This window comes from Manis pentadactyla, chromosome 9, assembly GCF_030020395.1.
Source record: "Manis pentadactyla isolate mManPen7 chromosome 9, mManPen7.hap1, whole genome shotgun sequence".
NCBI lineage: Eukaryota > Metazoa > Chordata > Mammalia > Pholidota > Manidae > Manis > Manis pentadactyla.
Genome location: NC_080027.1, coordinates 16,022,394 through 16,087,554, shown reverse-complemented (window position 1 = coordinate 16,087,554; position 65,161 = coordinate 16,022,394). Strand labels below are relative to the sequence as shown.

At 51.0% G+C, this 65,161-nt stretch overlaps 1 protein-coding gene across 5 annotated transcripts; it reads left to right on the top strand.

Moving 5' to 3' along the window:
- Positions 1-14,761: 14,761 nt before the first annotated feature.
- CD6 (CD6 molecule) lies at positions 14,762-53,378 on the top strand. 5 transcript variants are annotated; one of them, XM_036924586.2, is made up of 13 exons: positions 14,762-14,924; positions 40,616-40,687; positions 41,631-41,981; positions 42,742-43,053; positions 43,771-44,073; positions 45,260-45,325; positions 47,485-47,625; positions 47,966-48,064; positions 49,120-49,242; positions 50,900-50,971; positions 51,200-51,454; positions 51,730-51,831; positions 52,371-53,378. In XM_036924586.2, the coding sequence occupies exons 1-13, from the start codon at positions 14,864-14,866 to the stop codon at positions 52,433-52,435; spliced, it is 2,022 nt and encodes a 673-aa protein (XP_036780481.2). In that variant the 5' UTR covers positions 14,762-14,863; the 3' UTR covers positions 52,436-53,378. The 5 variants fall into 5 exon arrangements, with proteins under 5 accessions (XP_036780481.2, XP_036780472.2, XP_036780501.2 ...); XM_036924577.2 differs by having other exon boundaries at positions 51,727-51,831; XM_036924606.2 differs by lacking the exon at positions 49,120-49,242.
- The last annotated feature ends 11,783 nt before the right edge of the window (positions 53,379-65,161 follow it).

The following is a 65,161-nucleotide window of genomic DNA, read 5'->3' as shown; positions in this document are numbered from 1 at the left end:
GCCCGCGGGCCCACTTCGTGGATGTGGAGACTGAGGCCCACTGGAGGGGGGAAAGGGAGGCAGGGATGACAGGCTCATGGTAACCAGACTAGGTGTAAACCACTGCCGGGCTTCTGAGCGACCGGGGAAGCTTTCAAACACAGTTCAGATTGTGCGAACGCTCTAGGAGGAAGGAAGTCGGGCACTGCCCACAAGAGTCGAGATTGAGAGGGGCACCGACCTCAGACTAAATCCACCGGGCCTCGGCCCCCCCCTTCTCAGAGCCCTGCAGTGCTTGGATTAAGAGCCAGCCCTCACCCTGACCTGACTGCCCATCCGCCCCGCCTCCTCCAGCCTCGGCTGCCCCATGTCCCCTCCGCAGACCTCCCTTCTGTGCCCCTCAGGAGCTGAGCTGCTTCCTGCCGCAGGGCCTTTGCTGTTCGCTCTGCCGGAACTGCTCTTCCCCCAGATCTTTGCGTGGCTGACCTCTTGGCTCTATTTAGATTTCAGCCCAGATGTCTTCTCCTCGCAGAGACCTTCCCTGACCACCCTAAATCGTTGCCTGCTAGATTCCCAGTCCCCTCTCTCGGCCCCACTATCTTGCTTCAATGTCTTTGGAGCAGGTAATACTTGCTCATTAGTTTACTGTTTCCCCAGTAGAATACAAGTTCCATGGGGTCCAAGACCTGGTCTAACTTACTTTTCTAAAGCAGTTTTAGGCTTACAACAAAATTGAGAGGCGCATAGGGTGTCCGTACGCCCCCTGCCCCCGCACACGCACAAGCCTCCCACATTACCAGCATCACTCACCAAGATGGTACATTTGCTACCAAGGATGAACTGAGATTGACGCATCACAATCACCCGAAGTCTATCGTTCACCTTAGGGTTCACTCCTGGTGGTGTACATTCTATGGGTTTGGACAAATAAATGTACAATGACATGTATCCATCATTATAATATCAGAGTATTTTCACTGTCCTAAAAATCCTCTGTGCTCTGCCTGTTCATCTGCCCACCCCCAGCCCCAGGCCACCCCTGATCTTGTTATTGTCTCCGTAGTTCTGCCTTTTCCAGAGTGTCATACGGCTGGGGTCACACAGTGTGTAACCTTTTCAGATGGGTGTCTTTCACCTAGTCATATATTTAAGATTCCTCCATGTCTTTCATGGCTTAATAGCTCATTTCTTTTTAAGTTTTGAATGAATAGCCATTGTCTGGGGGTACCACAGTTTATCCATTCACCTACTGAAGGACATACTGATTGCTTCCAAGTTTGGGTAATTATGAATAAAACTGCCATAAACATCTGTGGGAAGATTTTTGTGTGGGCATAAGTTTTCAGCTCCTCTGGATAAATACTCAGGGATGATTGCTGGACCATGTGTTAAGAGCATGTTTAGTCCTGTAAGAAACTGCTAAACTGTTTTCCTAAGTGGCTGTACCATTTGCTTTCCCACTAGTCATGAACGGGGGTTCTGGTTGTGTCACATCCTTGACAGCTTTAGGTGGTGTTGCTATTCTGGATTTTGGCCTTTCTGATAGGTGTATAGTGGTATCTCATTGTTTTAATTTGCATTTCCCTGATGACATATGATGTGGACCATCTTTTCATCTGCTTTTTTGCTATCTGCATGTCTTCTCTGGTGAGGAGTCCATTAAGGTCTTTGGCCCAATGTTTAATTATATTGCTTATTTTCTTATCATTGAGTTTTAAGAGTTTTTTGTATATTTTGGGTAACAGTCCTTCACTGGATGGGTCTTTTGCACATATTATCTGCCAGTCTGTGGCTTGTCTCCTAATTTTCTTGATACTGTTTTTCATAGAGCCAAAGTTTTTAATTTTAATGAAGTCAGTTTATCAATTCTTTATTTCCTGCATCGTGTCTTTGATGGTGTATCTAAAAAGGCATCACCATTCTCAGGGTAATGGGGTTTTTTTCCTGTGTTATCTTCTAGGAGTGTTACATGTAAGTGTCTGCCCATTTGGAGTTAATTTTTGTGAAGGGTATAAAGTCTGTGTTGTGATTCATTTTTTGCACATGGATGTCCAGCACCATTTGTTGAAGAGACTTGTCTAACTTTCCACTGTTTTATTCCCAGTGGCTGCCCAGTGCTCTGCAAATAGTAACATCAATTAAATAAACATCAATTAAATAAATCGATTTAAATAAATTGGTGCTCAATAAACATCAATTAAATAAATGAATGGGAAGAGTGTCCCAAGCCAAGATTTGTAAAAATAGCATCAGGAAGGTTAAAAGCAAGTCTTGCAAAAGCTGTGGATACCACCAAAATTGGGGTCTTTAAATTTTGTGTCAAGTAAGAAACCAAGTATTGATGGATGAGACAAGCCCATACAGGGCAAAGCATGACACAGGGTGAAGGAGAGAAGGCAGAGCTCTCCACCCGGCTTCTGTTTCAGTCCCTCCAGTCAGGGACAGGCAGAGAATGGAGTCTCGGTCTCTTCCAGATGCTCTGCCTCTACCTGAGGAAGCTCAGGATCCCCGGGGCAGGAGACAGGATGGGTAAAAGTGGGCCAGGGAAGTGCACATCACATCAGGCTCAGCTCTGTCCTCTCTTGGCGAGGTCACTAGGACGACAGATGTGACAAATGCCATCCTGAGGGCTGAGCCTCGCAAATTAGAGTGTGGACCTGCTGTGTTTGTTTAGGGGGTGGTAGGTGGGGGGAAAGGCTCCTGACAGCAATGTGGCCAGGGGAGAAAAGCATCAAAATGAGAGAAGCTCAGTTTCTTCCTTTCTGTCCAGTCTCCATCCCTGCAGGGTGAGGGGCCAGGAGCTGGGTTGGGGTGCCTAGGGAAGTCCCAGGGAGCTGCTAGCTGCGGGGTGCTTTGCTCTTACAGGTGGTGGCAGTAGTGTGCTGAGTCCCCCCGCATGAGTTAAGCACTGGTTACCTGCATAAGGGAGCTAGAGAGCAGAATTTCAGGACCGAGGAGACCTAGGGCCAGTGACCCGTGACTGCAGCCCACAGACATATGTGGCCTGGTCTAGACAGCATTTGGCCACATGGCGTGAAGTTCTGTTCTTCCATTGTTTTTTTTGACTGAAAATATTTTCAATGTTGTCATCTCCTTAAATACTCAGAAATGTTCACATGGTTACTCTTGAAATCGGAGGTGGAGGCCAGGGGACTCTGGGCCAGGGTGCTCACATGGAGCCCGTGGCAAGCCACCCCACCTAATAGGGTGACGTGCCGAAATAGCCCCGCAGATGCCTTGTTAGGAGGCAGGGGAAGTGAGACTTTTCATCTGCACGTCAGCTGCTGTTGAGTGGGAGAAACACAAAGGCTGCCTCGTGAGCAAGCTGGGGACGTTTGGTGGGAGCGGCTCTCCCCGGTCCTCCTGACAGCGCTGCCGGGCCAGGCCAGAGGGCCAGGCTGTGGCACGTCCCAAAGTGGGGCTGACCTCACCTCTTAGGCTCGCAGCCCCACCTTCTAAAACCCAGCACAATTACTCTAAGTGAAAACAGAAAGTAGTGACACCTTAATTAATTAATAAATGAAGTAAATTAATGTTTAGAGGTTGCTTGCTATGCGCTGGATGCTGTTCGAGGGGGTGAGGTACGACCGTGAATGACACAGACGCGAATCTGGGCTCCACGGAGCCAGCCTTCTAGTGGCTGGGAGAAACGGACGATAAGCAAGCAAATAGGAGAGAAGGGAATATGATAGAAGAGTAGAGAATAAGAAGTGTTTAATGTCACGTATAATAAAGGCTATAATGAAAAAGTTGGATAAAGGGATGGAGATGGCAGTGGAGGCTTTTTAGATAGGGCATAGTATAGTAATGATTTATTACATATTAGGGTTTCTGAACCTTGATGCTATGGACACTTTGGACTGGCTGATTCTTTGCCGTGAGGACCATCCTGTGCATTATAGGGGTTTTTAGCAGCCTCCCTGGCCTTTGTTAAAAAGTGCTACCTGTATCCCTCTCCTTCAGTTGTGACAGTCAAAACTGTGTCCAGACATTGCCAATGTCCCCTGGGGCCAAAGTCATCTCAGCCTGAGAACTACAGCTATAAATAAAGCACCCTACTTTCGGAGGGTGTGGTGGACTGATTGGTAGCCCCCCAACACATATGTCCACCTCCTAATCCCTGGAACCTATGAGTAATATCTGATACGGAGTAAAATGTGATTAAATTAAGGAACTTGGGAGGAGGTGCTAATCCTGGCTTATCCCCTGGGCCCTGATGCCATTGCGGGGCAGAGGAGATTAGACAGAGCCACACAGAGGAGAAGGAAGTGTGAAGACAGAGGTGGGGGGACTGATGCGGCCATGAGGGAAGGATGCCGAGGAACATCCATCGCGGTGAGAAGGTGGAGGCAAGGGACGCACTCGCCCTTAGAGCCTCTGGAGGAAGTGGGGCCCCGCCCCAGCTTTGATGTCAGACCTCTGGCCTCCAGAACTGTGAGAGAACACATTTCTGCTGTCTAAGTCACCAGAGTTGGGAGAATTTGTAACAGCAGCCGCAGGAGGCTAATACAGGAGGCATGCAACCGTGAGTGTGGTTTCCATAACAAATGCTTTAACCCCAGATTCAAATTCCCACTGGAGAATTTATGAAAAGGGCCATTGACACGGATGAAGGTGGCCCTTTTTGCAGATCACACACAGGTGGAAAAGTTAGTAAAAACTTTGGCTGGTGGACAACAGACACCAGATGTCCACAGGTAAGCTGTATATGGATAAAGTGCCCAGATCTGAATGCCAGAGCCTCTTCTTGGTGTCCTCAGTCCCAATGGGAAAGGGCCAGGGTGACGTGGCTTAGCAGTAACAGGACAAAAATAGCCCTTGGGGATTTTCATCAATAGTAAAATCAGGATGAGTCAACATTATTTGAGGCCAGATCCTCCTAGGCCACAGGGTAACAGTGATTGTCCAGCTGATGAGATTAGAGTGATTTCATTTTCTTCTCCAAAGTTCCTCTAATGTGGTTCTAAGGCTTTGACTGTTACACAAAGGTCAAATTTGGTATCAGGGGGTATGGCTGATCAGGCTCTGCATGAAGCCCTGGGTTCAGTGGGCACCACACTTAAACATTCAATGGGGAGCAATCAGTATGGGGAAGCCCGGCCCTGCTGTCAGATCCCCACCAGGCTGCCTTTCATGCCTCTAGCAATGCTTCGGGGAAGAACGAGGATATTCAAGAGCTGGATTTCAGCTCTGAGCACCGCGGCCCTTCCATGGAATCAGCAGTTTTCTAAGTGAGATCTGTGGATCCTTGTGGGTCCCTGAGACCCTTTCAGGGATCTACAAGGTCAAATTATTATTTTCATAATAATATGAAGACACAATTTGCCTGGTACAAAAGCAATGATGGCATGTAAAACTGCCTGTACCTTAGCATGACTGAAAGCATTAAATTGTGCTGGTAGCCAATGCATTCTTTACACCTAAGCATTCAGAATTAAAAAAAGAAAAAAAAATTTTCTGGTTTTATCTAAAAATGTCCTCAGTGAAGCAGTTAAAATTATTAATACTATTACATCACAATCTTTGCATGCACCACTTTTTTATATTCCATGTGGCAAAATGACACGTATACATAAAGCACCTCTGGGAACACCACAGTACAATGGCTGCCTCCGGGAAGAACACGTGTGCTACTGTCTGATTTGGCAGCTGAATTAGCTGGGTTTGTTTGTTTTCATGGAATACCATCTTCACTTGAAACTATGGTTAATCAGGCTGGAGGACCTGGCAGACAGGTGTCTGAAACTGAATGAAGTGAGCCTGTCCCTTCAAAGAAAACAACTGACAGTAATTGTTGCCAGTGACGATGGCCCTGGAGTTTTTAAGTGAAAATTTGAATTGTAGGATATTTCTTTCTATCTGCCGCCATGATCTTGACAGCTTCCCAATACTTAAAGTGTCCTTATAAGAGATGATGTTAATGAATATGGTGTTTTGATCTCATATAATGAAATATGTTAACATTTGGAAGACCTGCTAAACTCCGCAAACCAGTGTGTCCCAGAATGACCAGTACATGGGATTACAAAACCATGCATGGACAAAAGACGCATTGAAATGGCAAGACAGAGCAATGGATTTTCATTTAACAGCGTATTAAAGTTCACTGATAAGATTTCAGATCCCATATGGCAATTAGCCTTTAGAAACCATCGCTTGTCAGAGAAGTAGCAAAGAATATCTGAAATTATCTAAAAAGGCTATAAAAATACTCCTCTGGTTTCCAGTTGCGTATCATGAGGCCAGATTTCTTTTTCTGTGTACTTCAACCAAGACAATATATCTCAGCAGACTGAATGAAGGCAAAGCAGATACGAGATTCCAAGTGTCTTCTATAAAGCCAGGCATTAAAGAAATTTGCAAACATGTGAACAATGTTAACATATTTTATGTAAAATATGTAATAATTTTTTTACAATAATTTTTTGTTTGGAATATATAGTAATTTTTCATAAAAAGTATTATTTATGTTTACTGTAATAATTTTTTAATGAATTTTTAAATGAATTAAAGAACTATTTAAAATTTCTCAGCTTAATTTCTAAGTATCAATACATACAATCTGTATAAACAAGAGATCTTTGGGTTCTTGAACATTTTTAAGAATGTAAGGGAGTTTTGAGACCAAAAAAGTTGAGAACTGCTGCCCTCTGTCTGCTAAAATGTAGGAGATAAGCCCCATAAAGGTATAAGTGGCTGCCACATTGGGGAAAATTTCAGAGATCCAGAGACCTGGGCATCCAGGGGTAAAGAGCAAGGTTTTGCACCTTGCATCCCCTACCACCAAGAATAGGGCCCAGTACGTGCTGGGGCTCTTTGGCATTTGGAGCATATATCATCCTTGGGAATTCTGTCCTGACTCATTTATCATGTGACTTGGGGGGCTGCCAATTCTAAGTGGGACCCAGAGCAAGAGAAGGCTCTGCAGAAAGTCCAGGAAACGGTGCCACCCTGGCCATACTACAGTCCAACCATGCCAGAGAAGCCAGGGTGAGGACGCTGAGGGGAGTCTCTGGAAGGCTGTAACAGGGGAGAATTTGCAGCACAAACCTCTAGGGTCCTGGAGCAAAGCCATGACTCCTGCAACAGAGAACCACTTGTCACTTGAAAATCATCTCCTGCTGTGCCACTGGGCCTAAGACCTGTGTCTGATGATAGGTCACCAGTGACTGGGTGACCTGAGGGCCCATCAGGAGCTGGCTATTAGCATACACGCCAGGTTGTAAGATTTAGGGAGCAGACAGCAGTGGTTCACCGCCCAGACAGATGGCCCCAGAAGATGCAGGGAAGTTGCATGAACAGACAGCCCTGACCCCTGTTGCATCCATGCTTCTCCTCAGCTCATGCCTCTGGCCTCCAGAGAGCTGCCCTTGACAGAGGAAGCAAACCTCAGGCCTGGTTCACAAATGCAATAGCACCACAGGTTGTCACTAACTAAAAATGAACAGAAGATGCATCACAGACTCCCTCAGCGGTGGCCCTAAAGGCCAAGATAAAGATAAACCCTCCAGTGGGCAGAGATGTGAGGAGGTCATCCACAGTGGAGGGAGGGAGGAGTGGCAAGGGGTGGATGAGAGTGGCAAGGCTCACAGACTCCTGGGCAGGAGCCTGGGCGGGGCAGGATTGGACAATCAGACAAGGGCATCTGGGATGAAGGTGGTTCTGCGGAAGTGGGCACAAGGCAAGCGGTTCTTCAGGTCTTTATGTTACTACTCAGTGGAGCAAGTGGGCACAGGGGGGCTGCCAGCAATCAAGCAGGCATGACACCTTTTCCTGTGGGTGGCAGCCAGCTTCTCTCCTTTGGCCACCCAGTGCTGGGGCGGTGGGGGGTGGGAATGGAGGCTACACACGGCTCTGAGACCCATTTCCTAAGTCTGAGCTGGAGCGCTGTTTGCATGTTGTGTAGCCGGTTCATTGCATCCTTTCACTGACTTGCCTTCTTCTCCTATTTCACTTGTTCCTCTCTTCCCTGGGATCACATTCCCAAATAACCTATTCACCAGCAGGGTTCTACTGAGTAAGTATAAGATACTACCCTACGCAAAATCAGAATCACACTCCCTCTTGGGCATTCCTCACTCCCTTACTCAGCCTTTGATTTCTTTCCTCAGTACAAATTACTTACTTGTTATGTCTGCTGTTTATTACGTGATGTTCCCACTAAAATGTGAGCTCTGTAAGATCAGGAACATCTGTCTGTTTTGTTCAGTGCTGTGTCCCCATGCCTAGAATACTTGATTAACTTGTGTTAAGTGAGTAGCTGATTAGAGCTAATGTATGTAAACATTCAGGGGCTGAATGGATGTTTAGACTGAGGTAGAACTCCGGAGCTCAGCAAAGACAAGGGCTGACTGCGGCTGGTTTGGGCTTCGCGGTCAGGAATGAGACCTTTCAGGCCTCAGAGACTGAGAGGTGGGCTTGCCTTGGGCTGGGGGCAGAGCTGGTTCAAAGGTCCATGGAGCCAGAGCCTTTCCCTGTAGAGGTGCTTCAGCCAAAGCCTTTAGGCTTAGACAACTCCCCCCATTGGCCACCCCTCCAAAGAGACTGAGTTGCCTGCAGTTAGGAGCTCAGGGTCTTGTGTCGGGTAGACCTGGGCTCAGAGCCTAGCTCCGCCTCTTCTTTGCTGTGGACTCCTGAGCACACTACCTCCCTAACTTCACCTTCCTCATCTGCAAGTACAGAACCCACTTAGTTGGGTGACTGTGAACTGGGGGACCCCATGTGAAGTGTTGGCACAATAGGATCATGAGGTTCCCCTGGGCCACATGGAGATGTAGCAACAGGGCCTCCCTTCCTTCTGGTCCAAGAGCCAGGCTCCCCTCAGTGACGTTGCACACTCCACTTTGGTGGGCCCAGATCGGGACAGAGATAGAGTCTAGATGAAAAATGCCTGGGCTTTCCACAGGATGGGGGAGCCCTAGGTGTCCTTGCAAATCCAGTTCAAAAGGTCTTGGCTCTAAGAGTTTCTTTTTCTTAAAGATGAGCTCATTCATTTGGGCACTGAGATGGGTATATCTTGCAGCTTCCTGTTCAGAGCTTCATGTCCATGAAAACTGGGCTGCCAGAGGTGGGTCACATCAGTTCCCGGGGATGCTCCCACCATGCTATCCTGCCTCAACTCACCCTGTAGCCCCTGCCAGGAGCACCTTCCTGCTACCCTACACCTGCCTGCACCTACTGAAACCTACCCATCTTTCTGTTTGTCCCGCTGTCTGATTTCCTTTCCTTTCCTGCCATTTTTTGGCTTTATCAGGCTCTCCCCTCATCCCATTTGTTGTTCTACTGGTTTCACAGGCACATTTAATTTTTTTTATTAAGGTAACATGGATAAATACTCTTATGAAGGTTTCCCATGAAAAACACTGTGGTTTCTACATTCACCCATATTATCAAGCCCCCCTCATACCCCATTGAAGTCACTGTCCATCAGTGTAATAAGATGCCACAGAGTCGCGACTTGTCTTCTCTGTGCTACATGTCTTCCCTGTGACCCATACACACACCATGTGTACCAACATAATACCCCTCAATCCCCTTCTCCCTCCCTCCCCACCCGCCCTTCCCCACCCCTCCCCTTTGGTAACCGCTAGTTCCTTCTTGGGGTCTGTGAGTCTGCTGCTGTTTTGTTCCTTCAGTTTTGCTTCGTTGTTATACTCCAGAAATGAGGGAAATCATTTGGTATTTGTCTTTCTCCACCTGGCTTATTTCACTGAGCATAACACCCTCTACCTCCATCCATGTTATTGCAAATGGCAGGATTTGCTTTCTTCTCATGGCTGAATATTATTTCATTGTGTATATCATGCACATTTAATTTAACAAAGTCAAAAACTAGTCAATATGATGTGCTCCTGACAAACAGTAGACCTTTCTAACTCTGATCCCTCCTTATTAATTCATTATTATTTTATCTTGCTTTTTTTCTAACCCCACAATTACACATTATTATACTTTTTGTATACCACCAGTGCTTATTTAAATTATGTTCATATCTACATACTTTGTTGACCATCCCTACTTGAATCTTATTTTTTCCTTCTGGGATTATTTTCCTTGTTCCTGAAGAACATCCTTTAAAATTTCCTTAAGGGATGGTCTATTAGTTGTAAATTTTTATCTGAAAATGTATCTGCTCAACCCCTTTTTTTGAGTTTGCAGCAAAATTATTCTATGTTATTCAGGGATAATTGACACACAATATTACATTAGTTTCAGGTGCACAACATAGTGACTCTGTATTTGTATACATGTGAAATGATCACCTCAACAAGTCAAGTCACCATCCTTCACCATAAAAAGCTACAAAAAACTTTTTTTTTTCTTGTTATGAGAACTTTCAAGATTAACTCTCCTGGCACCCTTCCAGTGTACACTACAATGCCACTGTCACAGTCACCAGGCTGCGCACCACATCCCCAGGACTATATATTTCACAACTGGAAATCTGTACCTCCCAACCCCCTTCACCCATTTCACCGAACCCCATCCCTCTTCCTCTCTGGCAACCACCACTGTTCTCTCTATCCATGAGTTGTGTTTTATTTCATTTTGTTTGTTTTGCATTTTAGACTCCACATATAAGTGAGGTCACACTATTGTCTGTCTCTGTCTGACTTATTTCACTTAGCATAATGCCCTTGAGGTCATTCATGTCATGAATGGCAGGATTTCATTCTTTTTGATGGCTGAATAGTATTCCATTATATGCATAATCTATAATGGTTTTATATATATATATAATCACATCTTCTTTATCCATTCACCCATCAGTGGACACTTAGGTTGTTTCCATGTCTTGGCTATTGCAAATAAGGCTGCAATGAACATGGGGGTGCAGATATCTTTCTGAATTAGTGTTTTTGTTTTCTTTGGCTAAGAACCTAGGAGTGGAATTACTGGATCATATGGTATTTCTACTTTTAATTTTTGAGGAACCCCCATACTGTTTTCCATCATGGCTGCAACAATTTACATTCCCACCAACAACACATGAGGGCTCGCGTTTCTCCACATCCTCACCAACACTTGTCTCTTATCTTTTTGATAACAGCCATTCTAACAGATGTGATATCTCATTGTGTTTTGATCTGCATTTCCCTGATGATTAGTGATGTGGAACATCTTTTCATCAGTCTTTGGCCATTGTATGTCTTCTCAGGAAATGTTGGTTCAGATCCTTGGCCCATATTAACAGTTAGATTGTTTGCTTTTTTGCTATTGATAAAAGGATGGTATGAGTCCATTATATGTTTTAGATATTAATCCTTTATCACATATGATTTTGCAAATATATTCCCCCATTCATTAGGTCATTCAACCTCACTCTTGAAATATACTCAAATTTGAGTTATTTCCTCTTAGCACTGTGAGATGTTATTCCATTGTCTTCTGGCCTCAATTGCTGATATTAGAAAGTCAGCTGTAAGTCTAACTGCAAGTCTGTCATTCATCCATCTACTCTCTACTGATTAGCAGTTTTATTCCCATAAGTGGTGTAGATTTATGTATTTATTACTTTGTGTGTGTCTGAAGACATTTTTATTCCTTTGTATTATTTCTTTTTTCCCCCAGTTTTATGGAGAGGGATTTCTTTTAATTTGTCATGTGTAGGTTGGGGGAGCTTCCAGGATCTGAGTTGTATGTTTTTCAACAGTTCTGGAAGATTTCCACTTCCTTCTGGAACTCTAATTATGTCCTCGTTCCACCCTCTGTGTCTCTTAGTCTCTGTTTCGTGTTTCCATTTCCACACTGTCTTTGTGCTACAATCTGGGTAAATTCAGATCCTGCTCTGTCAATCTGCTGTTTAATCTGTCCATTAGATTGCTAGTTTTGAAGTATATTTTTCATTCATAGAAGTACTAATTTATTTTCCCCAGCTCTTCCTGGTCATTTAAAACAGCATTCAAAAATCACTTGAGCTAATTTCTTATAATAAATCTCATATACACACACACACTAATATGTATATTCTATCAGTTCTGTTTCCCTGGAGAATGCTAATACACTTGTATCCTGTGTTTTATGATTTTTTTTTTTTTTTTGCATGTGAGCTCATGTTTCTGGGAACTTTTCTGTGGGAATTCTCTGAAGCCTGAGTTTAAGGTGATTTACTCCAGAGAAAATTTTCACATTTGTACCTGTTCAGTGCCTAGGGAACTACATCTACTCTACATTTGAAATTCTCCTGTTACCCTTTGCTCATTTGTTTTCTCTTTGCCACACAGGAATTGTGACGTCCACCTCCACACCCACTGGGAGATGACTTTGTGGTTAGGAACAGCTGGGTTGACAGTCCTTTTTCTTCCATTCAGAGCCAATGCTGAGACAAACAAGTTCTATGTCCGGTCCCATTTGAGAGGTTTTTCTGTCCTAGCTCATCCACTCTGAGTATTGTTCTTCACTCTTTTGCTTTAAGTAGGAGGTTTCTGAGTTTGTTTTTCATTTTGTTCAAGCTCTAGGTTTTATCCCATTAAATGAAGCTCCTGGCCACCTGGCGTCAGCAGTCACCTAAGTGCAACCACTGCTTCTGCTCTCAGTTATCTCTTTGGATTCGTGCTCTCTTGTTATTTTTGGCCTCCTATAATTACCTTTAATTTTCTGCCACCTCTGCTATGAGTTTTTTTTAAGCAACAGAGATTTTTTTATTTTGGTATCATTAATATACAATCACATGAGCAACATTGTGGTTACTAGATTCCCCCCATTATCAAGTCCCCACCACATACCCCATTACAGTCACTGTCCATCAGTGTAGTAAGATGCTGTAGAGTTATTGTCTTCTCTGTGCTATACTGCCTTCTCCATGCCCCCCCCACATTATGTGTGCTAATCATAATGCCTCTTATTCCCCTTCTCCCTCCCTTCCTACCCACCCTCCCCAGTCCCTTTCCCTTTGGCAACTGTTAGTCCATTTTGGGTTCTGTGATTCTGCTGCTGTTTTGTTCCTTCAGTTTTTGCTTTGTTCTTATGCTCCACAGATTAGTGAAATCATTTGGTACTTGTTTTTCTCTGCCTGGCTTATTTCACTGAGCATAATGCCCTCTAGCTCCACCCATGTTGTTGCAAATGGTAGGATTTGTTTCTTTCTTATGGCCGAATAACATTCCATTGTGCATATGTACCACAACTTCTTTATCCATTCATCTACTGATGGACACTTAGGTTGCTTCCATTTCTTGCCTATTGTAAATAGTGCTGTAATAGACATAGGGTGCATCTGCTATGCATTTTTTAAGATGCTTAAAAGTATTTCTATCCAGCATTTGTGTGTGCGCACTTCATATCAGGAGCACCTTTCAGTATATGATGTCAACCACGTTGTCAGAAGCCAAAATTTAGCCTTCCTTCCTGGCCCATTCAAACAGGGTTTCCCTTAGGATTATCATTCCCTTAGCTGTTCATTAGCAAGACAGCTCTCACTGTGTTCCCCTCACCGTGGCCTGTGTTTGTTCACTTGTGTTTGTGAACTACATCCTCCTTGAGGACAGGGATGTGGCTCCCCTCCTCACCTTCCACAGAGCCCATGCCAGAGCTCCCAATACCCAAATCTCGTAAATGTCATTTGAACATGGAACTGAATCTGGGAGCTGATGGTGCTCACCAGCTACCTGTGCTACCAGTGACCTTCCACAAGAGGGCAGTCTCAGCTGGTGCCAGAGCCCTTCCCACCCCACAGGGTAGGGCAGGGCTCATGGTGGGAGGGGCCTCACTCCCTGTGGCTCCAAAACCTGCAACATCAAGTGCCCCTGGGGATGGGGACCCGACAGAGAAATCCTCCCATTCCATAGGTGGGGAAATGAAGACAAGGTAGGATGAGGGGTGTGTCCAGAAGGACAGGTGAATCTGATATGGGATCATATGGAGAAGGGCCAAGATGGAACCAGTCTGCTCTGGATTCAGTTTCTCCCAGGGTTCCTCTTGTACAACCAAATTGACTTACCTGTTCCTCTAATCATGCAGCATCTATTCAGCATCCACTGTATACCCCTCAGGGAGTACAGTGGTCACTTAAATGCACTTGGCTCCTGGTTCCTTCCCATGGTGTCCACAGCAGCCCAGCCGAACAGCTCCCGCCTCTGCCCGATGGCTCCTGCCACCCCTCTGGCCCAGTGGCCTCTGGCCATGGCTGCCTGTTGAAATTCTGATCATCTTTCTTGGGCCAGCTCCCACGTCTGACTCCCACAGAAGAATGACGCCCAAGCCCAGTCCTCGGAGGTAAGGGGGCACTGGAGCCTCCTGTAGCATCTCACCGGGGAACCCCCAGTATGTAATGGGGTGGGACAGACCATCTCCCTGGCCCTTCCCGATTTGCCATTCCCTGAGGGGAGTCTGAGGCTCTCCCCTCTCAGAAGGGCAAGACCACCCCTTCCGTCTTCCCAGCCATTACTGCACCTGAAGATAAGGCAAATCTTGGGATTTAACCCCAGGAGAGCCAGATTCTGCGGAATGGGACCAACAGTAGGTCATGCATTCCCTCTGCCCACTGTACTGGTCGAGCATCTACTATGTATCAGATCTCCAGATATGAGGCATGCCTTCCATCTCCCTCTGCCTGAAGAGGCCCTTGGGGGAAGTGTGTGTCCATGTGTCCCATCCATGACTCTCAGGGCTCCACTGCACTTGGTGGGCTCACGGCAGAGGCAGCAGGCTCTCCCCAGCAGCCCCTACACTACCGGCCTGGCTTCCTGGAGACCAAAGCCACAAGCAGAGCAGAGGCGTGAGACACACTCACAGGCTGCGTTTGGTCGCATGCGTGCAGTGCTCTCTCTTGTAGAAAGAACGCTACAAACGGGAGTTGCTGAGTGCAAGAAAGGGGCACGGGATGGCCGCGCCCACCTCCCAGCCCTAGGATGGTGTGTCCCGCTGGAGGGCTTGCGTAGCAGAGATGGTACCAGACATGCGGCTCTTCTTCGTGATCGCTGGAGTGCTGGTGGCAGCCGTCTCAGGTAGCTCCCCTCTCCCACCTCCTGCCACTCGCGGAGGACCTGTCGGCTCCTCCTGGCTCCCTTTCTGGTTGTTTTCTCATGCTCACCTTGCTGGCGCCTTTTAGCCAAGACTGTTCCAGGGAGGCCCCAGCAATGGCACTGGGGCTTGGAGAGGTTACAGAAAGGGGTTAAGGGGCTGGGGCTGGGGCTGAATGGTGCTGAGAGAACTCCTGAGGATGAAATAATGTGGCAGCAGGCATGGTGTCTTGCCAACAAGCTCCCAGGGCTTGGGAACTCCCCCACCCCTATTTTTTGTCAACTCTCAGGAAGGAACTGTCTGCCTTCCAGAGAGCTAGGACCACTGAAATCCTATTCTCCACTCCAAAGCCGAGGTTCTCGACTCGTCATTGGATTCTACTCACCAGCTGTACCACTCACAGCAGAGCATTCCAGAAACACAACTCGGGAGCTGAGGACAGCTGGCTGCTGGTGGCTTAAGCATAACCAGTTGGGGGTAGTTTAGGGCACGAATGAATGGAAAGCTTTTGAGGACCCCATCCCGACCTTCCCCTGGGTGCCAAGGGGAAGCAGCCTGGCTGAGGCCTCGGGTGGCCAGAAGGTTTGGGGATCGGGCTGTGCTCCTCAGAGGCCTGTGGCTCCTGCTGAGCGTGGGGTCCAAGCTGGCAGGAGCAGGCTGGGGCCCAGACATGCAAGAGACCCTGATGCTAGTGGGCGCTTACGTCTGGGGGATGAGGAGACTGTGTGGAAACAGAATTCTGAGCGGGGGTTGTGGGCTTCTGGCGGTGGAGACGTCAGCTGCTTTCGGTTTGCTGTGAGGGAGGCCCAGAAGGGCCCCATCAGGAGGGGGGTCTGAGCCGACAAGGAGGTCAGGAGGGGAACCCAAGACAATGAGGAGGACCAGGAGCATGGAGGGAACATGGGGCTTGGGGTGGGGGTCAGCTCTTCGCTTGCTCCATCTAGAGGCATGTGCTTTGAACCTCTAGCACTTAATCCTGACCTCGCACTGGTCACAGGGAGGCCATTTCGCTCCGGGAACAGGAATGGGTGTGCCTTCAGCCCCATGTGGGTCAGCCTGGCCTCTCTTGCTCTGCTAGGAGCACCTGGAGCTTCTGTCCCTGAGCTGACACGGACGGTCCGAGTGGGCCTCTCCCTCTCCGTCTCCCTTGCTACCACCTTCTGCTTCTGTTCTTTCCCACAAGGCGCAAACACTGGCCTTGGCTCAGAATGAAGTCAGCTCTGAAAGGTCTGCTGGCCAGGCCCTGGGGCCCGGGAACTAGCCTTGAATGGTGCCTGAAGGACGTGGGAACCCAGGGCCTGCGTTGAGCTCAGAAGGGCCGCATTCAGTCCTTGCCCACCCCCACCCCACCCCCCGATACCCCTGCCCGGCCCACTCTACTCCTGGTACAGTAATTTACTTCCTGTTTTTAAAACTGCATTTATATTCAGTTGACTCACTTGTTACTAATACAAGTTTAATTTTGAAAGGAAACTTGATGTCACTATTGTAAGTGGAAAACTGACACCATTGCCATAAATAAAAGGTAAAGGTAAGAGTAAAAATAAATGGTGGTGAAAACCGATTTCTATTACACACTAGCAAGAAGTTAAAGCAAGGCCCTTGAGCCTGGAGCCTTCGCCTGCGCCCTCTTCTAAAGGGGACAGGTGGCGGGTAAGGAAGACACCCTGGGTCCAAATTGTTATTTTCTTCCTGACTTTTCAGGGGGACTAATAGCACTTGGAGAAGCAAGGGGATAGTTTACCCCCTATGTGATTCAATGGCTCCCTTGCCCTCACCAGGGTCCCCAGTGGTATATGTCCTACTGCTGAGAAATATGACCTGGCAGGGAGGCTATTCCAGGCAGGAGTGTGAGCCAAAGCCAGGCGTGGGGTAGGAGGACGCAGAGGGAGCCCCCGGGTGCGGCCAGGGCGAGCTGACGGTGGGGAGGCTGCCCCAGAGTGGTTCTTCCCTGCCGCCCTGGCCCAGCAGGCCCGAACCCAGCAGAGCCTCAGTCTGGGAGGGCGGGGTGGACCCAGGTCTCCCTGTGGGGCTCTCCTTGGCCAAGTCAGTGTGTTGGGCAGACCAGGCTGGAGAAAGCTTAGGGCCTCCAAGGAGAAAAAGAAAAGGAAAGAAAGAAAAACAATGGAGAAGGAGGACGTGCAGCTGGGAAGAAAACGGGGCCCACGAGGACAGTCAGGGGCCCTCTCTCCAAGGCTGCGTGCAGCCCAGGTGAGGCTATCCAGCTTTGCCCTGGGACCTCGGGTGGCGAGTCTGGGCCTCCTGGGCCCTGGCAGGCCTGCGCATGGCTCCGTGGTGCTCTGTCAGGCTTCCCCTCTCCCGCTGCCCTTGGAGCCCCAGGTCTAGTCCCATCCCAGGCCTCACACAGCTGTTTCTCTGGCCAGGCTGGCCTGGCTTCTCGACTATCCCCCGTCAGGCCTTGCTTTGAGCTGTTGAGTGACCAGAGCAGGGACCACACTTTCCAGTTCCCTCTGGTGCTCCCTGGTGGCCTGGGTCCAGAACCGATTTCTCCACCCACCCTCCAGTTCTGTGCCTCAGTTTCCTGATCAGCCAACTGGGGATGATGAGGCAGAATGAACTGAAAGCCCCTGACTGGAGAAGAAGGGGTAGGGCTAGGGGGTGGGGGGGCATTGCCAGGGTCCTGCATCTACCTCACTGTGTGCTCCTCCTCCATCTGGACCTGTGTCCTATCAGCGGAATGGGGTGCTTTGGGCAGACAATCCCTAAGGATTTTGTCAGATCTGATACTCTTTGTGCAACATAGTAACAAAGTACCAGGCCTTTCCCACCAGGGCAGTGCTGAGGTTGGTGACTCTAATTCCTTCTGGACTGTGGTTACTGAGGTCTTGAAAGGCTACTGTTGTGTACTGAAAAGACTACTTACGGCTACTTAAAAAAATATTTTCTTGAATTAATACATTTTTTTAAATCTATTTTTTCCTTAACCTTTACATTTAATCTGCAAACTTCATTTTATTTATAAGGCCAGTAATTTTTTTTATTAAGGTATCACTGATATACTCTCTTATGAAGGTTTCACATGAAAAACACTGTGGTTACTACATTCACCCATATTATCAAGTCCCCCCCATACCCCATTGAAGTCATTGTCCATCAGTGTAGTAAGATGTCACAGTCACTACTTGTCTTCTCTGTGCTACAGGGTCTTCCCTGTGACCCCTACACATACCATGTGTACCAATCATAATACCTCTCAATCCCCTTCTCTTTGGCAACCGCTAGTCCCTTCTTGGAGTCTGTGAGTCTGCTGCTGTTTCATTTCTTCAGCTTTGCAAGGCCAGTAATTTTTTAACAATGACTGCCAAGGGGTCTTTGATAAATATTTTATTAAATCAGGTTGAACAGAGTAAGCTTCCTTAGATAATAAATGCCCCTTACAAATGTAGAGAATTAAATTCCCTTAGATTTGTGATGTCCGGTCTGGTAGCCACAGGACTGTGCATGTGAAATGTGGTGGTCCAAATTGAGATGTGTTGGAAACGTAAAATACACAGCAGAGTTTGAAGAAGTGTTCAAAAGAGAATTTAAAATATCTTGTTAATAACTTTTATATGAATTACATGATGAAATGATAACATTTGGGATATGTTGGGTTAAAGAAATTTTATTACTATAAGTTTACCTATTCCTTTTCCCTTTTTAAAAAAAGTGGCTACAAGAAAATTTAAAATGACATATGTAGCTCATATTATATTCATACTGGTAGCACTGCCTCAGATATTCTAAACTGCATTTACAAATTTAACATATTTGACTGTCTTATATATGCTTTAAATACTTCTAAGAAACAAGACCTTCCCAAGGATTTCAAAGAATGGCCTATAGACCTAAAAACCTAATTTATAAACCATGGGAATATTAAATTCTCTTAAATATTCTAATAATGTTTGTGGACACTGCCAGACCCTCTTAAATTTTCAACCTGAATTTCAACTAAAGTCAATTACTAGATTACAAGCAAGAAATTCTAGCGGCCAAATGTTCTTCAACATCCCAAGTACAGGACAACTCACAGACATTGACCCATCTTAAACTTAACACAAATGTACAAATATTATAGGGATTTGTTTATCTCCTCATCTCGGTTTTTAAAATTCTTCCTGGGCTGAAAAGCCCCTTCTCCAGGAGAAGGCATTGTACCACTGCATGGACCTTGGGTCATCGAGCAGGTTGGAGTTTCCGTCTCAGTGGACTGAGATGAGGTCAGCTTTTTTGTTGTTTTGCCAAAATATAAGACATGATTCTCGTGTACTGCTGACAGCCGTAAGTGCCCATGTTGACAGTCTGTGCCCTCCAGCAGGGCTGGGCCCTAGACCCATGACCTCTGGATCTGAGTTATACAACTCACTCCTCTGTCTCCACCAACCCAGGGCTTTGATTGGATTAAACAAATGTGTTTACTGTTCTATTTTTTTTCCTCACTCTTCCTGCCTGGCAAGACTACAGCTTATAGCATAAAAATAACAGATGACAGGCATCTGCATATTTCTCCTGCTTAGCCTGACTCTCTGGTCACTGGTCAGTGACTTGTGGGGGTAGTTAGCATGGCTGTCACCATCGCAACGAGGGACCAGGCAGCTCCAGGGGCGTTGGGGCCCGCACATTTGGCCAGATGTAGATGATTACGAGGGATCCAGAATGAGCGAGAAACGCTGACCTTCAGTCAGTCTGTGGTACGTCCTCAGTCCCTCGGGCCTACTCTGAGCCAGCCTCCCTTCCTGGTAGAAAAGCTCAGGAATTAAATTGGGTCCCAGCTGTCAAATTATGAGTCTGAAAAATAAGCCTTCTCCTTGGGACAAGGAGAAATAAGCAGGTGACCCCCTCTGAGGCTTCAGGACAGGGGCTTGGAGGGCAAGACCATTTGGGTATAGAGCCCACCCCCTCCCTCCCTGGACCACACCCATGAAACCACCAGCTCGTACATACCCACGCCGGATTCCCGGCCTGCACTGAGCAGACCCTGATGGGCCTGGACATCTCCCTCCTGGTCACGGAGTCTCAGACCCACTTTCCCACCCTCAGCACTGGGCCAGGGCGAGGTGAGCTGCCCAAAACAGTTCCCTGGGCTTCCCAAACTGCCTCTTCCCAGTGTTTACTAAAGCTGTCATCTACCTGACAATTCACCTCATACCATGAATTGATGTTTCAACATGTAAATACATTTATTTTTAGAAAAAGACCTTTATATTGCTCCCTTAAGGATAAAGCCTTTGTAACTCACTTTAATGGTAATGATGGTGAAAATGAAAATTGGGAGCAAAGTGATGTTATTAAATTCCAGCCAGGTGTGTTGCTGTTTTCTCTGTGCTCAACTGGGAGGGTTTGTAAGTGTCAGAGAGGCAGTAAGAGCTGGACCCGGGGAGATTTTCTCCTCTAAGGAATCAGAAAGGCTGAAAGAGAAATGAAGGGGCCTAACGCCTTTCATGTCATTTTGCAGGATTCAGTGTCATGTCGGTGACCACCTCGGTCATTTCTTCTATCTTTGGGGTTTTGCCCCACACTTTGGAAATGCTGATCTAGAGAAAGGACAGTGGTGTAGGGCAATCTGTCCCCTTATAAGACATTTAGATAATAAATGCTCCTTACAAGTTAGAGAATTAAATTCCCTTAGGTTTGTGATGTCCGGTCCAGTAGCCACTGTACTGTGCGTGTGAAATGTGGTAGTCCAAATCGAGATGTGCTGGAAATGTAAAATACACAGCAGTTTGAAGATGTGTTCAAAAGAAGAATGTAAAATTTCTTGTGAATGACTTTTATATGAATTACATGTTGAAACGATAATATTTCAGGGAACACCCTGAATGTCAGGGCCCCAGATCCAGCTGTCCCAGGCACCCTGGATTTTGCTGGTGAGCCTTGACGTTGGGGATGGTGCCCACACTCACGTGCCCCGCTGCAGCATGGGAGGAGGGGCCCTGAGGAAGGGTGAGGTGGGCAGGGGTTTGGCAGATTTGTTCTGGTTCTAGCTTACTCTTGCAAGTTCTCTCCTTTCTCTGGCCCTATTTACCTCCCTGGAAAAATGGGCAAATTGAACACTAAAGACCTAGCCTAAAAATCCTTGTACTCTATGTCTGTTCTTTGAGACTCTACTGGTTTGTTGAGCAAGGCAGTGGAGATCCAACTGGGAGAAACCCTAGGACCGGCACAACATGACAACTTCAGCTGGTGTCCTGCCGTGTAGAATCACGGACCCCCACGTCAGGAGGACTTGGGTTGCCCATCCCAGCTGTGTGTGGCCCATTTCTTAGTTTCTCTGTGCCTGCATGCTATAAATTAAAACGCCCAGCTCACCAAGGTTTTGCTAATTTAGATACTGCATCTGAAATGAAAGTGAATTTAGAAAATGCATCTGAAATTGGCCAAACAGAGTGCTCAAAGATGCTAGCCTGTAAATGCTGCACAGCAAGGACAAAGCTCTCGTACATGTGAACACAGGATTTGGCGGTTAACTTAATGCTGTTTGCACAATGAACTCGTTTGCCCACATGATAACCCCATTCTATAGATGAGGAAACCCAGCTTTAGCAAGGCTGAGAGACTTGTTCAAAGTCTGTAGGTATAATGCTCAGACAACTGGGAAAAGTGGCAGGGCTTGTCTCCCGGCTGGCTGCCCTCGGAATCCATGCAAATATGAGGCAGGTATCTCCACCAGATGCTGCACCCCAGGGCTTGCAGCCTCACTACTGAGTCCAGGGACAGCCCTGAGGGGCCTCTGAGGTCTGGGGTCATAGCTGCTTCCCTCACGGAGTTAGCCCTGCAGATAGATGCCTGCCCACAGGGGTCAGAAATGAACAAAGGCGAAGTTAAAGTGGTGCAGAAGCCAAGAGTAAGCTTGCCCAGTGGAAGGCTCCATCTAGTCACATTTATTTAGCACCTGCTGTGTGCCAGGCCCTGTGCTGGCACGAGATATGTGCTGTGAAGGTTTGCCCCTGAACACTGTCAGTGTTGTGAGGAAGGTGGCAAAATGCACAGGGTCAGCCTGGGATAGGTGTGACAGGGGTGCAATCTATGACAGCTATAACCCATCCACTCACTGTAAGGGACTTACAGTCTCTGATCATCAGCTATGTTTATCCTGTCCTCCCCAGACATTGGCGCAATCACCCCTTTTTATAAGTGAGGAAACTGAGGCTCAGAAAGTTATGTATGTTGTCCCAGGCTGGTGAATGATGCTGAGTTTAGTCCACGTCTGCAGATCTCCAAAACCCACATTCTCCATCACGGGCCTGCACTGCCTCGGGAGCTGGGAGTCCGAGGAGGCAGCGCTCGAGCCTCCCGGAGATGTGGGGCTTCCCAGAGAGGGGACGCCGCTGTCTCGGGGGCTGGACAGGGGGAACAAGAAGGCTTTCACATACAGGGAGGGATGGCAAAAGTATCCCAGACACAAAGATAGTTTTTTTAAATGCGTGCATGCAGAAACTGGTGAGGTCTGAGTTTAGTGTATAGTGAGTTGTGCTGATATCAACTTCCTGGTCTTGCTAATTTAGTTAGTTACATAATATGTCACCACTGGGGGAAGCTGGGTGACGGGTACATGGAACTTCTCTGTGCTATTTTTGCAACTTCTTGGGAGTCTACGATTTGGGTCTATAATGTCAAGATGATAGGAAGGAAAAAGAGCACTTTAGGCAGAAGGATCCATTTGGGCAGAAGCCTGGTGGTGAGACAGGCAAGGTGAAAGCCCGGGAGGGGCTGTCTGCGGGGAGTCACGGACCAGTCAGCCCTGCTGGGCCTACTGGGCACGTTGGGTGGGTGGGGCCACAGGTCCCGGAAGAGCTGAGATCCAGGCCCTGTTCTTTGCCCTGACTCATCCTCATGAAAATGCAAGCGCAGTGACTGGCCCTCAGACGGTGCATACACAGTCACAAAGATAATGGTCTCCTTCGCAGCACTTTGTAAATTCACAAATCTGCTTTCTCTTCTCATTGCAGCCCTAGGAAGTTTAAGTTACTAAATCCACTTTGCTGATTAAGTGACTGAGGCCAAGAGAGATCAAGTGACTTTTCCTAGATCACAGTGCTAACAGATGAACAGCTAGTAGATGTTTAGCTTGACATTAGGACCCTAAATCCATGCTCTACCCCAGCCCTGGGAAAATGGGTAGGGTTTGGGTGACAGACCCCATCTACCTCAAGATGTCTGCAGGAAAGTTGCCCTGTTCTCTGGGGACTCACCCACCATCAGTTGGGTTGTCATGGAACCTGGATGGAAAAAACCTTGAAGGTAGTTGTGGGTCAGAAGCCACTTCCTGGCCAAGTAGCCGCTCTGAGCCTCAGTTTCCCCAGCTACCTCCCGAGCCCAGGGCCAGCATGAGGCTCCATTAGTGATGGCTCTGGAGTGCTTGGGGAAACAAAGGGCTCCATGGCCTCAACTGCTCCTGAGCCCGAGGCTGGGGCAGGAGCCTGTGGGACGGCAGAGGGAAGCCCCCATTTCCACCCCCCGTTTTGTAGACTCCTGCCTGCCTTCTGCCTGAACTGGCAGCTGGGGGAGCCTCCAAGAGGCCAGCCTGGCAGCGAGGCTGGGCTGAGGGGCTCAGGAGGAAGCTGTGGGGCCCCTGGGAGATGCTGGACTCAGGTCCCCTAATGACAGAATAATTCCCTGCTTTCTCCTGCAACTGGGTGGGGGGTGCCCCCAGGTCTCCACTGTGTTTTGAGGGTGGCAGGGCACATTAGAAGCTCTAGTCTCTAAGTTTCTGGGTTTCCCCTGACCCTGAGCTGGGCTGGGCTCTCCGAGCAGTGCCGACAGATGCCCAGGAAGGCTGTGCATGGGGCTGGGGGCCAGGACCGAGTGGGTACACAGGCTGTGTGTATAAGGAGATGCCTCAGAGCTGGGAGCTTCCCCAGTTGTCTTGGGGTCCCATCTGAGCACCCCACTTCCAATCTGGAAGTCATATACTGAGTCCAGGGAGGACACAAAGGTGAAGTCACTGTGTCCCCATGGCTATGCACAGAGCCAGCCAAACACAACTCTGTCCATTTCACCAAAGCACAAACTGGTACTCAGAGAGCTCGAGCCACACAGCTGGTTACGGACAGAGTCGGGCGGGACCAGAGTGACTTTTTGCATGCCAGCCCCACCGACTGTCTCTTTCCACATGGGGCTTGGGGAAAGGATTTTCTGTACACGTCAGTATCATTTTTTGCTGGGTGTTCACCTCTCCCAGCTGGGGCACCTGGGGGCAAGGCCGGGGAGGAGGTCCATCCTGCTTTGTGAGACTGGCCTTCCTGAGCTAAACACACTGGCCCAATGAACCAGGCTCCTTGGAGAAACGTGCTGCCCTCCCCAGACAGGATTCTAGAAATATCACAACAGTATCTGAGCTAGAAGGAATCTCGGCAAGTCATCGATTCCTGTTAGAGGAGGAAACCAAGGTGCAGGTGCCGGGTGATGCACCCAAGGTTACAGGCCCGAGACACAGGTCTGCAGGCCCTGCCTGGGGCCTCTTCCCACACTGCCCAGATGGCAGGGCGTGGGCCCTGGGCAAGCCAGCTGCATCGCCCCCCAACCTCGATGGGGAGATGGCAGGGAGGGCTGTGGTCCACTGTGATCTGAGGTAGGCACAGGTGACCCTGGTTGGGCTCTGAGATGTCAGCCTGCTGAGGGCAGGAGCTGGCTTCCCTGTGCCACCCCAGTGGCTGCCCGTCCCCAGCCTCTGCCTTCCTTCTGGTGTTTTGTTTTGTTTTTAACATTTTATTTCCACATAATTTCAACCTTACTGAGAAGTTGCAAGTTCCATATGCTCTCCACTCAGATTCCCCAACTGTTAAAATTTTACCACAATTGCTTTAGCATTTTCTCTTTTTTTTTATCTATTACTTTTTCCCTGAACCATTTGAGAGTAGGTTGTAAACACAATTTCCCTTTCTCCTAAATAAGTCAATGTGTTTTTTTAAAGAAATAAAGACATTCTCTTACATAACCACAGTACACTTATCAAAATCAGGTAATTAACACTGATACGATACTATTAGACCATCTATAAACCTTTTCCAGATTTTGCCAATTGTCCCAATAACATCTTTTAGGGCAAAAGAAAATTCCATGTAATGTGCTGCATTTTGTTCTTGTCCTTTTATTTTCCTTTAATCCAGAATAATTTCTCGATTTTCTTTCTCTTTCATGACATTAATCTTTTTGAAGAATACAGGCCGGTTATCTTGCGTCATGCCCCTCATCTGAGTTTGTCCAATGATTCCCCATGGTTATGGTGCCTCTTTGGGCAAGAACGCCACGGAGTGATGGTGTGTCCACCTCCAGGCATCAAATCCAGAGAAGTAGGCACGTGACGTCAGCTTGTCCCATCTTGGTGGGCTGAGTTTGACGGCTTGGCTGAGGTGATGCCTGCTAGGTAAAGTGACTTTTGCTCCTTTGTTATTAATATGTATTTTGTGGGAAGATCCTTTGAGAATAGGTATTTTGTTCCCCCTCTGGTTGAAACATTATTGATAATTTTGGCCTGAATCAGTTATTATGAGGACAGATTCTGCGTGGTGATGTTGCAACTCCATCATCCCTTGTACATGTAGAATTGCCCGCTCAGCTTTCTTGGCTGGCTCAGGGGGTGGGAGCCAGTTGGTTTGGTGCCTTGAAGGCTGGGACTGATGACAGCAAGATGTGAGCCCCTCACATGCAGCCTCTGATGGCCACCATCTTGCCTTGCCTCAGATTTGGAGTCTGGCTCGGCGCCTTTGTGCTGCCAGGGCTGGCTGTCTTTCCACCTGCAGTTTTTTGCCATTTGTTTATTGAGCTTCTATCATGTGTATCATGTGTTGGGCACCGTTTTCAGCCACTGAGTGAATGAGACAAAGCCCCACACTTCAAGGAGCTTATATTCTAATGGAGAAAATAGACAAATGAGTAAATACCCTTGGAAAATAGCATCATATCTCAGAGGAATTGTGCAACAAGGGAAGTAGAACAAAGTAAGGAGCCGGAGAAAGACTGGGATGGGGATCCAGATGAGGCCTCTGAGGGCATCTGAGCAGAGATCTGATTGATGGGAGGAGCTGGGGACGCCTAGATCAGGGAGAAGGACATTCCAGGCAGGAATGCGGGTGACCTACTAGAGGAGATTACAGAGGGCTGGGGAGAGAGGAGGAGAGAGAGGTGGAGAGCTTGGCAGGTGTCAGGGAAGCAGACCATTTAAGGGCGTGGAATTAATCCAAAGGAAATGAGAAATCATGGGCTGTTTTAAGTGTAAAAGGATGTGATCTGACTTGCCTTTACATATATACAATTATTTAACAAATTCTTTTTACGACCAACTCCATTTTTGAGCCTCGGTAAGTTTATTTAAACCTAGCAGTCTTCTATCGCTATCATATATCTCAAACCAATGTTATTTCAATAAATAAAATACATCATTGTATTTTATTTGAATAAATAAATACATTGAATAACAAAATAAAACATTGAAAACAAAAGTGGTGTTAAGTAGCCAAGCTTGAGTCAGCTCCCCCTTGCGAAAAATGTTAGGTGTTAAAGGCCGAGTAGCATCACAAGATTTATAATCCCAAAGACCGGGGAACTGGGAAAGGATGGATCTGCTTACTGTGGCGTTCAGTCCTGCATGATCTCTACCCTTGAACTGCCTGCTTTGGGAAACTGTGTGCTGACAGGTGGAAGGCCCAGGGGACTTTGGGGGGCTGTGTTGTGAGGTTGGGGGAGTTACAGTCTGGCCAGGAACCTCCAGTCAGAAGCAGTGAGAGGCCAGACAGTCCCCCTCCGGCAATCAGACCCCAATTGGCCCTACTCACCCATTTTACCATGGAGAAACTGAGGCCCCCAAAAGGGGCAGGTACTTACCCAAGGTCATAACAACGGCTGGTCCCAGTTCTACCAGCTCTCATTGTCACTCCCACCCTATTCCAGCCAAAAATTCAGACACAATGTAAACATTAGTCATCCTTATTGTAAAAACGTTATAAAACCACATTAAAAGAAGTCTCACCCAGCACCCTCACCCAGCACAGCCACTCACTCTTGAAGGAGGGAGCTTGCAAGTCTCTGGAGCATCCCAGGTGTTCAGCCTCATCAGCGTGAAGGTGGGTGTGCTGATGGCCATGTGCTGGGTTTGGCCGACATTCGTCAGGGTGGCTGTGGAGACGTGGGCATTGGGGGCCAACACCAGCATTTGATTCCAGGCTTCACCACTTCTTCTCTGAGGGAAAATGGGTCTAACCCGAATGCCAGCCCCTCAGATTCTTGCTCTAGGCAGACTCCCAGCCCTCTCTGAAGATCCTAGCGCATTTGTGCGGCCTATCTCGGCTTTAGCCTTGTCAGCATAGCTGCAAGACTCAGTCCCGCAAAGCAATTACGGGTTTACTGGCTGCAGACCCGGAAGTGAAGGAGGGGCACATCCGTCCAACTTGGGGGCTCCCCTCCCCCTCCCGCCCAGAATTCCCCAGAAGCTCCTACGCTCTCCCCGCGCCTGCTCCCTGGAGGCAAGCTTTGTTGCAGGATTTTGTGTGACTCAGTTTCCTAGGGCTACATAACAAAGTACCACAAACTGATGTGTGAACAAACAGCGCATGCGGGTTGTCATCTCAGTTCTGGAAGCTACAAGTTCAAGACCAAGGTGTCCGCAGGATTGGTTCCCCTGAGGCTATGAGGGAGCATTTCTTCTAGGCCTCTCCCCTACCTTCCGGTGGTTTGCTGGCAAACTTTGGTGTTCTTTGGCTTCTGCGCATCACCCGATCTCTGCCTTCAGCTTCATGTGGCATTCCTCCTCTGTACATGCATCTGCACCCAAACGTCCCCTTTTCATGAGGTCACCAGTTCTGTTGGATTAGGGCCCACCTGAATGACCTCATTTTTAACTTGATTACCTCTACAAAGATCTTATCTCCAAATAAGGTCACATCCTGAGGTACTGGGAGCTAGGACTTCAGCATATCTTTATTGGTGGGACACAATTCAATCCATAGCAGTGTGTGTGTGTGTGTGTGTGTGTGTGTTTGAGACTCAGGAGTAGGATTTCTGGGTCATGACTATGGAAATGTTTTCTAAAGTAGTTGTACCAATTTTGCTTGCCCTCAGCAATGTACCAAGTACCTGATGATCCCCATTCTCATCCTCAGGATTATCACACTTCTTAATCTATTGAGTGTGAAATAGTTATCTCCCCACCTCCCCACCCGTTGCCCTGTTTGCATTTCTGTGATCACTGTGGGGCTGAATACTTTTCAGGTCAATGGGTCCTACATGTTTCCCCTTCTGTGAAGGGCCTGCTCTGCTCTCATGCCCATTTTCTCTAGCTTGCCTTTTCCTTGTTGATTTATAGAAGAGATTCTTTTCTGATGAGGGTTTCCTCGAAGGAAAGCAAGGAGAAAGGAAGAGAAAAGGGAAGTTAGGGTAACTCTTCTGGCCTTAAATGTTGAGAACTGATCCACACAGCTGCTCCTTCAGGGGAAGGCCAGAAACCATTTCAGGTCCTCGGTGTCCCTGGAGTCTTGGGGACCAGGTGAAACTTAGGATCTAGAATGTTTTAAAAAGAGACACGGTGCATATTTCGTATGTTATGTAATGTTTCAGAGGGGCCTGATCAGCCACTGGTATGAGTTATCCTAACAGGTCTGCAGCAAAATGTATGATTTCTCACATCACATGGAATAAATAAAGATGATGAACAGCCATGCATCTGTTCAGCTCAGGTCTTGCCACCAGCAGAGCTCTGAAAATACTTCCAGTTTGGAGGTATCTGTGGCTTCAGAGCTGCAGTGAGGGATCGTACAAGAATGTTGCCAGGTATTCCTTGAAACATTTTTGTTGAAATATAGATGATTAAAAACATGATGATGTTGGTTTCAGATGAACAACAAAATGATCCATCAATTGTTTATGGTACCAAAGCCTCACCATGATAAGTGTAGTTATTATGTCACCATAAATATATTGCAATATTCTTAGCTCTATTGCCCGTGCTGTACTTCCATCCCTGTGACTAAGTTATTTAATCAATTGAAGTTTGTAACTCTAAAAATAAAAGAAAGAAAGAATGTTGCCAGAATGGCTACCAAGAGTCAGGCCCTGTGGTGCTGATTCTCTCGAGTCATCTGATAGCCCCAGGAGTTGGTAGTAACATCACCAATATGTGGGCAAAGATAACTGAGGCTCAGAGAGGTTAAGGGATCCGGATCGTGGTTTTAGGAGGAAGAGATGAGATCTGACCTCACATCAGCCTGATTCCCAAGTCCACACATTTGCAGCTCTGTTGTGCTGCCCCAAACCCTATGGGGGTAGCTTCTTGTCTTCTGTGCTCCCCAGGACTCTGGAGTTTGGAAACAAAGTCACCAGCCAGAGGCGTGGATTGGGAGGGAGGGATGTGGCTAGGAGTAAGCAGGCGTGTGGTCAGTTGGCTAAGCCAAACCCTCACCCCACAGGAGTGCATACTGGTAGCCAGAGCCTGGGATGCCCACCTCAAATCCCTCCCAAATTTGCCAAAGGCCCATCATACTTGGGCACTGGCCAAACATTAAACTGGTCATTACTTGCCCCATTTGGAAGGCCTATAGGAGACACCGTGGGGACAGGCACTGACCAGAGATCTTAGCCATCAGGGCACTCAGGAGCAGAGAAAGCTGCAGTGCCTTCCCAGCACTTAGATCAGGGCTCAAGCACCGTTGCAAAGAAGGAGGCAAGCCTGTGGTGCCGGCCACTGGCAGGGAGCAAGGGGCCGCGCCAGGAGAGCGGCAGGTCACTGCCCTACACGACCTCTGCCCCAGCCCACTCACCCCCTGGAAAGGTGCAAGTTAGACCTCCCGGGCTGTCTGGCAAAGGCTTGGGTACCATCGTCTGTCCATCCCTTTCTCATCCCTCAGAATTCCTACTTACTTCTAAGACCCCTCCCAGCTGTCCCCTGCTCTTTGGAGTCAAAGTTACGCCCTCCCACCTCTACTTCTCCTAAAGCGCTTGGCTCTGAGCCCTGGAATAGCATTTCTACTTGGTCATCATCAACTATGAGTACATCTGTGTCCTCCACCATGGCCTGGGGCCTGGCACAGAGCCTGGCCGAGAGGGGGGAGTGAATGAGGAGGGAAGGAAGGCAGGCAGGGGGGGCACCTCCCTGCGGCAGGGGTCAGATAGGCGGGCTGTGAAAGGCCTTCAAGCCCCTGAGAGGCACCCTAGCCGGGACTCGTGGAGTACGGGGTGGCCGTGAGTGCCTGAAGTTGAATTCTGGCCCCCATCCTAGTGACTGTGACCTTGGGCAAGTCATGTCATCCTTCCGAGCTTCAGTTTTCTGATCTGGAAAACTGACGCTTCACGGGGCCCTGATGAAGATTAGTAAGAGAGCGTGTGCCGTGTGTGTAAAGCAGGGGCCCACGGTAGGCTTTCAGGTGTTACCTCCCCTCCAGGGAACCCAAATGTATTTACTGAACTTGAACTCATAGGCCCAGTTGGCCATGTGGCCGTTGGCCCCTGCCAGCCCCCAGCTGCTGATGACACAAGATGGCTGTGGACAGTCAGGCTGAGCCTTCCCAGCTTCCCCTTTGAACCTGAATTTGTTTAAGGAGAAGAGGTGGGTGGTGGGTGGGAGGGGACCCTCGAAGCATGGAGCTGATGGGCACAGCTTGAGCCTGGGCTGGGCATGGCTGCTCTGAGCCAGGGCGGGTCCCTGTCTCCCAGGAGACATCCTGGTACCTGCCTGAAGTCCCACCTGCTCAGGAGGGGCTGCGTTTCCTCCCTAGCAGAGATGCTGATGCCTTCTGATAGCTTGGGGATGCCTGACCTTGAGGGGACCCTTCTTTCACGGGGGCTTTAGACCACCTCAGAAAGATGCCAGCATGGGGGAGTTCTCATGCTTTGCCCACACTCAAGCTGCATTCACCCCCAGACTGCTGCTCCAGAAGTTCTTGGGGGCTTGGCCAGAGCCCCTCCCGAAAGCCGGTGGGTGGGGACAGGCCCCCTGGAAAATCCTGTGCGGCGCAGCAGTTTCAGCTTCCACTGAAACCCAGAAACCCAGCCCTTCCCTCCGCACAGAGGGCCAAGCACTGGGGGATTTTATTCTTGAATTTCACATACTTGAGTCTCTATCTTAATACGTGAGGCCCTGTCCTGCCTCCGGGTCTCAGTTCACACAATACCCCGACCCAGAATGCCCCTCTGCCTCCTCTCCCCTGTCAAAGCTGCCTGACACGGTGGAAAGACTGAATTGGGGCACACTCTTGGATTTGAATTTTGGGTCTGTCAACTCAGAGCTCTGTGACCTCGGACTAGTAACTTGATTTCTCTGAGCCTTTTTGTTAGTAAAATGGGTTTCATAACGGCACTTCTTCACAGGGTTGTCAGGAGGGCTCTGCACACAGATGAATGTGAAGCACTGGGCCCAGAGGAACCCCTCAGTAAATGTGGTTCTGCTCCCCTGCCCCAGTGAAATGCTCCTTGACCTTCAAGGCCAGACCCAAAGGTCACCTCCCCTGCAATAACTTCCCGGACTCTCCCATCTTTGGGTCCCTCAAGCACGTCCTTCATGCCTCTGCATCTCCCACAGAGAGATGGGACTCAAGTCAGCTCTTGACACCTGGGCCTTGTGGCTGGACGCTGGCTGAGAGTAGGCCTGGGGGGCTCCCTCCCCTCCACCTTCCTGGGAGCAGAGCCCAGAGCAGGCCTGGCCATGGGCACGACTCAGGAAATGCTGGTGGAGGTGAGGTGAGTTACAGAGACTTCCATTAATAATCATAGTAAGCAGGATTTGTTAGGCATTTACTATGTGCCCTGAGGTGTTTATCAGGTGCCAAGTAAGGGAGCCCAGGAAACCCTCTGTCTGGGTTCAAATCCTGTTTTGTCTCTTAGAGCCCTGTTGTTCTGGAAAGTTCCTTTACCTCTTAGATCCTAAATTTCCCCACCTGTAATGTGAGGATCGTAATAATACCTATTTCTGGGCATCATGAAAGAGATTAAATAATTTAAAATGATTTAAAATCCATTTTTCTTACCCATTATAAATGCACAAGAATCATTGCCAGTGGGCACTGGTACGATTCAAACAGTTTACAAAGGTTTTTCACATATGCTCTCATTTTTTAAATTGTTGTCTTTATTTTTATCACAGACTTACATATAGCACAAATGTAATTTAGAAAACACAAAAAAGCAAAGAAAAAACTTACCAGGAATTCTACCTTCAAAGGTAACTATCGCTACTATCCTACTGTAGAATCTTCCAGATAATTTGTTAGTGAGAAATATTACAAACACACAGAAACGCACTGAGAGTGTTTTAACAAGCTCAGGCACCCCCACCACCCAGATTTAAGAAATATTTACATTTCTGCCACTTTTGGCAAAATGATCTATTTTAATAAGAAAGAAAACCGTACAGATTCTGTTGAAATACTTCCTAGCCCTCCCTCCCCAGAGCACTCACACTCCAAAATGTGGTGTGTACACCCTTCTCTTCTATGTTTTTATACTTTTATTACACAAAAATGTATCGACACCCAATATGGTATTGGTACACGTGTTATATTTTTATATAAATAGCATCATACTGGATATACTGTTCTACAACCGATTTTTCTCACTGGCTGTATGATGTTTTCAATATCTATCCAACTGAATAGATATGGTCTAGTTCATTCTTTTTAACTAAATAATTCAGTCTATAAATATAACATGGTATTTTTAATTATTTCTTGCCAATGGACTTTTAGATTACTTCTAGTTTTCAACTACTACAAACAGGGCTGCAGCGAAAATCCCAGTATATGGCTGTGTGTGAAAATACCAGAGAATTTTTTTCCTGGGATATATACATAAAGGCATAGGTCTGGGGTCAAAGTATGAGCATCTTCAACTTTATGAGGTATCACTGGCCATTTTTCCATGCATTTCATTTATAAGGAGATGATCGTCCTTACATTTTGCTTGTAACCTGCTCTTTCTACCTCGTTTACATATGTGCACATGTATGTCTATGGTGCATATATATCTGCATGCGCTGATTCAGTAAGCTCTTTGTGGGTACCCAGTGTGGACCAGGTGTTGGGTTTTTCTTATTATCTCACTTCAGTCCTGTGAGGTGAGGGAGGCAAGTGTGGCATGTGAAGAGATTTGCCCAAAGACCCCAAAATAAGGGGGGAAGCTGGGTTTCCAACGCAGGGATGTCTGATTCCAGTCCAGTGCCCTTTCTACTGTCCAGATCTGGTAAATGGTTCCTTCCAAACCAGATTCCAGGGCTCCATCCAAGACCCACTGAAATCAGAATTCTTGAGGGGGACCTGACATCCACCTCCTGCATTCAGTGGTCCGAATCTTTACGGGGGATCAAGTGAATGGGGCCTGTGAAAGGTTTTCTTGGTGTCACAGTCTTCCTGTTCCCTTGGGATTGTTGCTGAGCTGCTTGCGATCCCCTGTGCTTGGTGGTGTCTCCTCTTAGCTCCTGGCAGCTGCAGAGAAGGTGCGCTCTGGCGTGGTCGCCTGAGCAAGCCTTCGGGCCAGGCCCACAGGAGCCTTGGCTTTGGGAGGAACTCCTGTTACCATGACAACTGCGGTCCACTGGCTCATCTCCAGGGGCACTGGGCCCCATGTTTGCAGAGCCAGGGCAGGGAGCGGCAAGTTGTGAATGTGCAGCAGCTCTGCTGAGGTCCACAGGAGAGACAGAAGGAGGCAGGAGGAGTGCAGTCTTTGGGGAACTGGAATTGCCCCTTGGCAAAGAAGAGGGCTGAGGGGCCCTCAGAGCCATCCTTAGGCCTGGGAAGGAATGTGTAATTGATGGCCAGCTGCCCTCCTGTGTCCACTCAGGGCCGGATAAGAAAAAGCAGGCCAAAGCCTCAGGATAGGGGATAATAATAACAGCTGCCATATGCCACGTCCTAAGCATTTTTCATACGTTATCCACACACTGCTCAAAGCAATCCTTTATGACCCATGTACTATGCCCAGTGCCAGGTTAAAACCAAAGTCTAGGAAAGTCACACAACTAATGATCAGCAGAGATGGTTTCTGTCTGTTCCCAAAGTCCCCTCTCTGAATCATAACAAAAAAATTTCCTGAGAGTGGAGACTGTTCAGCAGAGGCATCGTTGCTCCGAGAAGGTCGTCAGGTCTTCTCACTTCCAGTTTCATCCCATTTACACTCGTCTCCCTAGTACCTGTGCCAGTCCCAGCATGCGGTGCATGTTCAGCAAATGTTCATGGAATTGAACGCGGGCTGGTAACAGACTCATTTCTCAGCTTTCAGGATAGTGTCGCTCACACCCTCATACTTTCTTAAGCAAGAGAGCAAGGAGGTGTTCCAGAAACTGAGCTCACCCCACAGCCAGCCCATTGTTCTTACCTTTGAGCTTCCTTTCGGCTGAGATTATGAATCATTGTTGACCTCACCTTCCCTTGGATTTGGTGGGGGAGGGGAGGGGAATTCAATCTGGGCATATAGGGAGATGTCATACAGGAGAACATCGTGGGACACGGTGACATTAGCAAGTGAAAAGGGCTGGATCTGGATCTGTCCTGGGTGCCTGAAGTCCTGTGGGGTAGAACTCCTGAAGCCTTGGCCATCACACTGTCGATCGTGTGCTAGAGCACATGCAGCTAGAGCAAAATACCACAGACTGGAGGCTCGAACAACAAACACTTAGCTCTCATAGTTCCGGAGGCTGGGAAGCCCAAAGTCAAGGTGCCAGGATATCTGGTGTCTGGTGAGGGCCCGTGTCCTCATGTGCAGGCAGCCATCTTTTTGCTGTGTCCTCGGTGTTGGAGAGAGAGAGAGCTCACATCTCCTGCTTTTTCCCCATCATGGTGTACTGGTGCTCCAGGAAGGTTTCTGGACAAGTTCCATGCCTCCTTTTGAATAGCTGGGGCCCAAGCCAGAGCCTTGGGAGGCAGGCCAGCCAGGGTTCTCACAGCCTTTGTGATCCTTGCTCAGGCCACAAAAGGCTGGCCTGCGTAACAAGGTTCATGGCAGGCTCCAGACCATCAAGGCCCACACGTCTCCCAGAGCTTGGGGGAGGGGGGCCACTGCAGTCCCAGGGGCCTGGTGCCAGTCCTGGAGAGGGCACACCCCACCCCCGACTCTGGCAGTGCCCCAGAGCATCAGCTGGGCTAACCAGGGAGACCACCACCCCAGAAGTCTGACTAGCTGTAGACCTTGGGGCACACGTGCCCTGGGCCTCAATTTTGTATCAAGCCAGTGAGATCCCTGGCCTGGGCAAAAACAATAACCACACCTTCATGGTCTCAACAGTTCATAGAACACTTCCTTACAAAAAACCTTCTGAGAAAAGCATTATTAACTCCAGCTAATGAAAGACAGAACAAGGCTTAGGTTGTCTAAATGACTGATTAATAGCTCATCATAGAGGGACTGAGACTCCTGCCCAGGCCTTTGGGTGCAGGGCCCTATGCCACACTGTCTGATACAAACATGTGTATCAGATGTGAGCCATGTTTGTCGTTTAAAATTTTCTAGTAGCCACATCTTAAAAAGCAAAAAGAAACAGGTGAAGTTAATTTAAAAACATTTTTTAGTCCAGTATATCCAAAATATAATTTCAACATGCTGTCAATATAAGAAGTTATTGATAAGCTATTTTACATTCTTTTTTCTTCCCACCGCTTCAAGATACAGCATATACTTTGCATTTAAAGCACATCTCAATTTGGACCCTAATGTTTCATCGGAACTACTTGATTTGTATTTAGATTTTGTAAAATTTACAACTGAAAAGGTAGAGTCACATATTTAAGTTGCTCGAGACATTGTTTTGAAGTTTTTCCAATGACTGAATTGAATATCAGTTTTTAAAGTAAAATTGGAATGAATTAACTTAAGTAAAATGAAAATTTCAGGGCCTCATTTGCCTTTGCAACATTTCAAGTGCTCAATAGCCACACGCGATGAGTGACTGGCTACCATATTGGACAGTGCAACACCATACAATTCTCCAGTTTGGACAAAAAGATCTCAAGATTTACATGCATTTATATATATGAGCTCTTCATATATGAGGAATCCACCTCTGTAATGATAGACTGAGGAAGTAGGAAAGATTTCCCATCTGTATAGACAGGATGTTGGATGAAGTGCACTGTATGGTTAAAAGGGTGGCTTCTAGAGCCAGACTGCCCAGGCTAAAATCTTGCCTCTATCACTGACCAGCTGGGTGACCTTGGGTAATTTACTTAACCTCTCTGTTTCAGTGCTCTCAGTGAAGACACAGGGATGCTAACTGTAACCCCCAGCTGTGAGGATTCACATACAAGCAAAGCCCACTGATATCAGTTATCATCTAGGGGGTGGACAGTAAGTGTTCAATAGATGTTGTTTTTCTTTATACATTTTATCTAATTATAATGAAAGGAGGTAAGGACTAGAAGAGATCAGAAAGCTCATCAATGTATTATCTTGCGAGTGAGAAAACAAGTCCAGGGAGTACAGAGGACCCATCCAAGGCCACGCAGCAAGCTCATGATAGAAATCTGCCAGGACTGGCCTCTCCTAGTGCTCAGCCCAGGGACGCCTCTCCTGTACCCCCAGCAATGCTGACATCGTCAGGAGAAACACTTTGACCCAACAACCACACCAGCTCTTCATTTCTTTCCCAGGAGCAACACACCAAGCTCCCACTTCCTTCTCAGCACATCTGATGGAGCCAGGCACCCTCCACGGTAGCCGGCGTTTACCCGACCCCTGGTAGGGTGCACTGGGTGTACCCGGGGCGGTGTTCCGGTGAGCCCCACAGGGACTGGAAGTGTCTCTGCCGGGCTTGCTGTGGCACTGGGCTCACCATTTGTCCTCAGTCACCTTCCTGCCCTCAGCATCTTCCTCAGGCCACCCCGTCCAGGCGCTTGTCACATTCTGCTTGGGACTGGCTGGAAAAAGCCACCGCCTTCCTGGGCTCCTGTCTTTCTTGGTCCATAAGTTTCCAGGAGGTCCACACCTTTCCATCCACAACTCAAGATAATTTTCTGGGGCACACAGGATAATTTCAGGTGGTAAATGAGCTTGGCTTTAAAGAACATTGAGCCACATGGCAAGAAAAATAATTATCTTATTTTTGAAGCTCTGTCATTCTTTCTGATCCTGTCAGGGTCCCTATTTGATGAGGATGTGTCTTTCAACATTTCTAACATGGCTTTATTTTCAGTCTATTTATTTGAACAATTACCTTCTATTTTAGGCAACAAAGACAAACCCATTTATCTTTTTATATTTCCTTCTTGCATATCTACCTATGTACCTAAATTTACAGAAAGGGAATCGTATCATACATGACCTTCCAAAGTAAAGCTTTTTATCTTTATCTTCCACTGCCTGCTTCCTCTGCCTTCCTTCTCTCATCTTCCATTCGCATAACTGAGCCCCAGGACCAGTTCCATAATTTGCAGAGCCAGCGCAATATGAAAATTCAGGTCCCCTTGTTAAAAAAGTATTAAGAATTTCTAGATGGGGACAGCAGAGCATTAAACCAAGTCCAGGGCCCTCCTAAGTGCAGGGCCCTGGGAATACACGCCCCCACAAGCTGGCCCTGCTCTGTCCTTCCCCTGAAGCCCACCTTTTTAATTCATCCATTTCAGTAATCTGGTGTGTGTTCTTCCATATTTTTCTCTATGCTCATATAATCATACCAATTCATAGGTGGGCTTTTTTGAGGGGGAGGGCCATTGATTTACAAATGTTGTACCATATTTTCTTCTCTGCATCTTGCTTCCTTACTCAAGATAGTGTGAAAATCCCTCCAGCTGGTAGGAGTCTACTTCATTCTTTACAAAAGCTGTATTAAATGCCACACTATGTGTGGACCATAATTCATTCAGCAGTTTCCCCAGCGGATGGGCATTTACTCTGTTTCCAGTTGTTCGCTGTTCAAAAAACTGCAATGAATATTTTTATGTTCGAGCAGCTTAATGCTATAAAGTGAATTCCCCGGAAAGGGTAAAGGTTCCTTTTCAAATAAATTTACTTCAGCAAAAAGTGAACCCAGTTTAAAGAACAGTGTGAAGCACAGGGTCAGGCAACAGCAGCGATGATCTCGGAAGCCCTGATGGTGCCCTGGGCCCTCCGCGAACTGAGGCCTGGATGGAGGGAGTTGAGAGTTAATTTCTCCTTTGGTTCCTGCAGCGCGGAAGTCAGAGAACACGACAGCCAGGCTCCCTCCCTGGGACAGGGGACGGGAAAACGGGAAAACGTCTGTCACAAGGAAACAAGCCCTAGAGTATATCTAGTCTCAATAAACTGCCTTGGCCACCATTGTCCTTAGAGCTGATGGCTCCTGCCTACTCCTTCATCAATCAGTCAATCAACAAACTCTGTTTAGGGCACCCTGAGGGACACAGGGCCAATTCGGCCTTGGGTCCTGCCTGCCTTGGTTTCTGGTCTAGCAGAAGATGTATGTGCCTTTATGCCTGAGAAAGCAGCTTCCCAGACCCAGTGAGAGATGATGCACAACTGAACAGATATTACAAAACTGAGCCCTCATACACACACAGGGGCGCACACACACCCACACTTGTACATACACACAGTCACACAGTCATACACACACGATCACAACTACACACTCATATGTATGCCACAATCACACATATAAACTGCTCACTGCAGCCAGCATCCCAAATCCCACCCTCAATCCCCAACCCACATATTGAAAACTACACTGGAGCCCCAGGACCGTTGCTGTGGGAACCGGGATTCAGAGACTCTAACCTGTGGGCACCTGAATTCTTGCTCTGAATATTGCATTAGCCGTGGAGTTTGTGCTCTGAATTCTCTCATTTCCCCTTCAGGGGGTCAGGCTGGGCAGCCAGCCAGGGAGTAGGTGAGAGCAGGCAATTAAAGACCCGATTACTTTCTGTCTGAGTGATGGAGTGGCCCAGATGCATGCTGAAGGAGAGCAGTGCCTGCAAGGGTGTGTGTGTGTGTGCGTGTGTGTGTGCACGCGCATGCATATACGTGTGTACATGCGCACCCATTTGGGTGTGAGTCCGTGGGATCCTCTCAGATGAGGCTGAGAATGTGTAGCAGCACGCCTGTGTGTGTGTGTGTGTGTGTACCCATCTGGGTGTGAGTCCATGGGATCTTTTCAGGTGAGGCTGAGAATGTGTAGCAGCACGCCTGAGTCCACAGGCCCTGTACCTGTCAGGCCAAGCCAGGATCGGCTGTGGGAATGAGTACATTCCCAAACCTTCAAGGCTTAACACAATAAAGATTCACCTCTTACACGATATTTGAGTTGGGTCAACATCCGCCTCTATCTTGTAGCTGCGTCTGGAACCCAGGGCCTCTAATACCACCACACCAGAGAAGACAGAGATGGAGCAGGCTCACTGCCCCCTACCTGCCTTGGCCCAGCAGCAGGCACACGTCCTTCTGCCTACATGGCAACTGCCCCAACCTAAGTGCAAGAGAGACCCAGAAATGTAGACGAACTCCTTGGTGAGCACAGCCATCCCAGCCACAGCCCTCCCTCTGGGCTTCTGCAAACCGGAATATGCCCAGCAAGGGGGCTGATGAGTCCCTGATGTCAGTTCAAATCCTGGCTCTGCCACTGAGTGGCAGAGTGTGTACTGAGTGTTAATTGTGTGTAGCTGGGTGGCCTCAGGCCATGTATGAGTCAGAATCTCAACAGCAAACAGGTGGCACCCTGAAAATAGGTGAGTTTGAAGGGGGCTTATCACAGGAGGACTATTTACAAAGGGCAATGTAGTAACCAGGAGCTAGGAGCAGTGAGCCTTAGGAGACAAGACCAGAGAGTGGTCGGAGAGACCCAGGAGACAGTCAAGGAGACGTGGCCATCGTGAGAGGAACAATGACCTTCAGGTGAGGGGCACAGCCTGCCAAGGCGTCTCATGGGGACGAGCTTGGGGGACAGATGCCACACTTCTGTCCTGCCTCTGCTGGGGCTCCCCATCAGCTGAGCTGAAAAAAGCCAAAGGGCCCCGAAGATGCTATTCAGTGCAAACAGGCCAGGCTGCTGGGGCCAAGTGCATGGCTGCTTGGGAAGGACAAAGAGACACTATCTGGCACAGGCAACCAATTTCTATTCTTTAGGCCTCCTTTTCCTAATTAGTAAAAAGTGAATGCTAGTATCTACCTCACTGTATCTCTGAGGGAAAATGGAATAACATAAGCAAAGACCTGGCATATAATTGGCCCTCAGCAACTGTTAGTTTCGCAGGGTCCAGAAGTGCTTGTAGTCCAATGGTGCCCCACCCAGGATGCACCAATCACCCTCAAGTCTGGTATGAATTTCTCAAACCTAATTTCCAAACAAAAATGTTTTTCCTAATGTTAACTCCCATTTTGAGCTGCTCTGTCAGTGCCTGTTTTACAGGTATTGTCTCTTTTTAGCTTCACAGTACTTTCCTAAGCGTTATGGCCAACAAAATGGGACTCGGGGCTGAGAGAGGTCAGTAACCCTCCAAGGTCACTCAGCCAGTAAGTGGGTGTGGCCCTCAAGCCTAGTCATTCCTCTCAGCTCCGCTCTGATTTCTAAGGAGCTGTGCATAATTAAAAGAAGGGGAAATTCATCCTTAGAGCTTGAGAATTGTCCACCCTGAAAGGGTGCAAATGTGCCCAAGGTCTGGGACCAGGCCTTTCCCAAGTCCCCATAGAGCCATGGTAGGCTCCCAAAAGTGACCCTCGCCCCTCACGGCAACTCTGTGACCCCACTACCTGAGCTCACTCACCTACCACGGCTGTTGCTGATTAATTTCAGGTCACCCGTCTCCAGCCCCTCCTGGCCAGCCCAACACCAGCAGCAGCGCAGGGAGCCAGCTCCTGGAGCCAGGTGAGGAAACAACCTTTCTGCAGCCACAGTCAACCTTCTGAGGCCGAACAGGTGGTGCCCTGGGGTGACAGGAAAGGAAATGGACCTTCTGGTACTGGGGGTGGGGGTGGGGGGGCAGGGAGCCCTTCTTCCTAACCCAGTGCCTGAAGCCTCAGCATTACTTCTACTCTTGAGATCTTAGAACTGCCACCTTTGAAAGGCCATTGACGAAGTGTCACATACATGTGGTCAGGTGGTCAGGGAGCATTTGGAGGGGATTTGTTGAGAACAAGCTAAAGAATACTTGGTGAGGGTTGGGGGGGATCACCAGGTGGGTCCTTGATTAACTCAACAGGTCTGTTAAGGACCTACTCTGTGCTGACACACTGGGGGTGTAATCCTGGGCAAAGATGGGCAGGTGGTTCCCCAAGAAGGGGCTCTGGGGAAGGGAGAACCACCGTCTACTGAAGCAGCCCATCACCAACCCCAGGTCTGTCCTCCAGGGTCCCAGGGTCAAGGGGGCAGCCTGCACGGTAGTACCCTCAGAACAGCAGAGGGGCCTGGGAGGCAAGCACGCACCCACAGCGCCAGGAAGGGCCTCTGACCCCAGAACTCTGCCCTCTTTCACACAAGGGTGCCCTGGAGACACGGGCGAGAGAGGAGGGCTTGTGGGGACAGGACGACTCATTCTCTGTCACCCCGGACCTAAGGCATCCTAACCTCTGCAGTCACCCTCGGCTCCCCCTTCTCCTGACTCTAGGGAGAACCAGAGGGTTAGGCCTCAAAGGGGGCTTAGGGAGGACCCGGCCAGCCCCCTGTGCAGACTGCAAGGCGGAAGCCCCGAGCCCAGCCCGGGATGGTTCTCTCCAAGGTCACTCAGCAGGCCCGGCCCACCCCCAACCCCATCCCTGGGCTTGGCAGCGTCCGAGTCCGTCCAGACTCAGCTCGCACCTGCCGCTTCCAGGGGAGCAGCTCGGGGTCCGCCTGGTGAACGGAAGCAGCCTCTGCAGCGGGACGGTGGAGGTCCGGCTCGGGCAGTCCTGGGAGCCCGCGTGCGGGGCGCTCTGGGATGGCCGCGCAGCCGAAGCCGTGTGCCTTGCGCTGGGCTGCGGCGGGGCGGCGCCGGCCGGCCATCGTGCTCCGCCGACCCCGGAGCTGCAACCCGGCCCAGGCGCGGGGAACGCCAGCGGAGCCGCGAACGCCACACAGGCCCTGGCTCCCGCCGTCCGGTGCACCGGCGCCGAGTGGCGGCTCTGCGAGGTGGTGGAGCACGCGTGCAGCAGCAGCTGGAGGCCGGCCGAGCTCACCTGCGCAGGTAGGGCGCTCTGCTCCGCGCGCACCACCTGGGCCCCCGCCGCCCCAGCCCCCAGGCCTTCAGCCACTGCCCCGCACACCTGTCCCCAGCCCTGGCCACGGGACCCAAGCCTCGCCCTAAGGACTTCCACCTCCACCCACCCCAACGCAAACACGGCTGGTTTCCACGCCGGAGGACGGATGCACTGCATCCTGTCCAGCTCTGAGCGTCTCCTCAGATCTGCCTCCAGATCTCCAGTTCGCCGGCTTGGTCTCCAACCCGACCCAGTGGGTCCCCAGTCCTAACTGGGTCTCTAGCCCTTATTTACTAGTCCCGCCCCCCTCGCGTTAGACCTCTCTCTCGGTCCTAATCGCCATGTACCTAAATGTGCCGGGCTCCCAGTGTCCCTTACCTCTGCTCCCCAACCACCAAACCTGCTCTCCAGGCCCCAGGTGTCCCACAGGTCTCTAGCCCCACCCACTAGTCTGCAGCCCTGAGGGGATTCCCCTGCCCCACCCTACCGGTTACTAGCCCCTCCCACAGGCTCCACAGCCCCGCCCACAAGGTGTCCCACCCGTCCCCCAGGGCCCCCCACTTCTGCCCCATCGGGTCTCCAGCCCTAACAGGGCTCCCCAGTCCTGCCCACTGGGTTGCCAGCCCGTCTCACTGGGCCCACTGCCCCACCCACAACCATCCCGCCCGATCCCGGCCCGCCCCCCCATTCTCACCCTCATCCCCCTCATCCCCCTCATCCCCAAACCCCTTGGCCTCCCACTCCCAGAGAACCAGGCCCTGCGGCTGGTGGACGGTGGCAGCCCATGCGCCGGCCGCGTGGAGATGCTGGAGCACGGCCAGTGGGGTTCGGTGTGTGACGACACGTGGGACCTGGAGGATGCCCACGTGGTGTGCCGGCAACTGAGCTGCGGCTGGGCCATCCAGGCCCTGCCAGGATTGCACTTCGCTCCGGGCCAAGGACCCATCCACCGGGACCAGGTGAACTGCTCCGGCGCCGAGGCCTACCTGTGGGACTGCCCGGGGCTGCCGAGTGACCGCTTCTGTGGCCACAAGGAGGACGCCGGCGTGGTGTGCTCAGGTCAGTGGGCGGCCGTCCCCCGGCACTTGCTGTAGGCCTGCTGGGCGACCTGGAGCTGGCGCTGGAGGGGTGGTCTCTTCCTGCGGGCACAGCCTCAGAGGGAAAATGAGACCCAGACGAAGGTGATCCGGAGGAGAGTGGTAAATGCTCTAAGCAAGGAAGCCGGGAGGCACTTGGAGGCAGCTAGCAACCCGGAGCTGGCGGGATGAGGCTGCCCACCCCTTGGAGGAGGTGACACTAGAGATGAGGCTCCTTCTGAGTGGGAGGTGTTCCCTGGTTCAGGGCAGCTGGGGAAAGGGAGCCCCTGAGGAGGCTTGGCACCAGATGAGGCCAGGACGTTCCTGTCTACCCAGCGCTTCCTTTAATGCGCACGGGAATGCGGGTGGGGGGATCTTGCTAACACAGATTCTGATTCAGAATGGGTCTGGGCCGGGGCTTGAGAGTCTGCATTTCAAACAAGATTCCAGGCAATAGTGACACAGCTGGCCCATGGACCACACCAAGTAACCCGGATGCAGGGGACCACAGCAGGGTCAGCCAGCGCAGACGGGACAGGTGCTGGGCGGGTTGGGGACGGGGGTGCAGTTTCTGAACTGGGAGTATACAAGAGCCGGAGGCCAGTGGTCTGTGGGTGTTTGCACCCATGGATGTGGTCTGGTGGGGCCTTCAGCCCAAAGGATCCCGATCTGAGCTCTGCCCCACACTCCTCTCCCGCAGAGCACCAGTCCTGGCGCCTGACCGGTGGCGCCGACCACTGCGAGGGGCAAGTGGAGGTGCACTTCCGTGGGGTCTGGAATACTGTGTGCGACAGTGAGTGGTACAACTCGGAGGCCTCGGTGCTCTGCCGGACCTTGGGCTGTGGGACCATGGCCGCAATACCCAAGGGGCTGCCTCACTCCCTGTTGGGCAGGATGTACTACTCATGCATGGGAGGGGAGCCCACCCTCTCCAACTGCTCCTGGCGGTTCAACAACTCCAACCTCTGCAGCCAGTCGCTGGCAGCCAGGGTCCTCTGCTCAGGTATCACCCCCCACCCAACTCCCGCCCAGTCCACTCCCCGCCTGAATCCACAGCCTAAGGTCTTGCCACCCAGGGACCACAGCGTCGACTAGATCAGGAATGACCCTGACATTGGAGGGACTGTTGCCCTTACCACCCAGGCAGACAGAACTAATTAATCAGGACAACCTTTTCCACAGATCCTCAACTTAGCCCCAGAATCATGCACCGAATATTTATTAAGGCACAGTAATTATATGTTAAGCAGTGGTCTCTGTTGACTGGGATTGGCTCAGGAGATGAAACCAACTTGCCATCCAGGGGCTGGTGATCCAGTAACAGTAATACTGGGAGACTGGTAATAATATCAGCGACAGTGCCTGGAGCCCTTATTATGTGCCAGGCATTGCCAAGCACTTATATACCTTATTTCTTCAGCAAAGCCTTACAGCCACTCTGTGACTTGCATTCTACTGGGTTTCACCAAATCCAAGATGGCCTTGGTGTGTCCCACCATAATTATTTTATGCGCCATAAAGGACAAAAATGCGGCCAAAAGAAACTCTTGACCTGTCATCAATTTTAATGATTGATGCCATCTCCCTGGCTTCAGAGGTGTTAAAATGTGAGAAAGCGAAAATTTCAGACCCCAGAAAACATGGTAATAGCGTCTCTGTGGAGTTCAGAGCACCAGCTGTGGGTTCCAGCTCTGCCAGTAACCAGCTGGGAGGCTTCCATGTCATGAATATGTGGGTGCTGATACTAGCCCTTTGCATGGTAGCCGGGAAACAAGGCAATATCCAAGGGAGCTTGTAAGCTCCATCCCTTGCCTGTCAACGGTTATGATAATGACTGTAATATATCAGCTTCCCATCTTCTGAGGCTGATGGGGAGAACAACCCAAGACTGAACAGCAAAGGGATTTGTGGTCTGTAGCAGATGATACAGAAGAAAGGATAATTCTTTGATTGGCCCCTTATGCTAACCAAAGAAACTTCCAGCATTTGACCTATGAGATCTTCCTTATTGCCGGGATGGGGAGGTGGTGGGAAAGGCAGGTTTCCTTGGCCATGTGCCCCCTCCCCCATAGGACCACATCCCCAGTTCCAGGTTACTTGTCTGTCTTGTTCAGTTTCTAGGCCAAGGCCCGGCACACAGTAGGTGCTTGGTAATTTGTGTTGAGTGAATGAGTGGTGCTTTCTGACAGGCTCCCGGAGTTTGCTCAATCTGTCTGCTTCTGACATCCCTGCAAGTGTTCAGCTGGTCACTGTAGGTGAGTGTCACTGGGTACACAGTTTCTCAGAGGGGTGGGTTCATGCATGCATGTGTGTGACTGCCGGAGAGAAGTCTGACATTTTGTTCCCTATCCCCCACCTCCAGATGATGGACTTGCCTCCCCGGGGTTCTCTGGGTGTTTCACACTCCCCTCTCCTCCCCGCCTGGCCATGTCAGCACCACAGCTCCCTGAACCCTGATACTTCATGGACAGGAGTCCCCTCCCCACTCTCCTGTGAGCTCCTGTAGGGCAGGAGGACAGAGCTGGAGAACCAGAGCTCCTCTGCCCCTGGCCAGGTGGTGAGGATGCCGAGGGTAACTGGCAGTGTGTTTGGAGTGTTCTGGGACCTGGCCCAGAGTTTTATGTCAGCATTTCCCTCCCTCTGAACCTCCAGCAGCCCTACAGGGGAGGTCTCACAGTCCTTACATGGAGGAAGAAGTTCGGGCTCAGAGAGTGCAGTGATGGCCAGCCAGAGTTGGCCAGAATTTGCGTCCAGGACTCTGAACTGCAGATCCGTGCTTGGTCTATCTGCCGGCAGTGTGTAGCTTGGCTGACTTCGGGGCAGATTCCTGGGGCTCAAGTCCCAGCTGCACCTATTGTTAGCTGCATGGTGCTGGGCAGTTCTTAACCTCTCTGAGCCTTGGACCAGACTATAAAATGGAGGTAATAATCATAGAACCTCTCTCCAGTGAATTCACTGGAGGCCAGTTGTGGTGTCCAGTGAATTAATTTTCATGCGGCACTTAGAACAGGGCTTAAGCACCGTCTGGGCATCGGCTGTCCTTACAATTACTTAGTCCAGGCATGGAGCCCCTTAGCAACCCTAGGAGATGCATGGCACGGGCCCAGATTCGTGGGCTGTCCACCTTCCCCTGCCTCCTGGATCCCTGTCACCCTCTCTCAGACCTCAGAGAGGGTGTACTGGGGCTTGGGGAGGGAGTGGAGGGACACCAAATCCTGCCAGAGCACCTGACAGTGGATGAGGGCACAGAGAAGGAAGGAAATGCTGGGGACCATGCAGGCTGTCGGCTGAGCTCCTGCCAGGACCCACACACACCTGGCCTCACACTCTCTCTCTCTGAGGTCAGTGCGGGGAACCATGCTGCCTTCAGGGGAGCAGAGAGAAACCCAGCCGCCAAGGACGCCACTCTGGCCTTGGAGTGCAGCCGAGCCCCGCCCTGGGCCCATTCACTGGTCTGCCCGAAGCCCTGCAAGCCCAGCCCCTCCTTTGCACCTGCTTCCTGCTGCCAAACCCAGTTCCCACCCAGGCCCAAGCTGGAAGGGAGAAAATGAGGACAGGGAGCGAGTTACTTCCTGTGGGGAGCAGACATTGCCCCAGCCTGGGGGTCAGGCTGACCTCACCGCACCAGCCCCTGTGATGCTGTCGCTAGCCCCACCCAGCCCTGGGCCTGCACACCCCAGGCCTTATGCACTGAGCAGGTGGTGGCTCCCGCACCAGGGCCCTGAGCACCCAGCATCCACCATATTGCAGCTTCAGTCTGTTCTCATTCTAGTGCTTTCATTCTTGCAAGCAGGGTGGGGCTGAGAGGGAGGCGAAGCAGAGAGGCGCCAGGGCTGCTGAGCTGGGAGGTGGCACTCGCTGCCCTCACCCTCACCCTTGTCCTCAGGCAGTACAGGTCCTGCAGGAAGGGTGCCTCCCAGGCACAGAAGAGGCATGCAGCTCTCCTGATGGTCAGCTGGCTGCCAGGGGAAGCTCAGAGTCACCTTCTCTGGAATGCCAACTTGGTCTTCCCCACAGAGACTGGGGGCCCCTTGTGGGGCCTCACGCTGTCCTTACGCCATCGCACCGGATTGGACTGAGTCAACCTGTCTGTCTCCCCGCTAGACAGAGATGCTCAAGGCTTGGATGCTGTTGTTATTTTGTATCCCAGAGTGCCTGGCACACAGCGGGTGCTTCATAATTGTTGAGCAGAGACAGATCCCTGTGGGCTGGTGGCCGGCAGAAAGTTTCATTCAGTCAATTATTCATTCATTACTGTATACCAGGCACGTGAGAGCATATGGGAAAATTCGAAAAGAAGAGAGGAGGAGAACAGGTCCAGAAGGGAAGCGGGCCAGCCACAGAGAGGATGGAGAGGCAAGGAGAAGTCTATGTCCATTTCTCTTCCTCCCTGATTCGGGGCTCTTGCTTCTAGAATCTTCTATGCCAGTGAAAACAGGAGACTGGAAATCCCGGGAGCTCATGCTCCTCATCCTCTGCATCACTCTGGGAGTTCTCCTCCTCAGCTCACTCATCTCCATGTCCGTCATCCTCTTGAGAGCTAAAGGAAAATACGGTAGGTGCAGAGTTCTGGGAGCCCCGGGAAAAGCCCAGGATGGAAAGAAGCAGGCCTGAGTTGTGGCCCTCGCAGGGGGACGGGGGCCTTCGGGGACCCCAGCAGGAAGGACAGTGATCCAGCAATGGCCACTCAGCCCTGACCCCAGGGATCACCTGCTGACGGGAAGGATTTTCCCACCATGCCCAGCAGAAGTGATCCACAGCAGTGCCAGACTGTGTGTGTGCGGGTGTGTGTGTTTGAGGGTGGGCGAGGAGGTTGGGATCTTGATGAGAACAGAACCAGGTAGACTGGGAGAGGACAAACAACGAGTTGCAGAACCTCTGCCTCCCTCCCTCAGCCATCCCCGTTACCGTGAACCACCAGCACCCACCCACGACCACCCCAGCAGGGATCAATAGCTATCAAGATGTCCCCATCACCATCCCCAAAGAAGAAGGTAGGATGCCACCTGCTTGGGGCTGGGGTGGGCCTGGGAGGACAGGAAGTACTTTCTGGAGGGTCAGTACTGTTTAGGTCAAAGCAGTGTCCCAGCTGAGTCCTGGGGCAGCCCCTGGTGGCTGTGGGAACTTGAACTTGTCAAATCTCAATCTTACCTGGCAGCTGACCTCCCAGGGCTGCCATTCTAGGGCTCCAGGCTTTCAAGTTCTGGACCGATACAGGCCCAGGACATTCAACCTGGGTTCTCAAGGGAAAATCCCACTCTGCTAATTGGCTGGTAGGTTTGTGATACCATCACCTCTCTCCAAGGCCTGCTCAGTCAGCCTCCCTGCAGAGCGCCGGAAGATTTTCTTGGAACGTAATCTAATTTAGTATTTTCTGAATGAAAAGAAATGGGGTCAGTCACCCACCTCTTAGGACATATGGATTTATCCATCTTGAAAATCTTGTAAAGGAGTGGAGTTTAATCACACTGCATTATGAACATATTAAATCACCTTTAGTTAAAAGTGTTCAATGACGAAACGAATTTAAAACTCCGTGAAATATTATAAAGATTCCCTGCACACAGCATCCATGTATTTGAGAAGAGAATATGAATGCAGAACCTAGCAGAAGTAAGGCACAGAGCATTCACGCACTGAGCATTATGGTCTATAGGTGAAGGGCCGGGCTGCCTGCTCCTCTGGGTGAGGGGAGAACCTCTGTGTGCCTCAGCTTCCTCCCCATGAAGTGGGGACCCTAATGTACCTCCTCACGGAGTTGTAATGAGAGTTCAATGAGGTCACATTTGTAAATGTTACATTAGCATTACGTTAGAATGTAGTGACTGTTGTGCTGATGTTTGTTAAACAAGTACGTGTTGTTAGTTCCCCAAGTTTGGAAAGGGCAGGGAGCTTGGAAACCCCAGGCTGGATGGTCTTGTACAAGACGGGCCACTTGGGGCTCTCCCTGCCACTCTGTCGCTGCTCCCTGCCATCCATGCTGTCTGCCACCTCTCTGCGCCTTTCTGCCCTCCACTTGGCCAAGCCCCCAACTCTGTTCTCTCCCCAGTTCCCAAGCTGCCCATCCAGTTCCAGGCCCTACCCCCCCAGGACTCGGAAACCAGCTCGGACTCAGACTATGAGCACTATGATTTCAGCACCCAGCCTCCTGTGGCCCTGACCACCTTCTACAGTGAGTGCCTGGGCCCAGGCTCCCCCAGGAGAGGGCCTGGTGGGCTGGGGACCTTCAGTAGGTTCCACCCAGTGACTGCATGATGAGGGTGGAATCCCCCTGTTACCCACTGGATTGACTGTAAATGGCCCTACGGTCCATTTGAAATGAAACTTTCAAAGTGCTCTGTGACCCTGGAGAAAGCTCCACGTTGCCTGTCTCCTTCTCTACCATGTTTGTCTCTGGCCATGCGGGGCCATAAGACCCCTTGGTAGTCGCCTAAAAGCGCTGTGTCTGTGTAAGATACCGGGAGTCCAGGTGAGAGACACCTGCAGACGGCTTCTCATACACTGCATGCTTTCCGTGTCCCATCCCACCCAACCTCACGTCTCCCCTTGCTGCGCCGGGGGCCCAGCTCACACCTCTTAGCCAGCTTTTCCAGCTCTGCGCTCCGCCTGCAGGGGATAGGAGGAGGAAAGACAGTGCTTGAGGGAGGGCCCATGCAATGCTGGAGGTGAGACGAGAGCAGAGAATCCCACACTCATGGTGGAATCCCTTGGGAGCGTCTCCAAATTCCTGAGTCCCACCCAGATCTACTACATAAGTTAGGATGAGAGTTTGGCTGTGTTTGACCAAGACCCCAAAATGACAGTGTCCTGAGAAGTTGCCAGGGGCCTAGGCTCCTTCTTTCTTGCTGCTCTGCAGTCCCTAAGATGTTGCCCTTGTCCATGTGGTCCAGAGTGGCTCATTACCATGCCCACATTCTGTCCCAGCAGGCGAGGAGGTGGGGTGTGCTCTACCCTGCAAGTCAGGGTGCCAGAGTCCACATCGATCCCACTCACGTTCCACTGGGCAGAACTTAAACCCACCAGCTGCAAGAGAGGCTGGAAGATGAAGCCTCTGTCCTGAGCAACTGTGTGTCCAGATAAAGGCCAGAGGAGGGGAGAATCATTATTGGGGACAGCTAGCCATCTCTGCCCCACCTGCTGAGCCAGGGCCTCTGGGGCTGGGAGGTGGATGCCTGCACTTCTGCCGGGCCATGGACCAGCATCTGGGAGCCACAGGCATGAGGGCCTGGAACCTGAGGTTCAGCCCAGGCGTGCAAGATACGAGATTGCAAGTCCAAAATCCTATGACACTGAGACAAATGTCAGTGGTCCCAGTTTGAAAGAGCTAACTCCAAGATTCCAGTCACTCAAGTCCTTAAGACTCTATGAATCGACATCTCTGATGCTGAAATGAAGGTGCCAGAGCCTGGGATGCAAGGATTCCAGACCCTCCAGCTTCTACTCTGGGAAGGTTCCTCGAAAGGCAGGATCTGCCATTCTCCTGCCAAAGCTGCCAGGGTGTGAGGAAAGAACCCCGGACTCTCAGTATTTCCTTAAGGGGCAGGAGGGACAGTGGGGGACAGGGAGGCCAGGCCACTAGGGTTTCTGGTGGAAGCAGCCTGTCCCCATGCTGGTTTCAGCAGATGGTTGGGATCTGCCTGGATTAGGAGGAGAGCTAGGGGTCTGATGGGAAAGGCGAAGCTCCTCCATACGCCTGGGCTGTCCTGCCATCCTGGTCATCCTGAGGGGCACCTCCCAAGCTCCCAGGCACACCAGCCCTGCTCCGGGCTCCCGGGACCAGACCAGGGAGTGGAGCCTTCACCCCGACTCACCCGTGGCTCTGCTCGCAGATTCCCAGCGGCACCGCGTCACGGAGGAGGAGGTCCAGCAGAACAGGTTCCACATGCCCCCCTTAGAGGAAGGTGAGTGTGGCTGGGGAGGGAGGCGGAGGGGGTGGTTAGGATGGTGGCCCTGCCTCCAGACTTAGCAGCTCAGCTCACCTTTCGAAGAACTAGCAGCAACCCCCTTAACGGGTCCTTCCTGACTTTAGCAATTCCGATACCTGTGGGCAGTAAATTCTTGCTCAAGCCTCACGTGAAGCCCTCCTGTGGCGTTCCTTCCTCTTCCCTCATCTCCCTTTCCTGGGCCAGGACTTGAAGAGCTGCATGCCGCCCAGGTCGCAGCGGTCAGCCCTGAGCACCGCCCTGCAGATGCTCCCTCCCTGGGCCCTCAGCACCACCCCAGGAGCAGCAGCGGGTCCAGCACATCCTCTGGGGAGGAATACTGCAACAGCCCCAGCAGCGGGCTTCCTCCGTGGGTCCCTCCGGCGTTCGCTCCAGAGAAGAGCTGCCTCCTGGGGCAGCCCCCAGACCTGGAGCTGGCTGGCTCCCACACAACTTTTTCAGGTAAGCTCGGCCTTGAAGGATGCTGTGCATGCCCCCACCTCCTGGAGGAAGCATAAAGTTGGGGGCCCTGAGCCAGGCTGAGGTCGGGATTCTAGTCCCAGTTAGCAGCTGCCTGCTGGGGTGACCTTGGACAAGTCTCCTCCCCTCTCTGGGCCTGCATCTCCTCAGTCACCAAGCCAGGGACTTGACTCCACTGGCCATAGGGGCCTCCCTACTCTGGCAGTTGATGAACTGTCTGCGGGCAGAGAGTGACTGGCTCTGCGCGATTCCAGCAGGGCCCTCAGCTGACGACAGCTCAGGCACCTCGTCCGAGGAGTGGTACCAGAACTTCCAGCCACCACCCCAGCCCCTCTCCGAGGAGCAGTTTGGATGTCCAGGTGCCAGTATCAGCGGAGGGGCTTCTGGGAGGGGGACAGAGGCACTGGAGGTGGATGAGTCGGGGGGCTCTGGATCCACTGGATATGTCAGTCCAAGGGGAAAAGAAACTAGGTAAAGGGATTTAAAAATCAAACAAGAAAGAATATGAGGAGGTGGGGAAATGGATGTGAATGGGACTGAGAAAGATTCAAAGAGAATGCCTTGAGAGGAAGTGAGCTCCCCATTAGTGGAGGCATTCAAGCCGAAGCAGTGGGAGGCCCCTTGGTGGAGGCTGCAGCAGCAAGAGGGCTCTGGCCCCCAGGTGCCCATTCTGTTCCGTGCCAGCATTGGGGCTACAGCCCTAAACGCCACCGATAAGGCTCTGCCCTCTGGGCTGACACTCTAGCCAGGGAGATGGCTGTAAACAAGATGATAAGATGGGAGACACCTCACGTCACTGCCTACGGTGTCACGGGAGGGGCATGGGCTCCCACCCTCCCACGGGGGCAGTGGCGGCAAAGACTGGGCCTCTCCTGACCTGAACACCCTGGTCACACAGGGTCCTCCGAGCCCCCGGCTGACCCCTCTGACAGCGAAGACTACGATGACATCGGAGCAGCCTAGGCCCTGTGGGGCTTCAGTGGCCTGTCCACTGCACTCCTGCTCTGCCTACCCCCTTCCACCCTATCCTTCCAGATCACCCCGCCCCTCAGGGGCTGAGAGGCCTCCCCTGGACAATGAGAGGCAACTCCACACCCTGTATCCACAGTCCACCAAACAGGACCTGCTGGTGTAGCCCTCCCCCGCCCCAGACAGCAGCCCTGAGGAGGAGGCGCTGCCTCCAGGAGGAAGTGAGCTCTCTGCCTCAGGGATGAGCAAGCAGTCTAGCCTCCTCTCAGCAGGCTGCAGGGAGGGCTGGAAGTGCAAGGCTCCTGAATCCCTTGCTGACCCTCGAGTGTCTGGCCTGACCTTCAGGCAACTCAGCGCCCAGAGATACTGAGAGGGCAGAACCTAGCCCTGTCCCACTGCTGCCTGGGGTAGTCCCACGCACAGGGGCTATTGGGCAGCTGTCACTCTGACAGGTGGATCCTGGGGCTGAGGGTAACAGGCTGGCTGCCCCAGGCTTTGCTCTGGTTGGTAACTACACCCTGGAAGGGAGTCCAGCCTTCCTGGGCACAGCAAGCAAGACTCCCACCCCTGCCACCACAGGGCACAGCTCTATTCTGCAGTGACCATCCCTGCACAGTGGATCCTCACTGGGAGCTTCCTGTAGTTTACAAAGATGGTCCCAGCCCAGCCCCTGCTCAGACCCAGAGCCAGATCCCAGTACCTGTGGGGGCAGAAGCAGAGATGTCTACCAGGAGGTTCCTGGAGGCGTCACTAAGCCCCAAGTTCCCCTCTGTCCGCTGGGATGGCTGGGCACCTCCCCAGTGAGCGTGAGTGTGCAGTGTTGCACTGAGAGCCATAAACATGTCTAGGCAGCCTCCACAGAGAGGCCGGAGGGCTCAGGGCCAGCCTCTCTGCCCCATCTGAGTATCCTGAGATTAAACTAATTGCTGAAATGAAACCAGGACCGGGTGTGGAATGGCAATTCCTTGAGTCCTTGAACTCTTACGTGTGCGTGCGTGCGTGCGCGTGTGTGTGTTGGTGGGGGCACTCTATCCATCCAGGTACAAATGTTAAGGCGAATTGGTAACCCACTGTGGCCTGCTACCATGAAAAATGTTGAGGACACAGGGACAGGAAGACATAGGGCCTGCCGTCCTGGAGGCGGGGGACTCTGAGACAGCCTGTGAGCGCAGTGGCCCCTCCACTCCCTGAGCTGCCCCCCTCTAGCCCTGGCCTCCAAGAGCTTTGGAGGGGGTTAATGCCAGGGGAATTCATGCTCCAAGCTGCCTGGCAAGGGAATCCAACCCCGGCCCCTAAGGAGTGGGAGATGACTATGGAGCAGCCACACAGAGGAATCCTCCACTGGCTCAGAGCCTGGGATTTTAGCCCATCCGGCCGATGCCCAGCTCTGCCTGTGGGATGAGGGCTGCGGGTCAGGTGTCCTCGAGCCCTCCCAGGGCAGGCAGATGGTCGAGCAGGCTGGGCTGAGGGTCCTGCCCTTGGGCGCTGAGCTGGGCCTGTTTTCCGTTCATCTGTCCCAGAGGTAAAGAGGCCCCCCACGGGGCAACTGGCACAGGAAGTGGTTGTCTTTGTGATAGGCCCCCTCCTGGGGCCTCTGAACCCTCCTGGCCTGTGGGGGATTCCTAGGGGAGGAGCCAGTGCTGGATGGGCGGGGACAGACTCCCAGGGCCCTTTGTAAAAAAGCCTTTTTTATCAGCTAGTCTGAGTTCAAATCCTGGCTTTGTGACCCCTGGCAAGTCACTCAACATCTCTGAGTCTTTGCTGTAAAGTTTATCTGTAAAGTGTGCACGGCAGTAGTAGGCACCTCCTAGGGGGTGACAAGGACTAGAGGCTCAGCAATTAATGTTCCCTTTCATTAGTAGTTTAACAAAGAGATGCGAGAGATCTCCTTAAAAGGGGAAGAAAAGACAGCAAATCACGGGCATTAGCGCACTGGTGCTGAGGAGGCATGGAGAGCATCTGTCCCGCTCTCATTCCGCAGACGGGACACTGAGGTCTGGGAGGGGAGAGGACTCGGGGGGCTCCTAGCCAGGTTGCAGTTGGGCTCTTCTGCGCCCCACCCGGCCCTCAGGGCTCGGACGGGGGGAAGGTGACCGTCTTGGAAGGCTCCCATGTTTCTCTCCAGAGCCACCCTCCCCACCCCAGGCCTCCTCCTGGCCCTGACACACAGCAGTCCCAGAGAAGGCGGGACACTCTGAGACACATGCCCCTTACCCCTCCCAGCCCCCGGCAGTCCGGGGGCACCAGGGTCACACATGGCAGGGGGACTTTCCAAGGGCTGGTGTCCAGAACCACGAGGCCTCCTTCCAGAGCCACAGCCCTGGACTGGGTGAAGGGGGCTGCTCCCAGGGAAGGTGCTCCCACCTCTGTGCCTCCAGGAACTCAGCCATTCCTTACTGAGCCAGCCGCCTGCTGGGACTGGGCAGGCTGAGATGACTGACGTCCTGGCTTTGACCTGAGGGAGCAGGAGGGGGCCGGGCACTCACAACACAAGCAGCGTGTTTACCCTCCACTCTTAGGAGACCGTGCGTTACAATGCTGCGCAAGGATCGGGAGAGGAACACCATGAGGCTGAATGGCTGCAGCCATGGACTCCCAGTTCCAGAAACACTGATGTAGGGGGATGGGCCAAACCTGACAATGGAGGCACGCAGCAATTTTACTACTCTTGAAAACACAGTAAGGGAATGGCCTGACCCCACTCGAGGGAGGCCACCCAGGAAGGCTGCCCCAGGAGGGGACGCCTGAACTGGGTCGGGGGAGACAGGCAGGAGTTAGCTATGGGAGGGGAGAGCACGGGGCATTCCAAGACTGCAAGAAACCAGGGGGCCCTGGAGGCAAAGGATGGTCCAGCCTGATAAGAGGAGAGGCTAAGGACAGTCAATTCTCACACCGACTCTAGTTCATGGGTGAGAAAACGAATGCCCAAGTCACACAGCTCAAAAGTGGCAATGCTGGGATTTCAGCGTGTGCTGCCTGGCTTCAGGGTCTGAGCATTAGCCATGCACTTCCAGTGGAAATCCCCCCTGTCCTTGTGCCCACTGGAGCCCAGCCCCTGGGCACAGCCAGGGCTCCAGCCCAGCTCTGCCATCCAGAGACACCACCTGTCTGTCCACCTGCTGGGCTCAGGGATGGAGAGGAGCTCACTGCCTGGGCAGCTGTCCGGAGCCAGGCTCTCTGCTGGCTCTGGGCTGCAGACAGGAGCGAAATCTGGCCCTTCTCTTGGCGAGTTTAAAGTCTCTGGGGCAGACAATGAACTGAGTAACTGCAGTGTAACACCATGGCTGTGGTGGTGGTGATGGTGAACAATGAGTGGTGTTTACTACATGCCAGGCATGTATTATTTCATATAATCCTCATAAGAGTTCTCTGAGAAGGTATTATCTTCCCTGATTTATAAATAAGGAAACGAAGGCTCAGAGAGGTTAAGTGACAAGCCAGAGGTCACACAGCTTGGCAGATAGTACACTTTACTCCAAAGCCCCAGGGTGAAACCACCGCACTGCACGATAGAGATACATCGTGTGCAGATTCAACCCGCATGAAATTCAGTGTATCTGCTTAGCAGCATAAGGAAAAGAAAAAGAACAACCAAGCCCACCATCCCCCTCAGTGAAGGAACACCTGGGAGGGAGGAACGAGGTGGGAGCTGGGGGCCTTCTGCTCCCTCAGAACCTGAGAACCAGTCACTGCTGGGCATCTCGCCTCCCTGGATGGGATCTTAGTTATTAATGATCCCCTTTTCCATTTCTGGTGGACCTGAAACACAAGCCCCTCACTTCAGCTGGTTGATCTAACGCTGGAGGGAGAAACCTCTGGTCTGGAGGCAGTGTGGGTGGGTGCAAGCGTAGGAGCGTTCCTAGGGAAGTTGCTTTTATTTTCCCTCCCTCCCTCTCTCCTTCCTTCCTTTTCTTTTCCTTTCTTTTCCTTTTTCTCTCTTCTTTCTTCCTTCTTTCCATCCATCCTTCCTTCCTTCCCTCCCTTCCTCCCTTCCTTCTTTCTTTCTTTTGCTTTCTTTCTTTTAAATTATAAAAACATTCACGTGGTTCAAAACTCCAAACATACTAATACATATCATTAAAATCTTACTACACACCCATCCACCCGCCCCCTTCCTTCCCCCCTCCCAGGTAAACACTGATGTTTCTCTGATGTAAACACCTCTTGCTTCCCCCCACCCCTGCCTGTTCTTACATAAAAAAGGAAATTTTAATCTACATTCCCAGGCTCCTTGTTTTTTTCATTTCTCAAGGCATGCCAGAGAACTTTCCTAAGGGATTTTCAAAAGTGATGAAGTTCTGTCCCATATACTACACAAGCACAAAACCTCTGCCTCATGTGGGACTCCAACACATTGCTACAGAGGGCTGTGGACAGAGGAGAATGAGCCACTAGCCCTGTCAGAGTTTGCTGGGGAAAGCACGACAAACGAGGGAACAAATGAGTTGGCTAATGAAGGATGTATAGGAGTTTGCTGGCTGGAAAAGAGTAAAGGACATTCACAGTGGCAACGTGTGCAAGTGCGACGCATGTTGGCTGGAGCCTGGGGGCAGGGAGTCCCCATCTGGGAAAGGCCATCGGGAGCATCTCAGAGGGCCTCCGTACCTTGGCCAGGGTTTGGTCTTGTCCTGGAGGCACTGGGGAGCCACGAGTAGTTTCTAAGGCAGGATGGTGAGCTGATGGGATAAATACTCTAGAAAGATCACTGCTGTGAAGTGGAGGTGGGTTTGAGGGAGACTAGTTGGGAGGTGACCCCAGAGCTCTGACGGCCAGGATAGAGGGCTGGAGAAGGATTCCAGGATTTGGGGAGTGATCACATACATGGGAGATGATTTTCCAACATTCCAGCCTCCAGCCACAGTGATAATATGACGACCATGGCAGTAATAACAACAGCTTCCATTCCCGAGAACCTACCAGGCAGAGGCCCCGTTCTGGGTGTATCACAGGTACTGACTCATTAATGCTCCCAACAGCCTGCAAGGTAGCCACGCTGCAGGCTCCTTTCTGTGTTACTGACCTGATGCCCAGATGGGAGCATCACACCGTTCTTCAGGCCCCACAGTTCCCTTGCATCCTGCGGACATCCGGGACAGCCCGAGGGCTGAGGCCAGGACAGGCTGGGGCGGGAGTATCCTGCAGGGTCCTTGTCTCTGTCTGCACCCTGGACCACATGAATGTGGCTCTGAGGCCACTCTGGAGGCCCAGGCTCAGCCCCCTTGCCCTGGCTGGGCATGGCCTGCTGGTCCCTGACTTTTTCCACTGGAAGCCTCACCTCTGAGGCACATCTGCCAAGCCACCACTCTTCTCCCCATCCCTCCCCATCGCCCCATCTGCTGTTTCCACTTCCGCCCCTCGCTGAGACCCCCTTGATGGTTCTAGAGCTGGGCAGAGGCGGCTGGAGCCCCGTGGGGCTGCTCTGTGTGGCCACCTCTTGGCCGTGGCCCCAGGGGCCCCATCCCGGTTGTGTAAAGATGGGATGGCATCTCCAAAATGGGGAGGAGAGGGGAGACCCATCAAGGAAGGGACGAGTTCAAAGGAGCCCCAGTGGAAAGTTCATCTCCCACCACATCCTTCAGCTGTTTACCAGTTTGACGGGGTTCTGGCATCCTGACATGAAAAGAGGCTCACCCCTCACCAGCATCAGCAAGGAAGGACTGAAATAGCAACAGAGGAAGACAAGAGTGAGACAAAGGCAGGGAAGACAGAGGGAGTGTGTGTGTGTGTGTGTATGAGAGTGTGTGTGTGAGTGTGAGAGAGAGTGTGTGTGTGAGTGTGTGCATAATGAGCAGAAAGGAAAACAGGAGGAGGCGGTGCCCCCTCTGAGCAGACAGCGGGAGGCAGCGGGGCCCCCGGGGCCCCAGGAGCCGCCCTCACCGCCCCTCCCTCCCAGACGGCACCCCCATGGATCCCTCCACATGCGGCTCACCTAATCCTCAAAGCCTCTCAGGGCAGTAAGACACCCTAATTTCCACTGTCCTCCAGGTAAAAGTGAAGCCCAGGGAAGTCATGGAACTTGCTCAAGGTCGCCCAGCTAGGACCCGGAGGAGCCAGTCGGCAGGGTGTCCATTCTGGCTGGGCAGCCCGAGGGGTGGGATGGAGCCCAGGGCGGTGGCGGGGGGAGGGTTACCCACAGGAGGACCCCTGGCCCCTTCCTGGCTCCCTTTCCCCAGGCCCACCGTGCCCTGGCCTCTCCCACGGCAGGAGGGAGGTGGAGTCGACCCCAGGGCCTTCTCCCCCACCTGCTCTCGAGCACCCCCTCTTCTTGTGGATCTCCTGCCACCGCTGAGCAGGGCCAGGCCCACACGTCCCTCTCCATGGGGAGAGCAAAATGACCACGTCCACGCACTCACAAGCACGAGGTACCCCACGGGCCCTCAAGCCTCCCTGGGCTCCCCCCGCCAGAATAGGCAAGCATTCAGCAAGTCAGGGGTCCTGCTTCCCTCCAAGGCCTCCCCTCTGAGGCATCCTTACTCAGACCCCCACCTGGCATGGAGGCAGGTGGAGTTTGCTCTCATCTGAGGATGAAATGCTAAGATCACTGGGGGTCTGTGATCCCCCAAGTCCTCTGCGTGTTGGAGACAGAGACATCTCTGTCACACTACCACGACGGCCACACTCCCCGTGGTGGTGCCCCAGCTGCCCACGGTTTGCCTCGTTTCTGCTCTCGCCCTCACTCCTGCCACTTTCTTGGGGACCTGCAGGACCACCCCGACTCAGGCCCACACCCTCCCTCAGGCAAGAACAACCCATTTCGGCCTTCTGTCCCCAGGCCACCCACCCTGGGAGTAGTGAGGCAGGGCCCGGTAGCGAAGCCATCCTGCCTCTCCAGCTGCAGGGAACCCCTGGGCATGTGGGGTGACGGCCACGGCACCGCCTCTGGAGCAGGGCCCAGCACAGATCCTGAGAGACCCTCCCCTCCGGGGCCTGGACACTCACCTCTCCTGACCCTACGCAAGTCTGCCTGCTGCTTTGACAAGCTGCCCTCTCCATTGCTGATTTTCTGCCCTATCCTTTCAACGACCCCCAGCTGGGATTTGCGGGCACCGTGGACCTACCCCAAAGCCTGCCTCCTCCCGGCTGCTCACCAGTCCCCAGGAGGGAGCCCAGCTCCCCAGCCCCCGCGCCCCAGAGGCGAGTTTCTGCCCAGCAGCCTCAAACAGCCTTGGTCTTAGGTCCACAATCCTTAACCCAGTTTCCTGGACATCAGCATCCTGGTGGGATGAGGGCCCAGGGGCAGAATGAAATTGACTTAAACCAACACTTCTTCAGCCTCAGCTTCCTGTGCGTCTTCATGGTTTTGCTTCATCTGTGGACCATTTGCTCTTCTGGTTACTTAACAGCTTTTCTTTAAATGGATTCAACGTTGTTTCAAAATGAGGTTTATTGTAAAATGAATCTTTAGGCATTTCACAAAATACTCAGCAAGCACTTTTCAAAAATAGTGATATCACAAGATACAGAGACTCAAGGACTCTTTCAGATTAAAATAGCTAAAGGGACACAGCAACTGAACACAAGGTGTGATCTGAGATTTCCTTTTGCTATAAGGGACATTATTGGGACAGATGGCAAACTGGGAATGAGGTCTGCAGATCCGATAACAGTGCTGGATCAGTGTGAACTCCCTGATTTTGCTAAGTGCCCTGTAGTTAGGTAGGAAAATATTCTTGTTTTTTGGAAATACACACTGAAGTATTGAAATATTTAGGAGTAAAGGGACAAACTACCTTTAAATGGTTCAGAAAAAATTAATCTGTGTGTGTGTGTGTGTGTGTGCACATAGGTAGGTAAGGAACCAGGGAGAGAGAGAGAGAGGCAGAATAAAATAGTAAAACATTAACAGTAACACTAGGGGATATCTGGGAATGGAGGGTATCCAGGAATTCTTTGTATTAGTCTTGCAACTATTCTCAAACCTGAAATTATTTTAAAATTTAAAACACATTTAAAGGAAACTCTATGTTGCCGTTTTAAGTGGAAAACCAGTATCATTTGCTACAAATTGAAGGTAATTCTAAAACAAAGCCATGGTGTTCCTCTTGCTAGACACAGGTCTGCTAATCAAAGCCTGAGACCTGCCTGTTCTCAGTTATACGTGCAGCTGGGCAGGGCAGGGAGGTGTGAGCACAGCTTCACACCAGCCTGAAACATTCTTTTGCTGTCTGAGAAAAACTGGCACAGGGCTGAAAAGGGCGTTGTTTTCTCACTGTGCAAATCCGACAATGTTTAGTCCTGTCCTATGGCTGTGAGGTCAAGGACATGCATTTCACGAGAGATTAGCAGGCACCCTCGGGCCAGGCCAGTTATGGAGGGCAGGCAGGGAGAGGGACAGGATCCTTGACCTCAGGCAGCTCACAAGCTGGGCACAGACTGTTACGGGTGGTACTGGGATGGGCGAGTACCCAGGTAGAGTTGCTTCTCCGAGTCCCAATGCCCTGGGGTCCCTGGAGCCCAGGGCTGGTGACCTTCGTTAGCAGCTGCCCCAGGAACAGGCGTGCAGCAGGCGCAGCTCAGAGCTGGTGAGGAAAACAGAAAGACGTCAGTGTGTGAGGCATGAGGTGGCAGGACCCACACATCCAGGCAGACGGAGCAGGCTGAGCCGCGCCATCTTCCTGTCCGCCCCACTCCCTGCGCGGATTACCAGGGAGGTTTTCTCCCCAATCTGCTCATGGTGTATTTCACTTTGAAAATTTTCTTTACTTTAGAGTAGTTTAGGTTTACAGGAAAATTACAGAGATAGTAGAGAGCTCTTCTACACCCCACACTCAGTTTCCTCTATATTAATAATCTCTTATATTAGCTGCTAAATTTATCACAATTAATGAGCTGATATTGATCCATTATTATTAATGACTCAAGTTTCTTTCATTTGACCTAATGCCCTGTTTCTGCCCCAGGGCCCCACCCAGGACACCATCTTATGAGCAATCATCCTGCCCCCTTTGGACTCCTCTGGCCTATCACAGTTTCTCTGACTCCTGCCGTTTTGACAAAAATAACAGGTTTGAGTTCTGGTCAGGTATTTTGTAAATGACCCTCATACATGATCTGTCTAATGTTTTTCTTGCCCTTAGACTGGGGTTATGGGTCTGGGGGAGAGAGGGCACAGAGGTAAAATTCTGTTCTCATGTGATCCCAGCAATGGCATATCTATCAGCATGACTTACCACTGCCAACGGTGACCTGCGTCCCCCGGCTGAGGCCGCATTTGTCACGTTACCACTGTAAGGTTACTCCTCCCCCCTTCCCATACTGTACCTCTGCAGGGAAGCCACTGTGTACAACCCACACTTAGGAAAGAGGGAGGCATGCTCTACCTCCCCGAGGATGCACTACCTACGTAAGTTATGTGGAATTCGTCTGCCTGGGAGATTTGTCTGTTTTCCTCTATTTGTTTACTCCATCATTACTTTGTAAGAGTACATGAGCTCATGTATGGGCTCATGGGCTTCACTGTGGGGTTCTAACCCCACACTACTTAATTTTGTTGCTGAAGTTGTACAGCTTTGGCCACTGGGGGAAGGATCCACTGGCTCTGTGACACTCGCGTCCCCTGTCCTTGCGGGCTTGTGTCGGTTTGCCGAGCATTTCCTGGCTTCCTGCCACCACAGCCTCTGGCCCCGACTGGGATGCACTGTTTCTCCAAGGACCCCTGGCTCCTCTTGCTGGGAACAGTATCAGAAACCACGATCTGGTTTCTAGGCCCTCTCAGCTGACCGACGGAGCCAGGAAACATGCGTGTGTCTAACCTGTGCATGTACACACATCCGTAAATGCTTCTTCATGTAGCACCTGCATGTATATTAAGAAAAACATAAGCTCATGGTGATGCCTCCAACTCTAATCCAGTACCATGTGCATCAGTCCCGCCTTCCCTTGTTTATCCAGAACCTCCCACTCCATCTGTGAGAAACCTGGCCTCCACCTTCCACCATCCACTACCTTAATTATTCAATTCTATATATTATGTTCCTTCTTATACTCTTTGTATTTTCTCTATCAAGATTGTTAACTTCCTCAAGATCAAGGTCTGACCCAATTTTTTTTTTCCCCATCCTTACCTCTCCCCATAACGGTCTCACAGAATGTCCTTAAAGAAAACAATATAACGAATGATTTGTGAGTGTCTACTAGGAGTCATCTTCTCTGCTCGTCTCTAGGGATGCAGCGATGGGCAGGAACTGGTGCTGACTCTCCGGTTGCTCCCTTAGCCAGTAAATGTTGAGCATGAAGTGAAAGGCCCTGGCCCCTGCCAGGCATGACAAGACCCCTGCATCACAAGCAGAGGGTCACAGTAGAGAAAGGAGGGGCAGCCTGGAAGGTCAGCTCCACGTGGGCAGGGATTTTTGCCTACTTTGTTCACTGCTGTGTCCCTGGTACCTAGAACAGAGGCTGGCATGTAACAGGGGCTCAAAACATGTTTGAGGAAGAAGGCTGGGAGAGGAGGAGGGATGGGAGGAGGGGGGAAGGAGGGAGGAGCAGTCCTCAACTTCCATCTGAGTGCACCTTTCAGGCCCCTGGCACATTTGCCTCCCATGCACAGACACCTCTAAACATCTCCTTAGCACTAAATCTGAATCACCCACATCAGGGGATGAACGAGTGTTGGGAATACTGTGCCTGCCACCCACCTTCCTAGCAGTGTTTGCTTGTACTGTTATTTTGATACTTTATAGAGCATTTATTTTACCAAAAGGAATGGAAAATGGAAACACAAAGGGCCAGGTGAAGTAAGAAGAGCAGGTCTCACTGATTCAAAAGAGTCGTAAGCAGAGCAGAAACCATCTGGCCCCCTCCCTCTGAGAAGCTCCCAGGACATCCTTGCAATTGGTCCCGTGGGCCCCCTCGCCACCCTGTGGCATGATTTTTCCCCGGCACGCAGAAAGGATGGAATGAGGAGGCCCTGACTGGCTTTGCGTGGGGTACAGCAGGCACACACACCCTTTGAGAAATAAACTCTGCAGTTCTTACTCAGCCCCGGAAGGGCTTTGGTTAATGGGCTCTCTGTTTGAGAAGCAGGCTTGCTCCTTCCTTTGAGGTGTGTTTCTATAAATAGACTCGGCAGCAACCTGAACATCTGTGTCCCAAAAAGGTTTTTTTTAAGTTGCAAGTGGCTGTCGCTGTCATCCCTCACTCCTGCTCTGATGTAAAACAATGAGAGGGCTCAGCTTTCTCCCTCCTGCTCCCCCCAGCAGCACCCCACCCCCTACACCTGCATCAGGCCCCCCAGGGGACATGCCCAGGGTTTCTGAAGGTCCCAGACCCACCTGTCAGTGAGCCCCGTGCTGGGGGAGCCCAGGCCCCACCCAAGAGGGCTAGAAGACCCCCTCATTCAGACACGGAGCCGTGTGTGAGATGTGAATGACACCTCTGAGCCCCAAAGTCCCTCAGTATATTACTTCTTAATTAAGCGAGATGAAAAGATGAAATACAATTAGAAAGAAGCCTTCGGGGCATGTTGTGGGAATCAGAGCATATTTCAAAACCAGAGAGAAGTCATTCTTGTACTCCCCAGGGTCTAGAAGGAGCGTACCTCCTGGGTCATTCATTTTGTTTCCATTCTGCTTGGAAATGGTTATCCCACTCCTGCTCCGACGGCCCTCCTTCGGTGGCTTGCTTAGTGCCAGCCCAGCAGCCCCACACGGTAGCTGCTGCATCTATGGGTGGGAAAATAGAAACATGGAGAATAGCAAATGACCAGCAGCAGAACAGAATTCAGATCCAGATTCGTGGGGTCTGCGGCCTGTGCTCTGCTACCACACACCCGGGGGTACAGACACCAGGCCCGCGCCGGGGCTGCAGGCCTTTATTCGGGGTGGCCTCACGCTGGTCACGTCACCCCTAGCAGGCAGGAGATGGTGGAGCCATCTCGTACATCGATTGAGGACATCGGCGCCATCTCAGCGGCCCCCCTCTTCCCAGTGTCTTGGTCAGTGGGATCTGCAGCATCTCCAGTCTGAGAGGCTTCCTTGGTGGGTGGAAGGGTTGCAAGACGGGCCTTCAGCAGTTCCTGAAGGGCAAAAGGGGTTGCCAATTGGCACATTACCCAGACAAGCCTCGCCCTCCCTTCCAGAAGCAACCAGAACCTCAAACTCACCGTGACCAGCCCCCTGTCAGCAGGAGACCCTGCCAAGCTACCCAGTCAGGAGGAGGGACATTCATGAGGACCATTCCACACACACGTGTGACCCTCACTGGAGAGGAGGTGCCTGCAAAGCCCCGGACCGTCACCCTACTCTGGAGAGGAAGGAACCGATGTCCAGAGGGCCTCTGGGAGAGGCCCACAGGTGCACAGCCAGTGCGGGGATGCAGTCGGCTCCTGAGGGCACAGGTCACGCTTTTCCCTCTCAAAGGTTTCCGTTCAGCAGCCTGGAGCCCAGATTTGACCTACAGATGTACTTTTTGAGGCCAGTTCTGTGTTGTTGCTTTTTTTTAAATGAGCTGCCAACTTTTGGAAATTAGGACATTTCACAAAGAATTCCAGATTTCTGGTTTCTTTTTAAAAAATTGGGAATTTTGATAACCCTAGGCCTGGAACTTCAACAATCGGCTACACTGGGCTGGGGCTGGAGCCAGGAGAGGCGGCCCTGAGAGACGAGCAGCGCTGCTGCTCACGCAGGCGGGGGCCCTGTGGGTGCGGGGCTTGTCGCCTGCCCCACTTCTCAGGGCCTGTCCTTCCACAAAAGCCGGCTTGGCCACATTTGACCCGTGAACAAG

Bases quoted from the DNA above. Each gene is read 5' to 3' on its own strand.
- CD6 (XM_036924577.2), top strand. From the start codon at position 14,864: ATGGTACCAGACATGCGGCTCTTCTTCGTGATCGCTGGAGTGCTGGTG. The intron at 14,925-40,615 runs GTAGCTCCCCTC...GATTAATTTCAG, and splicing joins GCTGGTGGCAGCCGTCTCAG to GTCACCCGTCTCCAGCCCCT. The intron at 40,688-41,630 runs GTGAGGAAACAA...TGCCGCTTCCAG, and splicing joins GAGCCAGCTCCTGGAGCCAG to GGGAGCAGCTCGGGGTCCGC.